Source organism: Chenopodium album, chromosome 16 (assembly GCF_948465745.1).
Source record: "Chenopodium album chromosome 16, dcCheAlbu1.1, whole genome shotgun sequence".
Lineage (NCBI taxonomy): Eukaryota > Viridiplantae > Streptophyta > Magnoliopsida > Caryophyllales > Amaranthaceae > Chenopodium > Chenopodium album.
This window is the reverse complement of record NC_137849.1, coordinates 34,209,571-34,281,659: the sequence shown is the minus strand read 5'-3', so window position 1 is coordinate 34,281,659 and position 72,089 is coordinate 34,209,571. Positions and strand designations below refer to the sequence as shown.

Sequence of the window (72,089 nt, the reverse complement as noted above, 5' to 3'; positions counted from 1 at the left end):
GGTGGTTCACCTAGAGGTCTAACTAGCGTCAACTACGCTAAACACTACCTAGGGAACGTCACAAAGCACCTCAATCGTGAAATTGCAAGTTCACTAATCAATGGTCCGTATCATAGCAAGCTTACAATGCAATCTAGTGTATTAATCAAAGATGGCCAAACCTCAATTAATCACACACATGCACATGAAATATCAACCAAATTTAATCATATCATCAACTCCATCAATTATCCCCAAATTACACTATTCCATCATTCATACATGCTTCACCATCTCCCTAGCTAGGAAACTACTCACTAGCCATAGGAATTGAGATCAAAACTCCAACATTCATCAAATTCATCATCAACATACTTGAAATCAAAGATTAAACCAACAATCAATCAAAATCAATTAAAATTCAATCAATAACCAAATCAATCATCAAAAATATGAAAAACTAATGAAATCAACTAAAATCAAACTTGTATTGAAATCAAGAAGAAAATCCTTACAAAACTTTGATCCAAAGATCAAATACAATGAGGAATCCTTGAGCAATCACCAAAAATCATGAGTTTCTCTCTCTAGTTCTTGAGTTTCTCTCTCTAAAATTCTCCCAAAAACTAACTATCAAATTTAATCTAAAACTAAAAACTCCTTTCTAAAAATAGGTAGAAATAACTATATATACAAGGAGGAGGTCGGTAATGACGCCCAAAAATAGACCCTCATAAGTGCGGGCGCTCGGAGGAGGGAGAAAGGCGCGCACGGGACACACCCAGGAATGTGCGCCCGCACGCACCTGGTGTGCGGCCGCACACGACCAATGTGCGGCCGCACACTCCCTTTGTGCGCCCGCACATACCTGGGTTTCCTCCCCTTCTTCTCTTCGTCCTAGCTCAAGTGGTGCACGCATCCAGGATGATGATGATGGAGGACAAAGTGGGCAGAAACTTTCTTGAGTTTCTTGAAGAATAAAAGCCATGAATAAGGCATAAACAAAGCCTTGAAGCTTGCCCCTTGGATCCACCTTTGACTTGGAACTTCTTGCACCTTCTTTAGGCATAAAAGCAATGAAAACTCGTAGAGAGGAGGCTCGGGAATTCTTGGACAATCAATTACCACCTACAAGCAAAAGATAAAAAAGCAAGTAAAAGAGAAAAATAACAAGTAAACTAGAAAAAGACATGAAAAAGAGAAACTAACTACAAAAAGCATAAAATGAAGAAAACAAGAATAAAACTAAGGAAAACTAAAGAAAAGAGAGATAAAATGAAATGAAAATCATCCAAAAAGGAACCAAATGAGTGCCAAAAATGTCACTCATCAAATTCCCCCAAGCTAAACTTTTGCTCGTCCTCGAGCAAAACAAAGCAAGAAAAAGAGAGGATGAAAATTTTATTAAAAACGAAAAAGAAAGACTCAAGATAAGAATATACACTAAAACTCATTGTCGTAGGAATCACGGTTGTTTTTAGCTACAACAAGCCCTTTAAACCCCAAAGTCGCCTATGAGGACGAGTGAGGTCTCGTAAGGGTATCCTAAGAGTTTGACCCATAACTCTCCATCAAACATCAATGAGGCAAACCATAGAAGAAAAAGAAAGAAAAACAAACCTTTACGAAATGAATCAACATAAAGACTATAAAGCAAATGAATGACAATCTTTCTCAAGTAGTTAAGGTACGCACGTTTCAAGATATCCAAGGTTGATTGAAACATAGGGTATGCTAGGCATAGGAACTAGTTATCACAATTCACTTTCATCCCAAACAATCTTACCGCGTTCTTCCCACTAGTCTCAAATCTCCCTTTAGTGAGTGTCCCAATGATTCCTCGAAGGAACCGGAAAAGAAATATTTTTAGGCTACTCGACATCTTGACTATGCATCCCCTTTCCTTAGGCAATGACCCATGATGCCTTCCCCCGAATAGTGACTCAACTATCTAGGTCGAAAGGTCTTTCCCCAAGGTTGTAACGTAAAGCATAAAGGGTGAAGGTAGGCTAAAATTTAAAAATTTGGTGATTTTCCTAAAAAGTGAAGTAAAAGGGTGATCAATCCTTAACACCACAATCAAGAAATTACCAAACAAAAACAACACCCCCAAGCTTACTTGAAGCTATACTCACAAAAATATATACAAAAAGCGTACACGCTTCTCCCCCAAGCTTAAATGGAGCATTGTCCTCAATGCTTAGTAGGAGAAAAGAATACATCAAAATATTTTTGAATTTTTCACTTTTCATTATTTTTTTGTTTTTATATTGTAATTGCAAAGTCCTTGCCTTTTTTTTAACTTTGGACGGCTTTTACAACATTTGCACTTATTTGTCCATGCCTTTTATAATAAAGGACGGCTTTTACTCATACTCATTTGCCATTATTCACAAAGAAATCATAACACAATCTTGCTTTCATAAAAACCAAAATTCCAACTTAACCACCACAAACTTCATTTCAAATGAACATATTGCTTCACAAAAATCAAGAAAGGTAGAAAATGAAACAAAAGGTCAAATAACTAAAGATGTGGCTTGAAAAGAAGGGATAAGGCTCAAATGGTTGCAAGAAGGCAAATGTAAACCCAAAACAAAAGAAAATAACAAAATATAGTAAAAATGAAAAATACCACCCCGAAAAATGTGCCTTTGTCCTTCCTAGATAGTTCGGTCTCGTGTTTGAGAATCATACATCAAGCTTTATTAGATTAGGTTTGCATAGTCAAGGATCCACGCCGCTCATACAAGGAATGTTGAAGGCTAGAAAAACAAGTAACCTCACAAGGTTGTGGCAAAAACTCACCAATGGTGTCAAATCAACTATAGGAAGCAACTTCCAACATACCACAAACAAGTAGAATCCGGCTTCATGATCCTCCTAGTTCAAACCAACTACCCTAGCATACACTATCCTAGAGTCAACCGAACATAATCTCAAACCGTGCATACCTTTACAACCTAGGAAGAAAGTCATGCAAAAGACAAGTCCAATGTACAATGTTCATTTCAAAAGAAAAGAAATGAAAAACAATGCCTCAAAATCACATCAAAAATAAAAAGAAAAATAAAAGAAAGTAAGAGAAAAAAGGTAAAATAAAAGAGAGTAAAAGAAAAGAAATGGAGACATAAGAAAGGAAAACATAGGAGAAAAGCATGCAAAGGTCTAGAAAGCATGTTAAACACATAAAAATCCCAATCGACAAACAAGTGATCGATAGACAACAAAGTCACCGATCCCAAACACATTACGTGTTAACAAGCATCCATCCTCGAACCATTCAACTTCTCCTAAACTAATCCTATCCTATGCAACCAAGCAAAATAAAGAGAAAAATAAGAAAGGTCTCACCGGGATTCCAAGCATAGCAAAAATAAACGAAGCAATATGAAACCACCCCGTAGCATTCCATATCCATAAGCTCATCAAGGAACCAAGTGAGAAAAAGAAATAAAAGAAACTATGAACAAAGAAAATGGTTAGTAACTTCAAAACAAAGAAAAGAAAACAATAAATAAAAGAAAATAAACAAAGCAAGAAGTATATACAACTAAAGGAAAGAAAAGCTAAACTACCAAAGAAAATAAAGAATAAAAGAAATAAAATCTAGACTAACTAAAGAACTACTCTAAACTACAAGATTTGGATTTAAGGGATTTGGATTGAGGGATTTGGATATAAGGGATCATCAACAACAACATGCCAAGCAAAACAACTCCACAAACAACAAACATCCAAGCAAATAGGGCAAACAAGCTAGCTACAAGGAAAGTAGCCTAGAGATCAAGAAAATGAGGAAACCAAAAAGAGGAATGAAAATAAACATGCAAACAACTAAGATATGTACACAACAACAACATGGTCGCCGAGCAAGTTACTAGTTCCCCCAAGCTAGATAGAAAATACATCTCAACATCCCGATCAAAACAAAGCAAGTATCAAAAATATGAGGGATGGAGGTAAAAAGCATGAGAAGCTAAAAGGGAACTAATAACTACTACCATCACCACCACCACTCCCACTTGGCCCGGCCCCATCGGGGTCTTTGTTGCGCTCGGGGTCATCGAAAGGATGAGGGTAAGGCTCCCATCCTCCGGTGTACCCCTCGGGCCACCCATAATGCCCCTTGAAAAGATCGTGTTGCCAAGGAGCAAGAGGGGCGAAGCTATCGGGCAAAGTGAGTTCAAAGGGGTGGTTGGGATGGACATGGGGGTAGTTAGGATCCCCCCTATAGTCACTACCACCCGGAGCCTTGTAATCATAGTTACCATGCTCGTCCGGGTAATAGTGACGCTCGGTGTCGGGGTTAGAAGGCCCCGACCAATAAGGATGCCCAAACGAAGGTAGAGGACCTTGTTGGGGCGGGAAATACGGATAGTTAACCGGGGGAGTAATGTTCCCACGGTTAACTTCCGCATCATAAAGTTGTTGTTGTTGTATAAACATACCTTGTTGCATCTCTTGAATACCTCTTATTTGGTCATAGAGGGCCCCAAAGTCTTGATCGTACATGCCATCTACGTGGATTTTCAATCCACTCAATTGCTCACTAAGAGCCCTCAAATCTTCATTGGCAAAAGCATGTTGCCCTTGCTCTTGTTCTTGCTCATGAGGAGCTTGTTGTTGTGGAGAAAAATGTTGTTGTTGTTGATGTTGTTGTTGTTGTTGATTTTGTTGTTGTTGTTGATTTTGTTGTTCTTCCTCATCTTCTTCTTCTTCATCCTCCTCGAAATCAAAGTTGGGATGCCGGAAGGACCTGGGAACATGCCAAACATTGTCGGCAATCCTAGCCAAAGAAGTCAAGCTAGGGTTAGGCAAGAAGCACCAATGCTCGTTGCCCCTTAGCCACTCATATCTCCCTTCACTAAAACCCTTGGAGAAAAATTGGATTTGACCCAATTGTTGCATATCGAGGTAGATGGAATCTGCATCCCCGATCTCCTTACAAAATGGGAGATAATCATCGAGGCGAAGGTGAGTCAAAAGCCTAGTTACCATACCCCCACATGGGATCTCTCCCGTCCTCCTTTTGCGAAGTTCCAAGCAATATTGGGCGAAGATATAACCCAAGTTCAACCGGCCCACAAACTCCGGGCGAGTAGATAGCCAAAGGACCTTGAGCTCCAATTTACTCAATTTCCCCATCTCTTGCTTGGGGAACAAGACATAGCCCAATAGACGGTGTATAACCCTAAGACAAGGTTAGTACACGTCCGAGATCTTGGCCTTGTTGGCGATGAACTCACTACCACCGGAGATGTCTTCCCACCAAGAATCTTGATCATAATCCGGGAGGATGAAGTGTTCAACGTTAATAATATCCCCATGGGGATCAAAATCCAAAGCGGCGTTGAACTCCTCCAAAGATTGGTCAAAAATGTTGTTGAACAATTGGAACCGCACCCTATATACGCCTCCAATGGGTACAAGCTCCAAGGTAGCCAAGAACTCCAAGGTAGGCTCCTTGTAGGTGCGGTAGGCATCGGCGATGAAAGTCCCCAATTTCAAATTCAAAAGCAATGACCGCACATCATTATCAATCCCCAACTTCAGCATATCGGGTTGAAAGTAATGGCGGGTTTGTTTGAGGGTTCTTTCATCTTTCAGATTTTGGTAGAAGGCTTTTTGTTTATCGGTAAAATTTTTCGTTTTTGGGAGAGAGGTTGGAGGTCGTGTTTGAGTGGAAGATGGGTTGGAAGTACTAGGCCTAGAAGAGGTACTTGGGCGGGGAGGTTCCTCGATGCTAACATCGGTTTTTCGCTTTTTGGTGAGCTTCTTGAGGTATTTAGACATTGTGAGAGGTATAGAAGATCACCAACAACCAACAAATAGCAAACCAAAGAACCAAGAGCACCACACCCAAATTTACCACTTACTACCAAAATCACCAAACTCCAATTTCACAATTCCTTTCAATCAAACCAATTCCAAACCAATCAACAATATCAATGCACCAAGAAAAATTCCTTTTCAATCAATCCAAGAGCAAACACAAAGCCAATACCGAAATCACCACATACTACCAACTTTCCAAAATTTCAACTCACAAGAATTCAACCAAAATTGATGAAAATCGCTACAAAATCAACAAACAACACAATGTCATGCAAAATCAATCATCAAATATCACCAAATCACAACCAAAATCAAGTACAAGCATCAAAAATCACAAAATCAATACTACACTATTCATGCTCATACAAATTTGTAATTCATGCAAATTTATGATATAATTGGCAAAATTAAAGCAAGGAGTAGTGATTATACCATAAAAGAAGCAAGATAAACCAATTTTGAGCAAGCAATTCCAACTCCACACAAAACCCCCAATTTTCGGCCACCAAGAGTAGGAGAGAGAGTGAGTGAAATTTGGGTCAAATTGTGAGGAATTTATAGTGTAGAAAGATTTGTGAGTGATTTTGAGTGAGAATGGAGTGATTTTAGTGAGGATTTGAGTGATTTTGGATGATGAATGAGGGTGGAGGAGTGCACACAAAGGAGGGTTTGAATGAGAGTGTGCGTGAGGAAGATGAGGGAAGTGAGAAAATGAAGGGAAAAAGGAGGAAGAAGAAGATAAATGGCACGTTCAGCATCTGTGCGGCCGCACAGTGCTGATGTGCGCCCGCACACGCAGGCTGTGCGCCCGCACATGCCTCGTGTGCGGCCGCACATCCCTGTGCGTGCTCCTTCCTTCTTTTTTTCTCAAAAATTTGATACTTACTGCCTATTTGGGTGCGCACATGAATCATGATGGTGATGAGGAACAACATAGGCAGTAGCTAAAATCATTTTCAAAGTCCTCAAAGTTGAAAATTCATGTACACACCACAAAAATTCACTAAGTATCAATTTCCTCCAACTTTCAAAATATGAAATTCCTATCTTACCTCTCTAAAATTCTTACCCTTTTACCTCAAATTTCGACTAGAATCGAACAAAATATGATTTGTGCCATGAACACCTTCCATCCATCATGCATACTTTTTGAATTCCAATCCCGCAAACGGACATCCTAAAAATCCAAATAAGGAGAAAAGTAAAAGAAAAGACAAAGTAATAAAAGAAACAAAAATGAGGAAATTCAAAAATCAAAGAGAAAGGTTAGAAACTCCGGGTTGCCTCCCGGGAAGCGTTTGCTTAAGGTCCTAAGCTCGACCCTTCCTCCTAATCATGGAGGATCAAAGAACACCACCTTCTTCAAGGTGGTTGATAGAGCAAATTCTTCTTCAACCTTTGGCAACTTCTCATTATCGCTTGATGAAACTCTCACAAAATTCTTTTCAAATTCTTCTTTTTCACTTCTCAACTTCTTCCTTTTTCTTGCCTTCTTTGAGTCACGAGCCTTTTTCTTCGGCTTGACTTCAACATCCTTAGTCATGGAAGCTTTCTCTTCCTCATGAGAATTAAGCTTGAACCAATTTGGAAAACCAATATCTTTCTCATCCTTTGGCTTTTGAATCACAAATTCCTCTTTACTAACATCATTAATACTTGCACAAACATCATCAACAATCTCAAAAACATTATTAGTAGAAGAATCAATCATGCACATACCATCAATGGAACGAGAAAGACTAGCACATGCAATATCTTGGACACAAGACAAAGACTCATGCATTGGTTTTAACTTAAAACTCTCTTCTAGTTTCCCACACCTCAAAGTAATTTGACCTCCTTTGACATCTATTAAAGCTCCCGAGGTAGCTAAGAAAGGCCTCCCTAAGATGATTGGAATATGTTCATCCTCCTCAATCTCTAGAACAACCAAATCCACCGGAAAAACAAACTCTCCAATCCTTAAGGGGACATCATCAATTCTTCCCTTAGGAAGCTTAATAGAACGGTCGGCCAATTGAAGTGTTATCTTGGATGATTGAAGCTCACCAAGATCAAGCCTTTCGAAGACCGAAAAGGGCATAATACTTACACTAGCCCCTAGATCACACAAAGCATTCTCAAAAACCATTTCCTTAATTTGACAAGGGATTGAAAAATTCCCCGGATCCTCCATCTTCCTTGGGAGTTCACCATGGATAAGAGCACTAAAGCACTTCCCTCCTTCCACCGAACTACCCTCATCAAAATCCTCTCTCTCTTTTAAGATCTCCTTAACAAACTTGGAGTACTTAGGCATATCGTGAATTGGTTCGGTAGAGGGTGTAGAATCATGAACATCCTTAAAAGCTTCAAGGAACTTCCCAAATTTCTCATCCATTTTGAATCTCAAATATTTTTGGGGATATGGTAGATCGGGAAATCTCTCTATCTCACTCATCTTTTCACCAACACACTCTTCTCTTTTGTCAACCTCACAATAGATTTCCTTAGAATCAACCCTTTCCACTTCATTCTCCTTAGCACCACTCTCATCTCTTCCCTCTTTTGAACAAGAAACTCCCTCATCAAAATCATTTCCACCACTTGTGGCAATAGAGTACACGGGTTTCTTTGGTTCAACACCTTGGGAAGGCAAAGATGAAGGACTAGCAAAATCCTTAATAGTGCTTGCTAATTGGGTAATTTTAGTCTCAAGCATCTTATTGTGGGTCATCATCTCATTGAATTTCTTATCACTAACCGCCATATAGGTGTTAATGATCTTGGTTTGATTATCAATCAACTCTTCCAAAGTAGTCCTAGGAGATGAAGGTTGTGAATAGGAATTTTCACCTTGAGTCCTTGGAACAAAACCGGGTGGGGGACCTCTTTGAGCATTATTTTGAAAATTTCCCCTTCCTTGATTGTTCCAACTACTCCTATTTTGATTTGAACCATAACCTTGATTATGGTTACCACTACCATGATTATGGTTTCCATTACCTTGGTTATGATTTACATAACCTTGGTTTTGATTACCATAATTATGATTTTGATTACCATAGTTTTGGCTTTGATTTTGGCTACTATAACCTTGGTTATGGTTACCACGAGAACCTTGATTCCCTTGGTTCCTATAACCACCATTATGATTATAGTTGTCAAAATTGCCTTGGTTTTGGTAATTCCTATTCCATTGGCCTTTTTGATTATCAAACCTTTGAACATTGTTGTTTGACACAAAATTGACATGTTCACACTCATTGTTGTCAAATTCATCAACACATTCATTAGGACAAACACTAGAGTCATGATCATACGATCCACATGCATCACAAAACAAGCAACCCAAAGGCATATTATGTGAAGAGGGAGGGGGTTGAGAGTTAGAAGGAGTACCTCTCCCCTTAAATTGGGAGGGAAGATTAGAAGCTTGAGAAAAGGTAGAAGTGCTCTCCAACTTAGCTTTGATTGCGGTGACCTCCTTTCCTAAATTTGTCATTTGGGAGGAAAGGTTGTTGATTGCATTGAGATGGTCCACCGAATACAATGAAGATTGCTTGCTTGAAGAGTCCCTTTCCCCATCTTGCCAATCCCTATAATATGTCACCACGTCCTCAATGATGTCCACAACTTCTTCTTCGGTTTTGTTCATGATAGGGCCCCCGGCCCCTCCATCAAGGCATGACTTGCCTTGGGGACTTAAACCGCCATAGAAGATTTGGATCACTTGGTATGTGGGGATTCCGTGGTGAGGGCACTCCCTTTGATACTCTTTGAATCTCTCCCATGCTTCATAAAGGCTTTCACTCGGCCTTTGCTTGAACCCTTGAATCAAGGCTCTTGCCTCCGCCGTCTTCTTTTGGGGATAGAAACGGGACAAGAAAGCCTTTGTAACATCGTCCCAAGTTCTCAAGGAGTTGGGCTTCACCTCCTTGTCTAGCCACTCCAAAGATCTTCCTATTAGAGAGAAAGGGAACAACTTGAGGCGGATGAATTCTTGAGAGACCCCATTGACTTTGATGGTGTTGTAATATTTTTCAAATTCTTTTAGATGGTTCAATGGGCTCTCATTCTTAGCCCCACTATATTGCCTTCTCTCAATCAAGGTGATCATTGCCGGCCGGATTTCGAAGTCATTTGCCGGGGTAGTAGGTGGAGCTATTCCACTCTCAAACCTATATGCCCCGGGCACTCCAAGCTCCTTCAAGGCTATTCTAGGATTTTCACCCATTCCTTGCTCTTCTTGAATTTCTTCTTCACTTGAAGAGATATAAGCCAAGGATCTATTATCCACTCTTCTTCTTGAAAGAGTCCTCTCAATTTCCGGATCAAGGGGAACAAGGGGACGATCGCGGGTTCTATGCATGCAAAACTCACACAAAAATGTTAGTAGCACGGCTACAAATGTAGCCTAGAGAAACAAAATCTTTTTGTATTTTATCAAAATGAAATAGACTCAAAAACAACATACACTCAAGCACCAGTCCCCGGCAACGGCGCCATTTTGATGGGAAGGAGAACGGTAGGTCGTTGGGCTACCACCCCACCCTATCAAACAAAATTTGTAACTTAACTAACCCCTATTTAGCGTAGTGGCAAGTCAAGGTTGAACCCAAGGGAATGGATATCAAGTGCACGATGTCTAAATCAAGCTATTTCGGAATCAAGAAGGGGTTTGAGGTAGAACTAAGGCTAAACTAGGTAATGCAAACTTGTATAAAATCAATCTAAGACACTAGGGCAATGGATCCACATGCAATCATAATGGAAACGGTAATTTGGGAGGTCAAACCGACTAAGTCAAGCGATATGAAGGAAAATCATCATGTATCCAAAAGAGCATACTAAGGTGGTTCACCTAGAGGTCTAACTAGCGTCAACTACGCTAAACACTACCTAGGGAACGTCACAAAGCACCTCAATCGTGAAATTGCAAGTTCACTAATCAATGGTCCGTATCATAGCAAGCTTACAATGCAATCTAGTGTATTAATCAAAGATGGACAAACCTCAATTAATCACACACATGCACATGAAAGATCAACCAAATTTAATCATATCATCAACTCCATCAATTATCCCCAAATTACACTATTCCATCATTCATACATGCTTCACCATCTCCCTAGCTAGGAAACTACTCACTAGCCATAGGAATTGAGATCAAAACTCCAACATTCATCAAATTCATTATCAACATACTTGAAATCAAAGATTAAACCAACAATCAATCAAAATCAATCAAAATTCAATCAATAACCAAATCAATCATCAACAATATGAAAAACTAATGAAATCAACTAAAATCAAACTTGTATTGAAATCAAGAAGAAAATCCTTACAAAACTTTGATCCAAAGATCAAATACAATGAGGAATCCTTGAGCAATCACCAAAAATCATGAGTTTCTCTCTCTAGTTCTTGAGTTTCTCTCTCTAAAATTCTCCCAAAAACTAACTATCAAATTTAATCTAAAACTAAAAACTCCTTTCTAAAAATAGGTAGAAATAACTATATATACAAGGAGGAGGTCGGTAATGACGCCCAAAAATAGACCCTCATAAGTGCGGGCGCTCGGAGGAGGGAGAAAGGCGCGCACGGGACACACCCAGGAATGTGCGCCCGCACGCACCTGGTGTGCGGCCGCACACGACCAATGTGCGGCCGCACACTCCCTTTGTGCGCCCGCACATACCTGGGTTTCCTCCCCTTCTTCTCTTCGTCCTAGCTCAAGTGGTGCACGCATCCAGGATGATGATGATGGAGGACAAAGTGGGCAGAAACTTTCTTGAGTTTCTTGAAGAATAAAAGCCATGAATAAGGCATAAACAAAGCCTTGAAGCTTGCCCCTTGGATCCACCTTTGACTTGGAACTTCTTGCACCTTCTTTAGGCATAAAAGCAATGAAAACTCGTAGAGAGGAGGCTCGGGAATTCTTGGACAATCAATTACCACCTACAAGCAAAAGATAAAAAAGCAAGTAAAAGAGAAAAATAACAAGTAAACTAGAAAAAGACATGAAAAAGAGAAACTAACTACAAAAAGCATAAAATGAAGAAAACAAGAATAAAACTAAGGAAAACTAAAGAAAAGAGAGATAAAATGAAATGAAAATCATCCAAAAAGGAACCAAATGAGTGCCAAAAATGTCACTCATCACATAACAAAATATCTTGCAAGAATGCAGGACAAGAAAGGCAGCAGAGATCAACTCTAAACCCCCCAATGATGCAGAACAGGAACCTACAACTATAATGCCAATGCACATGAGAGATGTTGAGGTGTACACTTACCCTAGTGGATATCAAAGGGTTGCTACTGTAAGTTAACTACTCCTAACAATTTGTACAATCTTCATTTTGTTTTGGTAATTCACTCATTAATAATTTTTTTTTTAGCCTACAAATATTCAAAACCCATCTTCACCAACATAGTTAGTTAATAGAGCAATTTACATTAACCGTGAGGGAAATCAAATAGTGTACTCTTTCAGTCAAGAGTTTCCACTGTCAAGCCAACAAATTCAAAGTCATTCAAATGATATTAAAAGTCAAGAACTACAGGTATTCCACAAATACATATATACTTCAGCAATTTAAATGTATTTCATTCATTAATCAAAGATTTCATAATCTTATTACAGGACCTTACAAGATCTAGGAGTACAGACAAGCAGTAGCAGTAAGGTAACCTGATCTAAATTACTATATTATTGTTAATTTTTTCATTACATCATTTCCAAAACCCATACCGACAAAGACCTACACACACAAGCACAATTAACTTCCACAAATCACAATTAACCCCAAGGTTCACCCTAGTAGCCCTTCTCATCTTCACCAGTAGGTAATCACTCTCTATCTTCCTTGCATGTTGTTTAGATTACCTCAATTCCTTCCTCATACTCATAACTTAATTATTTAGTTCACGTTTTTCTTGCATTAAGCCTAAAACTACCCAGCCTGCCAACTAGTCAGATCCTCTTGGTCAACCCATCTGAAGTACTTGCAACCCCTCCTTCGTGTGTCTGCATCATAATTAGGGCAAATAAGGTACCTCCTTCCAGGGTTATCATTTGTCCATGCTCTACTTTTGGACACTTACAGGCTACAATTACATCTCTTTGACCCTGCACTCACCCCTTAACTAGTCCTAGACATCCTTAATTTCTGCTAAAAATAATGAATTTTTTTTTTAACACATAATTTTTGTTTACCAATTTCCTTGCAGAAATGGTGTATGTGTTGCTGTTGAAGAAGAAATATGGAGCCAAATATATATAGCCTATTCCTTTTTTTTTAACAAATTGAAAGGTTAGTACCTTTGGCATTAATTTAGTCAAATTTGTTATTTTGTTTTTTTCTTTTTAATTATTTTTAACCGGTTGTTGAAGGTCACAAAGTTCAGTACTCTACCGGGAGTACTCTAACTACAACAATTCATACTTAGTACCTTGTGTGCAACTTTGTGCAAAGTTCAGTACTCGGTTATGTTTTTTTTTAAGAAGTCCCAAAGGACACTATATTTCATTAATTGAAGTCATATGACATCTACAATTGATAAATGTCAATAATGAAAACAGATTTAACAAAATCAAACAAGAATTAATCGAGGAAGTGCTAAGAATCCAAATACATAGATAATAACAATTTGACATATTCTTAATTTATTGTCTTATAAAATTTTTTGAGTGGATTCGTCGACGCTTCATAATTTTGTGAGGAAGAAATTTCTTGTGATGATTTTGTAACCTGAATCTGAACGATAATCAATCTTAGCCCCGTAAAATTGGAGACCCTATTAAACGCAAATAAAACTTTGTCTTTCGAAGGAGTTCGAAAAATTTTTTCTTTCAAAGGAGATCGAAAAACTCTGTCTTTCGAAGGAGATAAACCTTTCTTTTAAGGGAAACATTATTATTATCTAAGAATTAAAAAATAATAATAAAAAAAAACCCGTAAAAAATCAACGATTGGGGCTTTCCACCTGTGGAATTCGATGAAAGCCCCTTTAAAATTAAAATTGGTTGCTAAAGTTTAGGAGAGAAGAGAGAAGATAATGTTTGATCTGTACACCCGGATGCACTATGCGCATGGTACACCTGGTTAAATAAAAAAAAGGCGGAAACTTAGTTTATGCATTACCTTAAAGAACATATGAGCCAAATTCAAAGAACATACTTTGTATTATTGAAACCCAAAAAACATGTCTGTTTAATACATATGTTAAATAACATAAGTTATAATGTAGAGAATATATAGTTATAGCCAAATAATACACTGATCACTCAAAGAACATAGGAAAAATTACACGAAATAATCCCACCTTTGGGGCGTCCGCTAATAAAAATAATCCCACCTATGAGTTATTTTTAAATAATCCGACCTTTATACCCAATCCACTCTTAATGGTCCCGAGTGATCAGTAACTAGTTGAAGAGGTGATTTTATTTTTATTAAATTTAATTCACATGTGTCACAATTTGATTTGTCCAAAATAAAAAATAAAAGTAAAATCAACTAACAAAAAAACCGCCACAACCACCTAAGTTTCAGCCACCATTATCCCCGCCATCGCCCAAGCCCAAACCCCAGAAGCACCACTGCCACCAAACCAAACCCCAGCCAACCCAGGAACCACCGCCACTACACCAGACCCTAGAACCACTGCCACCAAACCAGACTCCAGCCAAGCCAACCCCAAAACCCCCTTCAAAAAATCCAAAACCCACCAAACTAGACCCCATATATAAAACTGGTTGGGGAGGTCGGCGCGGCCAGAATCGACGTCGGGGGAGGACAACACGGTCTGAATAGGGGACAGAAAAGGTCGGTGTGGGCTGTTAAGGGATGGGGGACAATGAGGGGGCTGGGATCGGGACGGGAAGGGGGTTTTCTAGTGTAGGGGGATGCTGCGTGAGGGAGGGAGGGGGTTGGTAGGTCTAGGGAGGGGATCGGTCGCGACGCCGACGCCGGTGTTGTGGTTAGGGGTTGGGTGGCCGGAGTCGCGGGAGGGAACGGACTCAGGCAGCTAGTGGGTGGTTTTTTTAATTTTTTATTTTCTTTTTTCTTTTAAGAAATCTAACTTTTTCAATTTCTTTTTTTTTTTAGTAATCAAAGGTCGCCACGTGTCAGGTAACTTGTTATAACAAGTTACATGACCGGTTGGAACCATTTAGAGCTGATTGAGTATAAAGGTCGGATTATTTAAAATAACCCTAAAGTGGGATTATTTTGGGCGGACGCCCCAAAGGTGAGATTATTCTTGGCAATTTTTCCAAGAACATATCAAAGGTTTGTTCTTTGTTAAACATAGGGTATCCTTTATCAAACATTGTATGTTCTTTCCACCTTTTTTTGTTTATCGAGGTGCACCATGCACATGGTACACCCGAGTGTATTATACTATAAGGTTTTTTTAAGAGTAGTTTCAGTACTCGGTTGTGCTACTAAGGCCTTGACCTCTTAGTAGGATTTGAACCCAGATGAAGTTCTGACCATCTGCCAGAGAAAAAAGAACGAATAGATCTTGTAGGATTCTCAAGAAGTTCTTCGATTTCTTTGGATTCTATCTCTGTTCCTTCCGTTTGAAGAAAGGAAGGATCCCGAAGAATCGATCTTTCTTTTAGTTGTTGAATCTCTCTTTTATTGATTAATGTAGGATATTCCGAATCCACATTACTAATGGAATCCGAACGATCCCTAGATTGATCAGAAGATTCTTTCAATTGGCTAGAATCCGTTACTTGAACAAAACTAGATCTTGTGAAATCATATTGAATATTTGACGATACATTTCGTACCTTGCTAAAAAACCGATCCTTATTTACCAACCACACATTGTCTAGCCAAATTCAATTCTCTCTCGATACGTTCCTCAAAAAAAGAGAAAGACAATCAAACAATTCCCAATCATGGTCCTTGCGGATCAGATCAGTTCACCTTATTTTTACTTATTTCAGAAAAAATAAGTTCAGATCAGATCAGACCAGAAAAAATGAGTTCAGATCAACTCAGATCAGAAAAAATAAGTTCTGATCAGATCATCGTTTTATGTGCAGTTTTTTATCGCTAAATATCTTTAATTTCATAATGAAAAAAATTATGAAAATCACATATTAATAAAATACACATTATTACGGTTCTAACAAGACCCCACTTGATATATTTTTTCCGTATAGATTATCGTATATTTAAAGTTAAAGTTTGGTCAAATCTGACATTCATATCAGACCAGATCAGACCAGACCATACCAGATCTGATCGGATCAGATCAAACCAGATCATATAAGTTCAGATAAGCAAATATAAGGCGAACTAAACAGGGCCTAATTCTACTCACCTACTTTAATATTTTCGAAATCTCTCTCCTTCTAATTATCCTATTTTAATCTTCCACTAACCCAACTATATTCATATTTCATTATCTATTTATCCTAAGCAAGTAATAAAATACATAGGGAGTAATATACAACTTTACGCAATATATTTTAGTTAAAATCTGTGTATTGTATGGACACTAGCCAAGTCATCTTATGAATTAGGTATCTTCCCTTAAAATATATATATATATATATATATATATATATATATATATATATATATATATATATATATATATATATATATATATAATTAGGTCATCTTCCTCCCTTTGTTCTTTACTTCTCTTTTGCACCCAAAACTTTGAATTCAAAAAATCATGCATCAAAAATCATCGATTTCAATCTACAACCTACTTCGCAAAAACCCCTTTACCCAATGTACAAAACCCAAATTTTTTTCTCTTTTCAAATCAATTGCACCAATTTCTACCCACAAATGTTCTCTCTCAAAACCCCCAATTTCTTCCAAACCCACTTCAAATTTCCCCCATTTCAACCACCCATCATCCTTAATTTCTCAATTGAGGAGTTACAGTGGAGATTCAGCTGAAAATTTTGACAAAAACACGATAGTGGATGAAATTAATTTGAAATTTGCTGAAGCAAGGGAGGAAATTGAGGCAGCTATGGAGTCTAAAGAGACTGTTTATTTCAATGAGGAAGCTGAGTGTGCTAGAGCTGCTGTTAAGGAAGTGTTGGACCTGTTTCAGGGCTTGTTGGGGAGGTTGAAGGATCAGGAGAGAGAAGCTTTGCAAAGGTCTATGGGACTCAAGATTGAGCAGCTTAAGGCTGAGCTTCAGCAGTTGGATGATTGATTTCGATTCGATTTTTGAGGTTCGAGTTTTTATTTATTTATCAATGACAGTCTTAATTTTGTTGAGATAATCACCTTAATATTAGTTATATTGAGTATAATACTGCAAGGAGTTATGTCAGTAGCTGAGGAAATTGTAGTATGATTCTCATCTCTTATGTTGCAGTTTTAATAAGGAATGTTATGGAACATAAACAGTTTTGTGCTGTATATCATTGATTAAGAATTGATGATGTTTAATTTAACAAAGTTTACTGAATTTTTTTGTTGTGTACTTGTTTAATTGATGTTGGTATATCATTGGTTTCAATGACTGGTTCGAATAGATTAAAGTCTTGAGTGCTCGTGTTTGTTTATAGTCTTAACACGCTCTTGGGATTGATAATTTCGACATTTGAGGGAAGACATCATGAATTTTTGTTGAATGTGTTCTAATTCGAGCTTATGCTTTCGGATAATTTGTCATGTCTATATGACATCTTAAGTTTCCATAATTTTTTATGCTTGGATTTACTATTAGTGGTTCACTCTGATCGTCACCATAGTCATGAATTGAAGTAGCAAATCCTTAGTACATTTTTCTGCTGAAATTTGATGGGATCCTCAAGAGCTCCCTCAGTTTAAGTTCATCTGAATTTCAAAGTTAACTTTAATTTAGACTGTAGTTACCAGTTAAGATGATAAATTGAGTAATAATTTATCACAGTGCTTATGATCCAAATTAAAGTTAGTCATCTGATATGTGGTGGCAAGTGCCATTGTATTTTTGAAAATAAATTATATCTTCTCCAGCCATTAATACTTCGTATCTCTGAAGTTATCTTGCATTCCAATATCGTCTTGAAGGCTACCTGCCTCTAATATATAGACATCACTCTTTGCTAGTCTTTGCTACTTACTGATGCCTGATGGGCTGAAGTGATCATGTTATTCTTTAGTTGTTCAAGATTGGACAATTCTGATAAGTGTACTGCAGTATTAATAAAACCGGTAGACTCTATATTCTCGAGGTAAATATTTCTCTTCCATCAATACAACTTCCTGATATGATCTAGGAAACATTATACGACTAATTGATCACTTGCTTGTTGATGTGAACAGAATTGTTTGGATAAAAATGCAACCATCTTGTGTAACTCTTAGCAGAAAAAATAATTATATATACATAGCTTGAATTGTTTAGATCTAGTGACAACATTATCTTCTAGTGGAAACGCTGTTGATATTTTTTTGTGTTCCTGATACTGTTGAAAACAGGGTACTTGATAAGTAGGTAATGTATCATATATTCTCCGAAATTTATTTGCCTAATCCACCATCTCTTCATAGCCTGCAATGTTTTTGAGCTTTCTACCTGTAGGGTTCCTTCTTGGATTTTCAGTTTTGTAATTGAGTTTGATGAAAACAAGGGTTATGCACTTCTGCTTTATTGATGGAGGAAAAGAGAGGGAGTGAAGATAAAAGACAACTACCAGTGAAAAGCTGTTACTTTGGATTATAGGATAAGAAACACTCTTCCTCTTGTTTTTCCTTTCTATCTGTGCTCCATAACCACCACCTCCTTGATCTAAACTGTCAACCAGCTACTCTTATTAGTCCTCCCTCATTAAGTGCCCTTAGCTTACCATATTCTCATTTTCCCACCTAGTGTTGCTTTTTCTTCTATGTATTAGCTCTTAAGGTCCGTTGGTTGTAAATTGGAAATGGCTATGTATACAAAATGTGATTCAGTCATTGTGGAAAAACAGAATGAGTATGCTTCTTGCAAGTGGAGATATTCTATCTTGGTGTCTCAGCTTTAGTGACTTCTTATGCCACACGATGGGTTTATAGCCATAATAGCAAAGTTATTAATCTGAATAATTGAATATGGTGACATTGCTAGATTAGGTCATTAGGACAATCTCAGTGTAGGTTTTTGTTTTTTTGTTTTTTTTTTTCATATTTGGGGTACATCAAGGGCCGTTCGGGGATTTCTTGATCAATTAAGAGGCAGATTAGGAAATTGACGCCTGATCTCTGATCAGATCATCCATCGCTGGAGAGTAGTCAAGATTTCTGTCATCAACAGTAACTTCCTTCTCCCTCAGAATCCTATCTGTGAATCCCCTTAGAATCCTATCTGTGAATTCTGAAGGGATCTATGGAGTATATATTACCAATGACTGGTGACATCAATGGTATATAGACATCCTTAGGAAGAAATGTGCTAAACTGAGCTCATTCTCAGTTAGGGCTTAGCTTGAAATTCACTGAACCTCAATAGCTTTAACCGAGACTCGGACTAGTCACTTGTAACTCAGCTGGAATCGTTAAGGGATCTATTAAGTCGGTCTTTTCTGACTTTTCAGGCTAGTCATCTACATATTAGGTTGAGACAGTTTGGCTCAGCTTGAGGCTAGGGTTGGCTCAGGCTTTGGTCAATCTGAGAATTTTTCTTTGTCAGTCATACATACAGTTCCTGGATCATTTTTGGCAACCTATTCTTATCCTTTACCACCTATCAAATTAGCTTTTTGGATCTCACTGGCACCATTTCCAAATTCATTAATTATTTCCTTTGTTTCCTTTAAATTGCAAAATATGACTTTTAATTATTCATATACGAGTACTAAAATTTAATTTGACCCACGTATTTTTTACTAAAAACAATGGTTTTTCTTCAAAATATGTTGAATTCATCTCTATTTTTACTTTCAATGTACTAATTTGTTTAATTTTTATCAAGTAATTTTGGTCAAGAAAGTTGTGCATTGACAAATATGTTGGTAAAGCTATTGTATTTTTAAGAAATTGGAGGAAATTATAGATCAACACAAATTTGAGTAAATTCCATGTAGGATGCTCAAAATCTTAATCCAAAATCTTGATAAATGATTACCACAATTTAACATGTAAAACAAGTTTTTCCTGTCTCTTTTTTTACTTAAAAATCACAACTTCCATTATTCAGTAGATGAGAGTGAGATGCAACAACCGTTTGAAGTTTACCTCTCCCCTTTCACCAAGTCCTTTCCATGTCTTAAAAGTCGATCTTTACTTGGTATATAAACCCACCTACATACCTTTGAGATCTTAAGCAGAAGAAAAATGGCTAATCTAAGGTGTGTTTGCATGTTATATGGCATGTTTCTTGCTGTAGCACTAGCAAAAGCACAAGCGCCAGCAATGTCACCAACAAATGCATCGCCAGCACCACCCACACCTCCTTCAAACCCGACAACTACAACACCTCCAACACCCTTGTCCACTCCACAAGTGTCAAACCCAACTTCCCCACCACCTCCCACAGCTCCTCCAGTTAGTCCACCACCACCACCCACAGCTCCTCCAGTTAGTCCACCACCACCACCTACACCAGTATCGCAGTCGCCACCACCTGTACCAGTATCCCAGTCACCGCCACCACCTGCACCAGTATCGCAGTCACCTCCACCACCTGCGCCAGTTATACAATCGCCACCACCTGCGCCAGTTATACAATCGCCACCACCTGCGCCAGTATCCCAGTCACCACCACCTGCACCAGTATCCCAGTCTCCGCCACCACCTTCACCAGTATCCCAGTCACCACCCCCTGCACCAGTATCCCAGTCTCCGCCACCACCTTCACCAGTAACCCAGTCACCACAACCTGCACCAGTAATCCAGTCACCACCACCTGCACCAGTATTGCAGTCTCCGCCACCACCTGCACCAGTTTCCCAGTCACCGCCACCACCTGCACCAGTATCCCAGTCACCGCCACCACCTGCACCAGTGACCCAGCCTCCACCACCACCTGCAACAGTAACCCAGCCACCACCACCAGTACAACAGGCAACTCAACCACCAGCCCAATCACCAGCTCAAGGATGAAAGATTGGAAGGACTTATTAGCTGCTCTGCTTCCTGTATTGTAATCTCCACTTCGGTTTATATATAAACAACGGATTCTTTTCCTTTCATCTATTTTTACTGGCCTTTTGTTACGAGATGAGAGTTCTAGGAGATTTCAATTATCATTAAGGAGAGAGTCGAGAGACAATTTGGATGAATCTCATGAACTGTTCTAGTTAAAAAGGTATCCTCTCCTAGCATGTTTTATAACCATTTTTGCTACATTCTGGATTTCTGGTCTATATCTGCTGTTTCCGATGTTTCTTTTGCGCTGTATTTTCTCACTCTTCTGTTATTTTGGAATTATGAGCGTATGGTTTTATAAGTTTTAATTCTTCTGATGTAGTACATGCAACTTTGTTGTGTTAAAATAGAATATAATTGAGTACTTGAACGCGCGAATTTATTTTTTATTTACAAGCAAAAACATTCTTGTCATGAAATTATTATTTCAATTACATACAAAAACATTCATCCTTATTTCTTAGTATCATTCCGAAAGTTATACTCAACCATTGTTAACTAGTTTGTGATGCTGGAGACGCCCCGCACACTGATGAAAGCAGGTCTAATTGTTACAGTTGACGAATCAGCGAAAAAATACAGGAGTATTTGACCTTTACATCTTATGCTATGATTTCTGTGAAGCTTTCTGAAACGTGAAATCATGCAGCATTGCAGCCTACGAAGTTGATCAAGGTTCAAAGCGTAACTAATGACAATGTAGACGCAGAATATATACTAAAACCTTTCACAATTACCATTATAGACTTTACTAAAAGACTATATGTCACTGGACACAAGTTCAAATAATGAAGAACAAGACACCTACTTATTGTTGTTGCATTTCCACACTAAACAAATTATGTTCACACAGAAATCCTCAACAAAATACGCAGAAATCTTGGAAAATAAATTTGTTCAAGATGACTGGACTAACACAGTTCCTTCTTCATTGACTCGACTATTTACCAGTCGTTTTGTTCTAATGTTCTTTCACCATAAGCATCACCTAGGGCGCTGTATGTCATACAACAAAGCAATGACCTTGATCATAATTCATAAGAAGCATAAGTAGATCTAGTAATGGTTGTGAATAAACGACAGTCTACCAAAAGATGAACCACCAATATCATTCTCATTCAATAAGAAATAAGATCACGACAGTAAACCTTTATGACTAAAGTCGAAATCAAATTAAGTGCTCCGTCTTCCTCCTTATCGGTTCCAACTTACAACCCAAAGTGGATGGCTACATTTGAGAAACAACCAATATATAGCCATGTCTTATGACTGGTTTGAACATTCTCCGTGGTTAGATATTAAAGCTTCCTTGTAAGAGTGTACAATTTTATTGCATCATTCAATAATAAACCCAGCTCGTCACTGGGATGGCTATCAAGAAACTGTCAAAACTTCTTTAGAGAAGTGCTTATATACCACAAACGAGATGAACTCGTTGACTTACATTCGGAAGTCAAATCACAGAACCATACTTCATTCACAAAACCATATTTCATATTATCTAGTATAGACTTGACGTTTATTATGTAAAGCAATTTTGAAACAGCTTGAAGAGATATAGAATTGTCCTTTTTTTAGTGATTATTGGCTTGGACTTGTGAAGAACTCCGTATAAATGCTTTTGTTCCGGCCTAAGACAGCTTGAGTTTTGAAATTCCTAGACAGAAACTGAGAAGATCGCGGTTAGGTTTTTGTAAATAACGAAGACTTGAGGATTATAGTTCCAAGTTCTCCTTAGTTTGATAGACAGTAAGTTCACTTAACTTGAATAAAAATTGGCAGAACCCTATGATAATACCTTCATAATAATGATAAGCCCAGATAGGCAAGAATCTGCTATTAGTTTGGAGAAAAAAAAATGCTCAAATATCCAAAAAAAGTTCTCCACCCTCCAAAAAGGTAGGCATCAAAAAGCTCAAAAATAAAAGAAAGCACGTCAATTAGGTATACGAGATGCCTGAATAAGTTTTACAAAAATACATTTCATAGTCGTAACACTAGCAACATCCCTCTTAATACTATGCTACTCGTGAATACAGTACAAAGCAGCATAATTACGAACATTGAAAACAAAATTGAAAGAGTAAACTCTGAGAATGGCCATTTGCCACAAAGAAGTTTTAAAGAAACAAAACCATGCACTGTCAGGACTGTCTGATTGCAACAGAAGTGGTCAGAGAGCTTGAGAACCCCGAGCACGAATTGATGACCAAATGGGCCTTGAACAACCCACACTCTTAACCACACGGATCATCACCATGTGGGCCTCGAACAACCCACACTCTTAACCACACGGATCATCACCATGTGGGCCTGGAGCTGCCCCCACCTGAACCACGGCGATCAGTACTTCGCCACCTATCGGCAGTTGGAGCTGGGGCTGGCACAGCAGCTTTCTCCCGCAAGTGTCTAGGAACATATTTTGTAGGTGCTGGAGCAGCAGCGGCAGCAGCCGGAGCAGCAGAAGCAGCTGCTGCAGCAGGTACAGCCTCTGCCTGAGGCCTGGCAAGAGGAGAAGCCTCAGAAGACCGAGCAGCCTCACCAGCAAGGATCTGCTGTCTTCTCAGCCTCTCCTTTTCTTCAAGTTCCCGCTCTCGTTGCCGTTGCTTCTCTGCAATTTCATCCAGCTTAGCTTGGCGCTCAGCATCTTCCTTTCTTCTTCTCTCAGCCTCTGCAGGTTTAAATGCAAAAAATGGTAAATATATAAGCAACAAGTGTTCAGTACATATACATCGACAAGGTACTAGGTTAGCAAGAAATTCAAAGGTTGTAAGCTGAGAGAAAATTGTTGTGCCATTAAAGCTGTTCAGACCTTCACGCTTCCGTGCTTCCTCCTCTTCACGCAGCCTGTTCAATCTTTCCTCTTCTGATCTCAAATAGAAAAGCATTTTCCGCTGAGCTACCCTTTCCTGTTTACGTGCCTCGCGAATTTGACGGAAATGCTCCTCCCGTTCTTGTCTCAATCTTTCGAATTCAGACTGGCGGCGACCCACCACTCTTTCTTGGAAAATTTTCTGAGGGTAAGACGGACGGTGAGAAACAATCATAAACCTCATATAACACAAATGACAATATAAGACAAGCAACATCTCATTTACTTCAATAATACTTCCACTTTTTTTTTTTGAGGGAATACTTCCTCCTTTTTATTTAGTAGCCACGATTTTAACTTCTGCATTATTCACAGTCCACTTTGACTCTATAACTCTACTAATGATTATAACTTTTCACACACTGGTAATTAGAAACTTTCCTTTTGCGGCTGTATTTTATTACTTGTTCCATTTCCTTTTTTAGAAATTTTAACAATATTTTACTATTTCCCTCCCCACTAGTGGCCCCCCTCGTATCATGTTTTAATATTTTTCATATTATCTCTCCTCCTCATTTACACTCACTTTTGCTTTTTTAGATTTTTTTATTCGTCAACAAACTCCACTTCCATCATATTTTATTACTTTCTACAATTCTTCCTAAAACTCCACGCATAGACAAATGGAGCAAGTAAAAAAACATAGAGGGAGTAAGTTATTAAAATTAAGCATTGGAAAACATGAAATGTAAAACCTTGCAACTAAAAAAAAAAAGAGGAACTGAGGAGTATCTAAGGGCAAAAACCAAGTTTGCCTGACAAGTGATAACAAGCACATAAATAAATCAATTGCATTTATTATGAAGAGCTGCTAACCTTATTTTCCATTACACGAGCAAGCCTATTCTTTTCCTGAAGGTCACCATCATGACGCTGCCTGCTGAGCTCAACCTCAAGCTGTAACATTATATTCAAGATAGATTAGATTATCTGAAACAAGCAAAAATAGCATACGCCTTTTGAGCAGTAAAGAAGAATTAAATATAGTAAAGCAACTAAGTAATTTCCTGGGCATCTTAGCAAATAGATATCTAAAGTCTCCAAGCCTGGTGTGGCACACTAACTAAAATTGAAGATATGGACTGAAAGAACACAGTTGAATGTCTGTCCCATACTAAACAACATATAAACCCTTTTTTTTTTAACCAAAGGAAGATAAAAACTAAGCACCGAAAGACCTGTGTTTTTAAGGATTAAAGAGAGCAGCATAAGCACTTCATAACTTTGACTATGAAAAACACGTGATATATCTATACAGTTACATACATGTCTGCTGAGCGCATAATTAGACATGGCAAAACGGACTCATACCTGACCCAAGACCCAAACTCTACCCGAAATTACTGTTTCTCCCTGACCTATACCCAATCCAACCTGATAATGAATGTTTCTAAAAATATTTACTGTATTAAAATAAGCATATTGGCAATAGAACCGAAAATGACCTGATCCAAACCTGAAATCTACCGGAAAGTCATATTGAAGAAAATCACCCAACCTGAATTAGACCCAAATGCCACATAAACTCATCGTTCAGTGTAAATCTTAGCTTCAACTGATCCCCCTCCCCCCCCCCCCCCCCCCCAAAAAAAAGAAAACCCACTACCGCCATACTGCAAAGAGGTACAAGGCCTACATGCTCCCCAAAATGTTTGTTGCCTATACACCAACTACTAAACTGCTTACAATCTCTTGAATTCTTGGGGAAAAAAAGGTTTAACAGTAATTATATGAGAATTTAAATAAAATTAATAATAATAATAATCAAAAAGAGAATAATTATATTGAAGATCAAGATTGACAGAGATGGTGGCCCCCAAAAGATAATTTAACCCCCAACACAGGTGAAAAGTTACATTGTGAAGTTTAGAAACAAAAATAAGAAACCATGTATAAAAGCAGGTTGCATACAGCGATTCCAGGCACAGAATGTGCAAGGACTTGCAATACAATATCTAAATTTATGTTAGCACGGGATAGGCAGGCCCCTATGTCCAGATTTGAGTGTCCAAATTGAAAAGCCAGAGTTTGTTCAAATTCAAAAGATACTTGATGCTAAACATGTACATACATATTCCAAAACTTAATTTAAAAGTAGTTTAAGGAAACACTGCTTTCATAACTTTGAATTATTAAATAAAAATGAGACACTTAAATCCAGACACATTTCATTAATTGATTTTCGAAAGGAAAAAATGTTAGCTTCTAGGCAGTTAATTCTAAATAGGGGGTGAGCTATAGGCCTGTGCAAAATTATCCAAGAATTCAAAAATCGGTCTGATGATCCGATCCGATTTTTTGGATATCCGGTCCGAAATTAAGATCGGATCGAAAATCTGATCTGTAAAAACGAATATTGGATGCAGATTCAGATATTGATTTTCAAATTTTCGGATATCCGGTATCCGGAAAAAAATTGGATATCAAATATCTGAACCAATACCGAAAAATTAAGCCTGGCATATATAAAATTTTCAATAGAATAGTCATTTGATGATTGAACTTAAGGACTTTATTATGTATTATCCACTGCCTACTAGACTTCATGTGACAATTGGATGGTCATTTGATAATTATTTTTTTATTGCAAAAAGACTATTTTTTTTGCTAAAATATAATGTACAACTTAGCGATAAAAAATGACAAAATTAGTGAGAAGTATTAAGTTATTAACCAATTGTGATTAATATTTGAGATCCGCAATATCCAATCTGAAAATTTTCGGATATCGGATATCCGAAATTTTTCAGATTGGATTCAGTTTCTGATATCCAAGGATTAGGATATCCAAACTAAAATCACATTTTGATTCAGATATTCAATCCATGCACAGGCCTAGTGAGCTATGTATCTACATAATACAGTGCCAAGTACGTAGAAAGAATTCAAGTTAAAATCTACACCTGCTGCTCACGCTCATGAAGAAGCTGTTCCTCAACCAAGCGTTGTTGATATGCAGATTCAATTAGTGGAGCTGCCTCCTCTCTCTTAGCTCTCTCAAAATAATCCATCTGCTTGCTCAACTTCTGCAATTTTTTCTCCATTTCTTGTTTCTCCTTCAGCTGCTCATTGAGAGCCAACTCCATCAATTGTTGTTTTGTCAAATTATCCTGAAATAGAGTACATAAAACACAAATTAAACACCAATTTGCACACAACATCAAGAAGTGTAATCAGGGGGGGGGGGGGGGGGGGGGGGGGGGACTCACCCCTTCAATAAGTGGTTTCTTCTTATTTTTGGAGAATTTTTCCTGAATCAGAGCTTTTGTTTCTTCTTTCTCACGTTCTTCGATTTCCTTTTGGATTCGCTGAATCTTCCTCTTCTCCAATTCAATAGCAAGCCTTTTCTGTTCAGCTTCCTCGTTATTTTTTAGCTGCTGTAGTCTCTTCAACTCTTCCTCACGCTCCTATTAAGACACCAAAGATATCAGTTCTAAACAGGACTACATATTACAAGGTACAGCAATCAATTTCCTCAAGAAAGGTACAGCAATTTATGAACATACCTTCTCCAAAAGCTGGCGTTCTTGTTCCTCTTTGCGCTGCTCAATGATTGTTTTACGAGCAAGAAGCTTCTTATGTTCCTTCTCCACAACCTCAGCTAAACCAGGTAAAGAACCTCCAATTTTTGATGCTTTATTAAGGGGAGGATATATCATGGACCTTGCCTTATTCAATGATTCAGCAAGCACTGTAAGGTGATTTCTCAAGGTATCAGATTCAAGATCCTGCATTAAACATCATGATTGGTCAAACGATTTACCAGGTGACCCTACATATCTGGACACCAAAATCTTGACTGAGGCAAAAGGCCTAAAAGAACATAAAAAAATCTGAATGTTCAACAACTCAAAAGCCCTCAACAAGTAATCAATCAAAAAGTAGGATAAAGGTTCATAGTTTACCCAAGATAAGAATACCTGAACTGGCTATGCACAACAAACGTAGATCCTATTCAGCTAAGTCACACATCAATCAACTTAGGGTGAAAATCAGATCTAAAATTCAGAGCAAGGATCACAGTAGTTCTGAACATCCTGAACGACATTCTTAATAATAGTAATTTATCTTATGGTAACATGATATCATATGAAAACCGATCAAACAGAAATATACTCTACCTAATAGTTATTTATTCAGCTTAATCGAACATAAAGCAACTTAGGGTCAAGATCAGAATAAAAATTCATAGTACAAAATTCGTTTCAAATTTCTAGACTTAATTGTCAACAAACCCCCATTTTATATTTCATTTTTGGGGTTCTACTTACTATAGATACTCCTCCCCATCCGCACATTAATTTTTAACTTGCCTTTTGCATATGTTTTTAAGAGTATGAATAAAACATATGTGAGGTTTGGTTGATTAAAAGGTGAATATAATAGCAAGATAGTGGCGTTTAAAAGTGAATAAAAAAAAGAGATATTGGGTTTGGTTAATTAAAAGTGAATAAATATATAAAGGTAAAATGGGAATTATAGTTATGAATATATATATATATATATATATATATATATATATATATATATATTTGTGAAATGTAACTTTATTTGAGGATAGAGGGATACAATGATTTGTAAGAAAATAAACAGGTGGTTGGGAGTAAGAAAAGGATAATTATGAAAAAAATCCCACTTGTCATTCATGGCATTTTCGTAATTTTGCAACTTCCTACACTAGTTTCCAATTTCTTAATTTTAAAATTTCAATTGAATTTTATATAAATTTAATTTACTTTTAATACTCCCTCAATTTCTAAATGATAGTCATGTTTCACTTTTTACACAATCTCAATGCATCATTTAAGCATATCGAGATGATGTGAAACTACATATCAAGATGAAAATAAGATCCCACGTGATAACATGAATATGCTTTTTCTAATAAATTATCAAGAGATTATTAGATTCCATGTTTATAACAAGGACAATCAATTAGAAATTGAGTGTGTTAACTTCTCTCTACTTAAATCAACATAATAATTAAACAAAAAGTCTTATCTAAAACAATTTTATATCAAAGGGAATTAAAAGTTTCTTGTTAATGTTAATATTTGATGATTATCAATGTGTTTTCTTCTTTAGAAGTCTATAATTCAAGCATAGAGAGTTGTCTAATTGGATTGGATATTTACTTTTGGATCAATTCATTTACTTCAATGTAATTTTGTTTTACTTAAAGGGGACAAAATCAGTTCTCGATTCACAGTTCTCATTCTAGAATTGGTTCTCATTGCATGCACACACACAGTTTTAAAAAAAAATAATGGACATAACGCACAGATGCTAGACATGAGAGCTTACCAGAATATTAAACGAAACAGCACCATTCATATGGTCAACCTTCATATTTATAAACCTATGTTTGACAGCATCTACAGAGATCTTTTCCACAGCAGAAAAATCAAAAAATGGAATCATCTGGGATAAACTCTCAATAGTCATTGTCTGGTAAACTTGGGAAGCCTGCGATGTCAAAAGTAGGATATCAATGACACTGAAGGCAGCTATGGAATAGTGTACAATGGTACATTTGCAAAATACACTTGGTAGAGATGCAAAATATTATAAATGGTGCACCTGCTGTAGCAACCTCAGAGTTGCTAGCTTTTCCAAGGCAAGACTATACTTTGACAATTGCACTTCTGGTACAGAAGAAGCTGAAGCAAGTTTCCCACCAAGCTTAGAAATTTTGTTCAACAAGGGCTGAACTTTTAGAGACAAATCCAAGGGGAGAAACTCATGCTCTAGAAGATGATAAAGATCTTTCACTTCTGGCAGTACACAAGACATAACTCCTTTGGAAACCTACCAATTACATAAAAAAACTAAGGATAAGATGATGTAAAAAAGAATACATTTCTGCCACAAAACCTCTTTGGTTTTCAATACTAAAAATTCTGAAACAATGAGCAGTTGGGGGTCATACCAGTTCCAAAAGAAGAGCTGAGCGTGAGAGCTGTCAAAGTTTAAAACAATAGAACTATTAGAGGCAAAAAGTAGATTACACATATTAACATAAACAAAACAAGCTAATGGATAAGCAATCAATTACCACTTCTCTGCTCTCAGGTTTGGAATCAAGATTAAAATTAATAAGATTAGACATCCTCATATTACGCTCTTTCTCATTTTCAAGTTCCATATGAGATGCACCACGCTTATGGTCATAAGGAGGAACAGAGAGGGCAGCCAAAACCACAGATGACGCTATCGTCTGCAAATCCTTTTGGCTCAAGTTCTTGTTAAAGTTCTTCTGAAGCAAGAAAAGCTTGAGCCAAGCATATGCATGATACAGATGGCTACCAGAAATCCAAAATATTTCAGTGAGCTTGGCATAGTAAACGACCATCAACGAAGGCTTAGGTGTCTTCTTAACCATACACATCAAGCCATGGATATCTTCAACCGAGCGAAATGCTTCCTGAAGGAGAAACAAATGCCTTATTATATATTACATAAATAAATAATTTGACCTACAATAGAAGATCAATATGAAATGAGAACACAAAAAATTTATCCATACATGCAGTAACTACTAATTAGCAGATAAAGGAAAATGACTCTAAAACTGTGCTGTGAAATTAACCTAATGAAAACAAATCTATCCAATATTGTAGGTCTAAGGTTGCATACAACTCAACCTTGTTGCCTAACCCATAGTACCAACCCCAACAGAGGCAGTGCTCTGATGTTTATGATATGCAAAATCATCAACCGCCTTTTAGTAAATGATCTGGAAAAAGGTGACAAAAAAATTTCATTCTTCAATTAGTAAAACTATCAAATCTAAGTCAAAATCTAAGTTTATTAGACTCCACATTTTACCTCAAGTACCTATGTCAAATCCTTGACACTCGAACATGGGTATGAAACTTCAACCCTTCATTTTGGGATAAAATCATGGGAAATTTTTCAGAAATAGCTGAGTCTAACAACATAAAACTAAAGTTAAGCTTTCTTTTAAGCAATTTTCTAATAAACCCTTGAAATTCACCAGCAATCACATGGGGAGACAGTATTTAGAGAGACAACCAGCTGTTCATGTTTAACATTAAAGATATGATATCGTGACTCAAAAACCAGGCATATTATTCTAAACAAATTTGGTAGCTCAAAAAACTTTTTCTGCCACAGGAAATTCCTTGGCCATTGCCTCACCTGCCAAAGTTCAAGTTCAGTGGCAATCTTTAGTTGCTCAAATCTCGTGTCGAGATACAACTGCAGACTTTCTGGAGCTGTCAGATCAGGCCTGTCTCGTTGGTCTTTGTATTTATTCAAATTTGACAAATGGTTTCTGATTATTTCACACAGTCTGCGAAATTCTGTGGTCCGTTTGTATTGCTTGCAGAATTGAAAAGCGCGATGTGCTGTCATCTGCAAAACAATAGAGCAAAATATAAGTCCCTAAGAGTAGTTCATGTAAAACACACACAAAAAAAATATAGCTATCATTAATGTGGCATCATAAGTCAGAACACAGCCCGAGATTACTACTTATAAGCATAATTCAAACTTAATAATAATGGATCAAGAGAAGACATCCTTGTTATTTTATAGGATTACAAATTCCTTTAATGAAAGAAATCAAAGAATACATTGCATGGAATACAGCAAGTGTGATAAATACACCTTCACGGAAAAGTGAAGTGCCAACACTAACAAAAACAATTTTCAACACATACACACCTTATGAGGCAAACTGGTATAGAAACAACCATCAAATACCCTTGTCAGTAAAAGTTATAGCATACTATCATGAATATTAGTCACTTAGCCCTCCCTTCAATCAATAGATGTATTTTTGTTCTAAAGCAAGAAAAAAGCCATACCATAAAAAAGGATTAGAACCATGTGACCCCGTATTAAGACCTTTTCCTAAGATTTTTCACAAGTTGGACCCAACCTAAGCTAACCACATAATTCAAAGAGCTTCACATCTGTACTATATAGCATAAATAAAGAAAAGAAAAAGGTAAAAATGGGAAGAGAGGGAACTGCAAGTATGTTCAACAGTTATAAACGATATAATTAAACTCTACGTAGTTTGCATTGCGGTCATATAGTTTCAAGCTATACATCAAATTACTCAAGAAAAAAAAAATCACTAAACCTTATTCAGAATTATATATCGACAAAGAGGACTCGTATACTTCCATCCAAAGATAGCATTGTTATGCTTTGCGCAAATAAAACAAGGCAAGCATAATACAATGTTAAAAAATTGAAATAAATAGATACTTACAGCATAAAGATTCTCCAATTTTGAATTATTACGTAATATTTCCAAAACAGTTCTGTATGTCTCCCACAAAAATTTGAACCAAGGTGTAACAAGTTCACGGTCAGACCTGTCTTTTCCCTTCTCTCCGCTAACATAACTTAGCATTAGATCCTCAGGACGCTTATCTGCCTCAAGATCTTCAACATCAAGTGCTTCTTCTAATGCTTCTTCAGCTTGATTACGAGCAAGCTCAGCTTTCTCAGTTGATAAGTGCATGAAATGCTTAATTACTTCCTCCAAAGAATTCACATTCACTTGTTGGCATACAATTCGATATTGGATTAAACCGTCTTTGGCATACCTACCCTTCCTCATTTCAACACAGAGATCTATGTATTTGAACATGATCTTTTCCAACGTTTTCTGCCATGCTCTGTATCTTTTGGAGGTAATAAGGTCATGAAGGGCCTGCAGGGCATCTTGCTTCTGACCAACATTGATCAGCTCTACAATAAATGAAAGTAAAAACTTGACATGAGAACCAAGAAAAACAGCATAATACACCAGATAAACAAAACACATTTTGCCCATTACGGGAATGAAATAATAACCAAGAATCAAAGGATGCATGCACATGTGCCGAAGAAAGAAGGAAGGGAAGCCAATAAAAGGATTAATCTAACAGCGATTAGTTAATCAGATAAAAAGAATTCCAAACACAAGAAATATATTATACTCGTATTATAATACAGTATAAGATAGAAATAATAAATATAAAGCCATATGAATTGATGATAGATTAATAGGTAATCTCAGGTAGCAGAAATGGCCTTACATTCAGTGATGGAAGAACGAAAGGGTTATCATAAGAAACTAAAGAGTTGTAGAACAACTAACGCAATAAATTATATCCCTAGGGTAACAAAAAAAGTATAATAAATACCCTGTACATCCTTAAACTTAACACCAACACCATAGCAACTGCAGGTTCTATCAAGACGAATCAAATCCAGCAGAGGAAGGCTGATAGTTCAAGTAATAACTATTGTAAGTGCTTGTTTAGTTAAATCTTAGTGCTGGAAAGTATTGCTTCCTATGAAGTTGTAATGCCCCATGAAGTTTAACTTACTAAGAACTTCCAGATTTTGTTTAGCTTAACATAGGAAGTTCTAATTCCCATGGGATATGTGGGGACTAATTGAGTGAATTCCTCTATTTTGTGGGGGAGTAGAACTTCCAAGGATGTTCCACTTCCTATGTTAGTGTCAACCAAACAATTGCACATATATTTAAATCCTAAGAAATCATCATAAATTAAGCGTACAAGTTAGAAGGAAGCATCTTGAGTAATGGCAACATCTAGAAGTGGGTCAAGAGGCACACATCAAAGCAAGCAAACAGGGGCAAAAGGGAAGAGGCACAAAGAAAACAATAACATTTAAGTTACCAACCTTCTGCTCGCTTCAAAGCATTTTCTGGTTTTGCAAAGGTAGACATGTTGATCAACGGGTGCCTGCCTCTACACAAGAAATGATTCGCTATGAATACAACAGGTAAATAATACGGTGATAGGTTATGTAAACTCCTACTTATGATCATGTATATTCACAAAGAAGCTAAGTTAACAACCACAATGTTAACCATATGCTCTTAACATAATGTCGTTCGGTCTCTCGTGCATTTTGTTTGGCACAATTTTGATTCAGGCCCATCCCCGAGCCAGGGCACTAAGTATGCCCGGAGAAAAGATCCAATTTCATAGTCCCATCTTAACATTAGAGGTAAATTTGATTCAATTATCAACTTAGTCACGATAAAAATCACAAATTTTAGGGAGAAAAGGTCAAACTTCATAGTCCCATCTTAACATTAGAGATAAATTTGATTCACTTATCAATTTAGCCCCCGAAAAATCACAACTTTTAGGGAGAAAAGGCCAAATATCATAGTTCCATTCTAACATTAACGGCAAAACTTGATTCAATCATCAAATTAGGCTTGAAAATTCACATAAATTTCTTCTCTATCAACAAAATCGCAGCTTATAATCTTTCATAACCTTAGTAATTATAACCCCAAGAGTTCAATGATCGACTTATGCGAACCCTATATTGAACATACTGAGAATTAATTCAACGATAAACCCTAGATTGTAAAATTGATATTCGAAGACTACACAAAGAAACAACACCTTACCTCAGAAGCTGCTTCAATGGAGGCTGGAAATCACAGAAATTGCCTCAATGGATTGAAATTAGGGAGTGAATAACCGAATAAATGAAAGAATATCAAAAAGTTTTGAGTCTTTGAGAATCAACGACTCAAATTGTAGGGTTTGTGAGTTCGAGTGAAGAGATGAGAGTTGGATGATTTTTTTTATTACTACTTCGTATTAGAATTTATATTTTTTTTTTTTTTTTTTTTTTTACTTTTACCACTTTTACGGTATTATTATTAATATATTATTATTGAGTATTATTATTGGGATTTTATTTACTTTTACCGCTAAAACACGATATCTTTTTTCCTACCTTTTATAATCTACTTTATGTCCCAAAATAAATAAGACAATAAAAAAAAAATAATAATAATAAGACAATCAAACTTTGTAAATACTATTAAATATTTACTCATAGAAAGTTTTATTAAGAGAAATAAAGGAGGAGTAAGTGAAGATGGAAATTGGTAGTGTTGCTCCGGTAAATTTCTTGTGTTATTTACACTTGCATGACACTCTTTATATAGCATGAGTGTTCAATTAGGAGTACAATAATTGCATACATATAGTCATATGAGTTCACAAGGGTTTGGACTCATATGAGCATTGTAACATCAAATCAATAATTGGCATTCATTATCTTCTAACACTCCCCCTTGAATGCCCATACTTATACATAAAAAGGTATTTGTTGCCTCATTAAAAACCTCGCTAGGTAAAACCCTATGGGATAAAAACCATAGCTAGGAAAAGAGTACAACGATATTGCATTATATGCTTTGGTATACTGTCTCGTTAAAAACCTTGTTAGGAAAAACCCCGTAAGATAAAAACCTGATCGAAGGGAAAAAGAGTACAGTACATATAATACTCCCCCAGATTTCAGCATAGTTCGCAAAGATGTCGCATTCCGATTTTATGAACTAACTGCTCAAATTTCTTTGAAAGAAGTGATTTGGTGAACAGGTCGGCAAGATTGTCACAAGACTGAATTTGCTGGATATCTATTTCCTCGTCCTTTTGCAGATCATGTGTGAAGAATAGTTTTGGGGCAATATGTTTTGTTTTATCTCCCTTAATATATCCTTCAGTTACTTGAGCAATGCATGTTGTATTGTCCTCAAATATGATGGTTGGGTCTTCTGTTATTGCGTTTATTCCACACTCCTTTTGGATATTACTAATCATCGACCTCAGCCATACACATTCTCGTCCTGCTTCATAAAGGGCTATCAAATCTGCATGATTTGAGGATGTCGCAGTCAATCTCTGCTTTGTTGATTTCCATGATATTGCAGTGCCGCCATAGGCGAACACATATCCATTTTTTGACTTGGCATTTTGAGGATCCGATAAGTATCCAGCATCTGCGTACCCAATGAGAGCAGCATCTTGTTTCGGTTGATAATATAAACCAAGGTCTTGTGTCCCTCTAGGTACCGGAGTAAGTGTCGAACTCCCTTCCAATGCCTATATGTTGGTGCATTGCTGTGCCTGGCTAACAAGTTCACAAAGAAAGCTATGTCGGGTCTAGTGTTGTTAGCTAAGTACATTAAGGCTCCAATTGCACTTAAGTATGGTACTTTTGGACCCAGAATATTTTCATTTCCTTCTCGGGGTCTGAATGGATCATTTTTCATATTCAAAGAACGGACAACCATTGGGAAGTTGGTTGGAGTTGTTTTGTCGATAAAGAATCTTTTCAAAACTCTTTCTGTATAGTTTGATTGATGGACAAAAATACCATGACTCAAGTGCTCAATTTGCAGTCCAAGGCAAAATTTAGTTTTCCCAAGGTCTTTCATCTCAAATTCTTTCATCAAGTATTTTGCAGTTTTCTCCAGTTCATTTGAGGTTCCAATGATATTCAAATCATCAACATAAACTGCAATGATAGCGAATCCTGATTGTGATCTTTTTAGTTTTATGGAAAGCAATTGTCTAGGCTTGTGGTTTTCTGGTAGTTTTAGCCCTTCGGGGACTTTCATGTAAATGTTTGTATCAAGTGACCCATACAAATACGCAGTCACTACATCCATTAATCGCATTTGCAGTTCTTTTGTGACTATTAAACTTACCAGAAATCTTAATGTAGTTGCATCAACTACTGGGGAATATGTTTCTTCATAATCAATCCCTGGAATTTGAGAAAATCCTTGGGCTACAAGTCTTGCCTTGTATCTAACTATCTCATTTTTATCATTACGTTTTCTTACAAATACCCATTTGTATCCAACGGGTTTTACACCTGCTGGTGTAAGGGTTATTTTTCCAAAAACTTCTCGTTTTTCAAGTGACTTTAGCTTAGCCAGCATTGCCTCCTTCCACTTTGGCCAAGCACTTCTACATCAACATTCTTCTACTGTTCTTGGTTCAACATCATTTCATCGGACACAATGTCGATTGCGATGGAATTTGCAAATATTTCATCCACGATAACATCTTTCCTATTCCACTGAGTCTTGGTAGAGACGTAATTCATTGAAATTTCATTGTTATCGATGTTTTGAATGTCTTGTTCATTCCCCGTAGGGTTGTCTTCTTGTTCGTGCCCTTTTGGATTATCATCATTTTCTTTACTTTCATCCATATTTAGTCTTTCTTGACCTTCTGACGGGGGAACATCATTAGTCTCATTTTCTATTTCATCCAATCTTTTCAATTTCCTTGGCTTAGAATCTTTTGAACCAAGTGGTCTCCCACGCTTTCTGCGTGCTTGAGATTCATTTTCTATGGCCTTATTACCAGTTAGGATTTCAATACGTGCAGGGGCATTTTCTACTTGTATATGTGATTTTGTCACCTTCTTTGTGTCTACAAATGCATCAGGCAATTGATTTGCAACACTTTGTAAATGAACAATTTTCTTAACTTCTTGTTCACACATATTTGTTCGTGGGTCTAACATCAACAGTTGTGTTGCATTCCAAATAAGCTCAATTTCTTTCTTACGTGGGTCCACTTTCTCCCCCCTTAAGGCTGGGAATACTGTTTCATTAAAGTGACAGTCAGCAAATCTAGCCATAAATAAGTCACCAGTCAATGGTTCAAGATATTTAATTATAGAGGGGGATTCAAACCCGACATAAATTCTCAGCCTTCTTTGTGGACCCATTTTTGTTCGTTGGGGTGGAGCAATGGGAACATATATAGCACAACCAAAGATTTTTAGATGTGAGATACTTGGTTCTCGACCACAAACAAGTTGTAGTGGTGAGAATTTATGATAAGCTGTAGGTCTCAATCTAATTAGCGCTGCTGCATGTATTGTAGCATGTCCCCAAGCAGATGATGGCAATTTTGACCTCATTAATAATGGTCTTGCAATCAATTGTAATCTCTTAATTAGTGATTCAGCTAGACCATTTTGTGTATGAACATGAGCTACTGGGTGTTCAACATCAATTCCAATTGACATACAATAATCATTAAATGTTTGGGATGTGAATTCCCCAGCATTGTCAAGCCTTATTTTCTGTATTGTATGATCTGGGAACTGTGCTCTTAATTTGATAATTTGGGCAAGTAATTTTGCAAATGCAACATTTCTACTTGAAAGCAGGCAGACATGTGACCATCGTGTAGAAGCATCAATTAAAACCATGAAATATCGAAATGATCCGCACGTCGGTTAATTGGCCCACATATATCTCCCTGAATTCTTTCCAAGAATTTTGGAGATTCAATAGCAATTTTGTTCATAGATGGCCTTATTATTAATTTGCCAAGTGAACATGCAGAGCATGTTAATTCATCTGATCGAGGAATTTTGACATTTCTTATTGAATGTCTAACTGAATGTGCTATTATTCTTTGCATCATCCCAGTTGCTGGATGCCCCAGACGATCATGCCATAAAATAATCAAATTTTTGTCATCTAACTTCTAATTAGATATCATATTGATTTCCACGGGTCGTATATTTATACGATATAACCCCGAAGAATATGCTGGCAATTTCTCATATATATGTTTCTTGCCATGTTTTTCTACCGTGAGGCATATATACTCCTTTTGATCTGTTGTCATCGTTTCTAGATGATAGCCATTTTGGCGTACATCTTTAAAGCTTATGATATTTCTTCGAGATTTACTCGAATATAAAGCATTATTGATTATTAATTTTGTTCCATTTGGAAGCATTATACAAGCCTTTCCAGATCCTTCAATTAATTTAGCTGACCCGAAAATAGTGTTTACATTTGCTTGAAACAACTTTAGTTGTGAAAAATATTTTATATCCTTCAAGATAGTATGTGTTTTTCCACTGTCCAAAAGGCATTGATATTCGGAACTAACTTCAGGCAGATCCATATCTTCATAAAATAAATTTGAGATTAGTTTAGAATAATATCATACAAAGTTTTATTGATGATAGGGATTAAAAGTACATGACTAGAAATTTAAAATACAGGACTTAAAGAAAATACATTAAAACATAATATATGTTACACTAGTAGATGGGAAACCTAAGCATTGTTATTTTCTCCAAGGATGAAATCGTTTCCAATTTCAACATTATCCATGAAATAATCAGATACGTCAAGGCTGGGACAAGGAGCATTTTCTTCGTTGACATAATTTGCTTCTGCATTTTTCTCTTTGCCTTTTACAGAAGCTTGGTAAAGGTCTACCAAATGTTTGGCCGTACGACAAGTACGTCCCCAATGCCCTGTCATGCCACATCTGTAACATGTGTCTTTTCCTTTCGAAGGAGTTTGTTTGTGGCTTCCAGATGACTGTCCCTTTTGTTTTTCAAAATTTTTAAAATTACCGTTTCTTTGAAAATTGTTTCTACCACGACCACGGCCATGGCCGCGATAATTTCCACGGCCTCTTCCACGACCATTGTAATTTCCACTTCCACCTCTTCGTGTAGCATTTGACTCGGGTGGATAAGAATTTGTTGCATTTGTCCATGATGAGTGGCCAAAGACCCAGTTGGTCTAAGATTATGATTTTTCAACAAAAGTTCACTATTTTGTTCCGCAACAAGCAATACACTTATTAATTCATTAAACTTTTTGAAACCTCTTTCGCGATACTGTTCTTGCAACAGTATGTTGCTTGCATGAAAGGTAGTGAGTGTTTTTTCAATCATCTGTTCATCCGTGACTGGATGATCACAGTATCTCAATATAGATACTATCTCATGTATAGTTGTATTATAATCAATTACAGATTTGAAATCCTGAAATCGTAAATTTGCCCAGTCAAATAATGCCTTAGGAAGGAGGACCCTTTTGTGGTGTCCAAATCTTTCATTAAGGCAATCCTATAATTCTTTGGGATCTTCAACCATCATGTACTCAGTTTTAAGGCCTTCATGTAAATGATGCCTTAACAACACTAAGGATTTTGCCTTAACAACACTAAGGCTTTTGCCTTATCTTGTTCAGTAATAAGTTTTACAACCGTCATTGCAAAAGTGGTAGCATCAGTTGTTTGACCAGAGGGTCTTTTATTTTCTTTAACAGTGTGCTCCAAGCCTTGAGCTTTCAAATTCATCATTGCATCCACTTTCCATTCCAGAAATTTCTTTCCAGATAAATCTAAGATGCTAAACTGTCTTTTCATAAGGTCTCCCATTTTAGCTACAACAAATTAAGTGATAATTAGTTTATAATAATAAATTTTATGTACAACACATATGTTTAATCCTTCCATATAGTTAGGTTAATAAAATAAGTCATAATTAAATTCATCAATAATAAACCATAAATAATATAGTTCTTTTCTCCCCCTTGGTTTATTATTGTGAGTAATTATATGATTAAGCAAAAATTGATCATGCTAGTTGCAAAAAAAACAGCAAAACGACAACAATAACAGTCGTAATAATAATTATAATGATAACGATAATATTGTACAATGATGATTAATAACAAAAAGCCAACATAATAAAACAAAAACAAGCTTTTAATCTACTAAAACGACAAAATAAGTGAGTTTTACTTTTACATAATGACAAAAATTACTACTGCTACTAATAAAACTACAAGCGCCGTAATTAGAAGGAAATATTGTTCTATCTTCATTAAATCTTCCACAAAAGTGAAGGTGTGGGTGTTTTGGTTGCCATCGGCGGGGAACATATCGGAGAAGAAGGGGGTGAAAAAAAAAATTTAGGTGATTTTTGGATAAAAAGTAGGAAGGAATAAGGGATTTGTGGTGAAATCGGGGGAAAATTTGTCTTTTATAGAGGTAGGTTTATCCGTTACTATTTTGTACAACTGTAAAAATATCATATAATAATCTAATATACTGACAAAAATTATGGTCCAAATATATACATTTATAATTGTAAAAGGTTATCACACTGGGAATGTAAGCCATAGTCGTCCGAGAGCCCTAATATCTAAAAAAGATCATGGGTTCGAAAACGAAAAGAAACACAAAAGTATGTAAAAGTAAGAAAAATAATAAGTATAAAAGGCTGCATCTTTTTGTCAATTTAGTTAATAATATGCATGCAGAATTACTACTACGTAATTATAACAACTAAAAATTAATACTTTACGTGAAAGATGAGCATGTAATATGCATAAATAAAATAAAAAAAAACAATATAACAACATGAGTAAAACAAAGGAGGATATAATGATTTTACAAGTAAGAGAATTGTTTTTCACCGTTGTTTTTGAGGTATATAATACAATAAATGTTTGAGTTTCTGGTATAGAGGATCCCAAATATGGCAACTATAAAGCATAATCCTTAAAACATTTAGAAATAGATAGTATAATTTGTTATAAATTTTTAGAAGTAGGTATAAATATACCTGATTTGGAACTGGTGCTGATAACGTATTAAATATTTACCGATAGAAAGTTTTATTTAGAGAAATAAAGGAGGAGTAAGTGAAGATGGAAATTGGTAGTGTTGCTCCGGTAAATTCCTTGTGTCATTTACACTTGCATGACACTCTTTATATAACATGAGTGTTCAATTAAGAGTACAATAATTACATACATATAGCCATATGAGTTCACAAGGGTTTGTACTCATATGAGCATTGTAACATCAAATCAATAATTGACATTCATTATCTTCTAACAAATACGGATTTTTCACCAAATGCCCATGAGTTATTATTTTATTCACCATATATCCATAAAATTTTTCAAATTCACCATATACCCACGAGTTTAGCAAAAATGTCACCAAATGCCCTTAATGATTGACGTTGATTAACTCCGTTAGTCATTAGGGCTAATTATGCCACGTGGCAGTACCCGATTGATTGTTTTTTTTAATTATTTCATTTATTATAAGTATAAAAAAAAATTAGGAAATTTTTTTAGAAAAATTTCAAAAAAAAAAAAAAAACCACCACCCCTAACCCCACCAACCAGCCACCTTCCCGTTTTTTTTGCTACTCTCACCAACACTGGCCAGCCCCTAGTCACCGGCGCTAGACCTTCCTGACACCGACTAACCCCTTTCTCCCTCCCCCACCGACGCTGACCACCTGCTTACCCCTAAGCCCTGCAGTAGTGGGCGCTGAACCTACGACATTGTAAACTGATGTTGGTTTGTTCGTAAATGGAGTAGGTTCAATTTTTTGTAGGTCTTCACATTTTCTGGCAAAAAATCAAAAAAGGGTGGTGTTTTTTACGGTGGAATCTCGCCGAAAGAAACAATGGAGGTGGCAACTTGATTCGAAAATGGAGGGGTGAAGTCGATTGTTGTGGGTATTGATTTTCGCACCAAGAGAAAAAGACATTAGGGAAGAAAAAATGATGATGATGATAATAGTATGATGATGAATTGGTGTGTGGTGTTAAAGGGGGACAACAGCAGCAAGAATCTCACACAAAGAAATCATGGTTTCGATTTAACAAAGAACAAAAATATAGGGTTTCAATTTTGGGGGTTTTTAATTTTGGGTTTTTTGTGTGGTGGTTCATGGGGTGGAGATAGTAGGAGAGGAGAGGTTTGGGTTTGCCGGCGTGGGGATGAGAGTTTGGACGCCGGCGTGGGGTAGGGCGGGGTTTCGACAAAGATGGCAGGAGGAGGGGCGCCGGCTAGTCTGGTGGAGATGGTAGGAAGCGAGGCGCCGGCTGGTGGGGTGTCGGATTTGGGTGGCGCCGACGTGGATTTCTCTGTGGACCCCTGCGCCGACGGGGAGTGGCGGGGATACGGTGGTGGCAGGGCTAGCTGTGGTGGGTGGTGTTTTTTTTTTATAGTTAAATGTATAATTATTTTTAAATTAAAAAACAAAAATAGGCAATAAAATGCTGCCATGTGGCAATTTTTAGTCCTAATGACTAACAGAGTTAACGTCAGTTAATCATTTGGGCATTTCATGACATTTTTATTGAATTCAGGGGTATATGGTGAATTTGAAAATTTTCATGGGTATTTCGTGAATAAAAAAATAACTCAAGGGCATTTGGTGAAAAATCCATTGTAAATATGTAGTTTGACTTTATTTTTATATCATATCATATCCTATCATATAATCATATCATGTCACTAATCGTATAAAGCCGGTCTCACGGCCAAGCCACGATACAGCGACACTTGATATTCCAGTTTTTCACCAAGTGTCACGTCACGTATGCGTAAAACAGGTATTATTATGATACATGATGCTAAATAAGGGATTTTTGGATAGATTTTTTAAGATAAAATTATTGTATAGAGTTTTTATTATTGGTAGAATTCTAATATTTCATATATAAAAAAATAATCATAACTTTTAATAAATATCTTATAACTTTGTTCAATTTTCATCATCAAATTCGTTTTGAAATGTTCTTTAAAATAAGATCCATTTATAATATATTTAATCACAAACTGTTATATGTAGCTGGCTAAACCATGTCACCAAATATTACAAGAGTTGCTTCGTTAGTGCTATAGGGGTTACTTGGTCAGTGTTATAGCGGTTACTCAATCAGTGTTATCGATAGGGGTTTCTTAGTTTGTGTTAGAGGTCATCACTCAGTTAGTATTATAAGGGTTACTCGGTCAGTTTTATAGGTATTACTTTGTCCGTGTAGATGGTGTAGCTAGCCGCATACAAAATGCATTGTTATTTAACTTATTTAAAAAAACATTAGAGAATCAGTAAAAATAAGTTTTAATTAGTAAAAAATAATTTTACTTTGGAACTAATACTTTCAGTTAAGTGAAAATAATTTAAGTTTGATAAATATAATTTCAAGTTAATAATAATCTTTTTACAAACAAACTATAAAAAGTACACTATTGTATAAATACAAGCCATATAATATATTGTCGTATGTCTAAATATCCTACATTATCAGAACGAATTATTTGACCGTATTAAAAAATCAAGTAAAAATGTTATCTTAAAGTTTTATCAACCTGGCATCAGGCACAAAACTAACGACACTTGACATTCTAGTTTTTCACCATGTGTCAACCACATAGGCGACAAATAGCTATTATTGTGATTAGATTAGATGAGATTGGATAGATTTGTTTAAAATAAAAAAATATGCATAAATAATTTATAATTCTTTTGAAAAAATATATCTTTTTATTAGGAATAGAATTTTACTTATAGCAACACACTACATATTATAATTAATATGAGTATCCAATTAACAATAGAATTTTACTCCTATGCTAATATCCACGTAATTATAATTATAAATATGGTCATGTATCATTAGTTTTTTTTAGTACTCTACAATTGATTTACTATTAAAGCTTTTGAACCAGGTATTGTTCATATTCGATTGTAATAATTTTGTCTATGTCTGTGACTTTTGTTAATAAAATTTTAAAAGTCAAAAACTACTAAAAAAAGAACACAATAGAAATGGTACAATACAAGGGAATCTTGAGGTGAATTAAGATCAATGTTAGCAAGCAAGATTTTAGAATTTTATTGGTTTTAAAAATCTTCCATAGCCCATTTACAACCACATATTACAAATTGTCCAATTAGGCCAATAATATAATCTATTGATTTTATGTGTTAAAAAAATTACTTTTAACTTTTTTTTTTCTTTTATTAATTTTTTACCGACATATTCTTCTTTTCACAAAATTATACTCCCTCTACTATTTTAGCGTCCTTTGAAATTTAGCACATATGTCGATTTAGAACTTTGATAAACAAAATCTTAGTTATATATTTTTGTATGTATAATTCACAAACATTGGTTGTAGTAGACCAAGTGAATATAGTGCAACATACAAAAACAAAAAATAAAACAAACGTGAAAAAAGAATAATAGGTAGTGTTTCTAATCTCCTTTTGTATCTAACATTTAAAAAAAATATAAAGGCAAAAGCTAACGAATGTCCCGGGGGCGTTGGATAAACTAGCTAAAAGTAGAAAGATTAAATTAAAATGAACATTAATTACACCGATCGACGCGTGATTTTGTCATGTTTTCCCAAATTAATACCATTTTAGGCAATATTTTAAATGCTTATCCAACACCCCGGGAGCGTTCGTTAGCAAGATCCAAATAATAATAATAATAATAATATAATAATAATAATAATTATTATTATTATTATTATATATTAGTAATACAAAGGATGTCCACAAATAAGTACCTTTTTTTAAAAATGGGTAACCGGGGCAACGCCCGGAGCACCTACTAGTAACTAATATATAAAGCTAAACTTTTAGACAGACTACGAGACAATGACACTTGACATTCCAACTTTTTGCCAAGTGTCGCGCCACGTAGGCGACAGTTAATTATTAGTATGACACAGAGAATATATATATATATATATATATATATATATATATATATATATATATATATATATATATATATATAAAGTTGGATAGATTTTGATAGTTTTTGTAAGAAAAAAATTGGATAGTTTTAGATATTTTTAGGATAAAAAAATTATTTTACTGTTTTATTTTCAATAAAATTTGGATAGATTTTTAAAATAAAACTTCTAGTTCAGAATTCTATTTTCAATAAAATACCAATATTTTATATTATAAGTGGCGGATCCAAAGGGGTATTTAGAGCAACTCCAATGGTTGTAGCTAGGGACTTGCTTGCAATTTCAATAATTCCCTAGCTACTAGCAAGGCCATTGAAGCTTAAAAACACAATTAGCTTAGCTAAGCAAATTAGCTTTGCCAAAATAATTTGCTTGAGAATAAACTTGCCAAAATAAATTAGTTATTCCACCAATTAAGCCTTTCCCATGTAATTTGTATCCAACGACTACTACTTATTTGGTAATTTTACAACAGCTACTTTCTATTTGCTACCTAATTTTTACAACAGCTAGTTTTTTTCAAAAAAAAAAAAGTACCATTATTTAATTTGAAACTCATTGTTCTTGCTTTTCCATACTCTGAAATACATAGTATTCTTGCACTATCAAATTTTCATATGGATAATTTTGAAGACCCGTATTACTATGATTATTCAGAAAATTGTTTTAATTCTGAAAATCAAAACTCTCATGCTCCAACTCCAAAATTCTCACATCCTCAACCCTCTGCAATTCAACCAGTTCTTCATCATCCTTATGAGAATTACTATAGTTAGTATATTCTAAATGTTAGTATATTCTCCATATTCTGTAACTATTAACTAGTCATTCTCTATTTGTTCTACATTTCGTTACTATGTATTTATAAAATAAGAACATCAACATTAAAAAGATTACTCCAAATGCTCAACATAGATTAACGTTAAAAAATAAGTAGTATAATATAAGAATGATCAGATCAACATTTAAAAAAGAATAATCAACATTAAAAAAAAATAGAATAAATGAATTATACAAATGCTAATTAAGGAAGTGAGACTCACTTAAATACTAAGTTAATAGCTAGCCATTGGAGCAAAAAGTAGCTAAAATGATAATTAGCTTAAATGCTTATGTGGCATGGCAAACTAATTGTCAAATTAGCTTGCCCTTGGAGTTGCTCTTAGAGATACAATTGTACCCCCATTCTCCTTTCCAAAGCAATATATATATATATATATATATATATATATATATATATATATATATATATATATATATATATATATATATATATATATACACATACATGTTATTAATTACATACTATAACCAACATAACCAATCTCTTAAGTCTTAAAATGCAACCAGCCTTCTCGAGATGTTCAAAGAAAATGAAAAAGATCACAGTTATAGACAACTAACCGCTCTTTTTAGTTGTGCATTATTACTCTTATAACCCTACATTATACTTTTGCCAAACCCATTGTAGACACCCAAATGTGTCTCCCCAAAACCAAACCTAGTGATGAATACCTTTTGCGTCGAATGATTATCGAATAAGGTGAAAGTGTGAAAGGTCAAGTGTTGCGGTTGGTTTTTATTAAATTCTTTCTTTCTGTTTTCGAAAACAACTCTATTTTATGAAAACAGCCAATCCAATTTAGTTTGTTCTACAACAAGGGTCCAATAATAGTGTAGTTGGATGGGGCTTGCAAAGAGCTTTCCAACGATATATTACAAGCCCAATTCTGATGAATAATGAGGAAGTTATGGCCAAAATACTAAACTGGGCCCGGTTTGATCTTTACATGCGGCCCAATAATTAATTATTATTCCTAAAGTTATTAGAATTGATTATAGTCTTCTAGAGTTCTTTAGAAGGTTCTCTTTTAATCCTAATAGAATTAGAATTAATAATCATATTTTGATAAAGTTTTATTTTGGAATAAAATATTATTTTATGAAAAATACGATTTCAGTTTCGTACGGACTTTACAAATCGATTTTGATTCATATGTGGACTCTGTGTTGAAAGCGCGTAGAAGTCCAGGCTGTCGCCAGACCACATGGCCTGTCGCCAGACGACAAGGCCTGTCGCCACGCGACAAGCCTTGTCGCCACGCGACAGACCCTGTCGCCTGGCGACAAGGTCGATTTTGCAGCGACAGCGTGGAGTTTTATTCCTTATCAAATTCTACCTATTTCCGGACTGTTTTCTTATAAATAGGGTCATGAACCTCCATTTTCATTCATTCACAATTCTCAATCTACAACAATCATCATCTTTCTCTTTCTCTCTCAAAAAGCTAGAAGCTTCCTTCTCTATATTCTTTTTCTAAACCTTCCCTCAAACAAAATTCCACATTCACAAGATCTAGATACACCTAGCCAAGTTGGAAGTTGCCTTCGCCCTAGACGTGAAAGGTTATAATTTCTGAGGGTTTGGTCCCTAATCTCTATTTCAATTATTTAATTTGATTGTTTGATTTATATTTTCCTTGAAGTTACTAACGCGTGTATTTTGTTATTAGAAAGAGATACGATGCATCCAAGTAAGTACTTTAATTGTTTAATTGATATTATGATATAGAAATCATGCTTAGATTATTATTTTGATTCCTAGTATCATATCTAGGGTAATGAATAAGTTTCTTATATCAATTATGATTTCTATGATGCTTCCTATTTCTTTCCTAATATCATGTTAGTACCATGTTAGGATTAAAGCTTTGATCTTTAATGCTTAGTGACATGCTAGGGTTTGTTATTAATCTTGTTAGTATCATGCCTAGGATCTTGCTATTAATATTATGCTTTAACATGATTATGATAATTATGATTATTATGATTGTTATCATGATTATGATTATTATTTTTATGATTATCATGTTGCTTGATGCTTATTCATTGTTATTGCTTGATCACGCCCTCTCTTGCAGGTTTAAAGGGAATTTGTACTTGTAATCACGCTTAATAAAGATAATTAATAATCTTGTTTAGGGCTAATATGATTATAATTCAAGTGATCTCCAATAATAGTTTTATTTGTGCATTAAATTCAACCAACATAGATAAACAGGTTTAGGGTTAATCTATTGATTGCATGTTAGTCAGAAAGCGCACATGAATACGAGAAGAATGAAGTAGAGGCCTATTTTATAGGGCAGGTTCAATCTCTTTTAGGTTGGATTTGTACCTTCATCCCCGAACCCTATTTGGTTCAAGACCTTTTGGAGTTGACGATCTCCTGGATCGTTAAGAGGTGTAATCTTCACCTTGTGAACGGTTTACAAGTTCCTAAAACTTGTTGGCGACTCTTTTGCTCTAGCTTCCTTCCCTTTGGACGCCACCATGCTTAAGTGTATGATCACAGTGGGGTTCAAGTTTGGGGTAATGCTTGAAATATTCCCTACACCCATCATTCTATGTAAACACTCATATCCAAAACACTTCTCCCATCATAGCTAAAATTAAAGACATTAAAATCCAAACTTATCCTACAAATTTCATCCAACAAGATGAAAACAAGTGCAACTCACAACTGATTTCTTCTAATTGTTCTGACCATGCTACTTGCATCGATTTGATCAAGAACTACCAGATAGCCCAAAGCCCTAAACTCTTCCCTAAAAAAAAAAAGTTAGCCCTAACTCTTTCCTAAACCACCCATATCTTTATTTTACAAGTATGATTGTCAAATAATGATTATTAATCCATGAGTAAATAATTCAAATAACAAATATATTTTAGTTAGAAAGTTTTATCTTAAAATTCAATAAACTACCCGAACATCGCACGGGGCACAAAACTAGTAATTATATATAAATGAAAATTATAAATAAAAATGTTATATTATAAAAACTTTATATAAATACCTACCTAAATAACATATTTTATGATAGAATTTGTTTTTATTAAGTTAGTAAAACTATAATCAAAGTTATTCTTTATTGACTTTGATATCATTTTAGACAACACTACTTTATGGCTCGAGCGATGCCCCGAGTTTCGTTTAAATACAAAATGAAAAAATTACATACATTAAGTTTAAATAACAATTTGAAAACATTACCTGTGTAATTGTTTTTAGCTGGTATTGAATTTAGAAAATTAGCATTCAAGGAATAACGACCATTAGTATGTGATTAATTTCCTACATATTAAATTATAGTTTATTGTGAAATCACTTAGAAGTTACATTATTTTAGGGGAAAATTAAGTATATATGAAGGTTACACTACATATGAAGAGTTTTTAAAGTGATGACACATTGGGTTGTAGGACTTTAGATACTCTAAGCGGAATTTCATGAATCATATTCATAAGCATCTAATAACCAAGATCATTGCATAACACATAAAGAACATATAATTATACCTTTGAAGCGTGATTCCACGTGCTATCGAGCAAGAATAATAGGAGATAAAGAACCTCAAGCGTGATTCCTCTACTTGGTCCACGGGCACTGATTAAACCTCCACTAATGCTAGTTATTAGTCGTGATTGAACGCTTCAATCAACCATCAACAGAGAAGAGAGATACAAACTAACCACAAACCACCATAATGAACACCACAAGCCACCACGAGGGGCGCCGACCGTATGAACGTGAGGAGAGAGGGGAGGGCCGTGAGTGAGGAGAGAGAAAAGGGAGTTTAGGGTTTTGGGAAAACTGGTTGCCTTGTTTCACAATTCACTGACTGTTAATTGTGACTTGTATCAACCCTAGGCATGGATCTTATTTATAGATCATATCTCTAAATAAGAGTCCATGTCAAGCCCAAAGTCCTAATCCTAAAACTACTCTAGCCCAACACCTTTCATGGTACGTCATAATCTCATGAGGCCCATTAATGTGCCTCTTACTTGTTTAATCCAATATCCTTGTTGTGTGACCTCATAGGATCCATTCTATTGGGCTTTGGACTATTTAAATAGCCCAAAGATCATTTGTTATATCTAGCACCAAACAATGACGACCCAAAATAATGAACTTATTATCTCCATAATAGTGATCCTTGATGTATCTAATAATTGCACTTATTGAAGACATAATTCCTTCAATCTCCCACTTGTCTAAGACAAGTGCGCAATATTCAAATTCCTTAAGTCAATGTGCGTCGATTTGATAATATTATTGCATCTCGATCAGGTCGAGATCATATTAATCTACAAATGTTTTCTTGAAATATGAGTTAGAATTACAAAACAAATGATTACTGTGTAATCCATTTGAGCACGGCCATGCATTTTCTGAATTCTCCCTCTTCAAGGGTCCAATACACATTCCTATTTAAATACATAGACTGAATCCAATCTCGTGGCAACCAAAGCTCCCACTAAACTCTTGAAGCAACCGGGAAACATTCTTTATAATCTCTAGTTACGGGCAGACGTTTGAATGTACCATAGTTAAATTAATCATTGAATGGAATCAATTTTCCACTCATGTTAAAGGAATCCACTAATATATCCGGAAGCTCTATACTTGAACTTCGAAGTAGGTCTATAGTTCGATCATGCATCATTCATGCATATCCATGTGATTGACTGAGCATCACTACGCTCCTATAGCCCATGAAACTGCGCTATTCAATCAATCTTACATGCTAGTCCTTTTATTGAAATCATTGATGTCCACTTTAATGATTTCAAACTAGGAACTTAAATAATATATGGATTTTGTTCACCTGTGGGGTTTCATTCACCAGGTCATCAACCTGATGAGCCCATCAATCCATAATTATTTTGGACATTTTATTTAACATTAAAACCATAATTAAATAAGATTGAAACTTTGTTTCAATTGATAAACATAATTCAACAAGTTAATGTATTACTTATGTAATATGTTTTCTCAAAACATACACAACTTAAATTATATAACTTGCTTCAATCCAAGAACCTTGGTATGAATCTCATACCTTGGTCATGGAAGGGGTTTAGTAAGTACAATTCATAAGACATTCTCATAAATATGAATTTTGCAACTTCTAATTTTATAATAATATTCATCTCCATATACTAAGAATCTTCCTTCATCCTTTCGCAAGGAATTTAGGAATTTCTAACTTGTATTCCAACGTTACATTGGATTTTGATTGAAATCTATCATCACTCATTCTTAAAACATGTGAATCAAATAGACGAGTATAGTCCATGACATGCACGATGCATCCTTTGCAAAATGCATAAGGAGCATCACTTAAAACCTTAATTTCATCAACCTTTCTCAAAGCATTGAATCTTTAAGCAATGTGCCATGTTACATGGGATTGAAACTCCTTTCAATATAATGTTGAACCTTATAAGAATCTTATCAATATAAGTTTCTTAATCAAGTTCAAACATCCTTTGAGACCTATCTTTATAGATCTTGTATCCTAAATGTACTCATCATCTTCTTCAAGGTTTTTCGTACAAAATGCGTTAGCCATTACTTGACTCTTCAAGAAATGAATAATTGCTCTTTATACTAGACCAAGAAGACTTTATAGCTCCCACTAAACATCTTGTATATACAAGACCTTTTCTTCATTTTACAAGAACATCAAACGATTTGATTAACTCACAAAAATCAAGAACATTAACATCAATTAACTCCATGATGCTAACTTTAATCCATTAGAGGAGCTTTTATGCATCCCTAGGATTGTTGGACTATTTCAAAATCATTCTGATTGTATCATATACAAATCTTATTTCATGAACAATTCAAGGAAGTGTTTTGAAATTCATCTACCAAATCTCATAAGGTAGAAATCACTAAAATATCTTTAATAGATCTTTGCAACATGACTAACGTAAAGATTTCATCGTAATCATAGTCATATTATGAATTAGTTGAATCCTTTACCAAGTCTTTGCTTTAGTAAGAAAACACTTGCTTACAGACTTAGAATTTATTTCAGATTTCATGGTTTTTAAACCACTTGGAGTTATAACTTGTCAAATCATCTTTATTACTTGCATACATAATCATCATGTTCCAAAATTAATATTTTAGAACTCTTACTCAATATGAAATCATATTTCTTTGGTTAAGTTTTAGATATGCTAGTCATTATTGTGGGTCTTTATGCAACAATTGAAACTCATACAACAACTTTGTTTAGTTTTCAATGAGAAACGACAATAGAGGATGTGCACTTGGAATGTACTACCTTCGACACATAGTTGTTATTCTCATTACACTTAATGAGACCACGCGTTGTCATTTATAACATGAGGTGAATCATGCTCATATTGTTGCTTTTATTTGATTACTTCTCGAATTTTTCAAGATTTTCGAATTAACTTTTTTTGAACTCTTTCAAGGCTCTCAAACTTTTCGAGATTCTTATACTCCCACTTGCCTTTTGAAGAGGAATATTTAGCACAAGGTGAACCATGTTTGTTTGTTGCTTTTCGCGAACTCTTTCGAGATTTACACTACTCCCACTTGACCTTTTGGAAATGTCATCTTTTCCATAAAGGGCATTTACTTGAGCAACAAACATTTTGTGCTAAGTATGACTTGTGTAGTAGTACCCCGTGCTTTGTATAGGAATTGAACGTGTATCAAACGATTTAATACACCTTGTATTCCTTGATTTGTAGAAAGACTTTATAAGAACTTTTCTTATCCATATCACCTATTAAACCTTTACTACATTTTGATTTGACATATGTAGTTTTGTTTAGTTTTGTAGCTCATCTTAAAAAAAAGTATATCCCCTGAATAATGGTTGGAAGATAGGTTTTCATCCATTATCAAAATATATCTCATATAGATTGATAGCTCCTTTTCATTGACACTTCATAAGGTTTTCTTTTCGGAGTTTGTTGTAAAACGATTTCACAACTCTTGGATGTTTATCAAGTTCTTGGCTTAAATTCTCATTATTACGATCATATCGCAATATTTTGAATATGGTGCCAAGTAAATGTCTTGACTCAAACTTTCACCATTACAATCATATTGTAGTGTATTTATTATCTTGTCAAGTTGATTCTAAACTTCATACTGAACCTTTTGAACTTTTCAAAATTTCACACTTTAGCTTCAACTAAGCATAAGTGATCATATCACAAATGAAGTTTCACTACTACAAAACTTGAAAAAGAGATCCCTAATTAAAGATCCGTTATTTGACCTAATGAGTCTGTTTGATATAAGAGATCTAACATTTAGTATGACGGGTCTCTTATGTAGACTAAGAAAAGAAAAACAAAGAGATAAGACCTGATGTCAACCTAACGGGTCTCTTAAATCTATTCTTGATTGGATTATTACTCTTTTTATTTTATTTCGTATAGTAATTTTCCTTTTAATATTCTAATATTCTATGATTTGTCTCCCTAGTCCCTATAAAACTCTTTCACCTGCTATTTACTCAAGTCATTCTCACTCTTCAAACGCTAACTCCAAATTAAAAATCTCATCCCCTCTTTTAAACCAATCCGCCGCCGTCACTTCCTCTTCCTTAGCTTCTCACCTTGAATTAAAACTCTGTAAACACTCAAATGGTAAAAACGATCTATTTCTCTCCCCTTAAAAAGGTACTCATTCTACCCACCACCGAACTCGTCCAAGTCATGCTGGAACTTGTACGACTCAGCCGTCAACTCGTTCATACCAAACTTCAAGGTTCGAACCTCTTGTGGGTTCAAGACTCAGCGGATTTCCGAAGGTTGTTTGAACATCTCAACTTAGTCCGAGTTCGAAAAATTCATTCCTTAATCAGCATTAAACGACGCTGTTTAGGGTAAAAATACCCTCGATATGTGGACCAATGCCACAGCGACACGTGTCCACAAGCTCAGCGCTCAATGAGCCAATTAGAGCATGACACGTGTCACTCAATGATAGAAGGGTAAAAGTGGGCTCTAAGCCTATAACCCTAGAAATTGTAAAATGGTGGGAAGCCAATCTACTTAGGTTAAATAACCTAAAAGGCACATGTCCCAATGCACTATAAATACTGATCATTTACATCAGTTTCAGGGGATCGAATTCATCCTCCAAGGGCAATGACCCCCACAATTACTCTCCCTTCTTTCTACTTTCTCTCTCTAAAATACATTCTTCCGGTCACTAACTTGATCGTCGGAGGCGAACCTCTGGCACACAGGAGGTTTGTTGTTTTACAGGTGACCAAGCCGTTTGAGTGTTGCATTGCGGATCTGTCTCCCGCGGGACGTACATACCCTCCACTCAGGTACGTATAAAAAACCCTAGAACATTTGGCGCCGTCTGTGGGGAAATACATCTGTAATGACATAACTGTGGTGGATCACCAACTCAAGAGGGAAAGCCTCCTTTAGGAGACCACAGGCGTCATGAGGCCGAATGTCAATAGTTACACGGTCAAGAAGACCTATCAAACTAAGTCATGCATTTTTATTATTCTCATAATGGAAGGTTAAACGGCAATGCCGTTTGATCTAAGTTGGGAAATGATAAATTGGGAGTGAGCCGGCCAAATTTGCCAGCTACACTATCATATTACCCTTTAGTGATGAGCCGGCAAATCAATCACCTCATCATTACGTAGGGACTACACCTTTTTCTCATTTATATGCATATGACAGCTAGCTTGTTCATTAATTTTATTCACAAAAGTCCACTATTTCATTAACTATTGGAACGAGCTTGTCCACTATTTATTCAACTTTCATTTGCAATATAGAGCAACTTGCTTACTTGTATTATGATGGATGATTAGATGGGAAAGCAGATCACTTGTGTATGCTAAGCGGCATCTCCAAAGCCACTCAAACACTTAAGAAACCAGTTCGTTGCTAGTGAGGAAGTAGGACAGCAGCCGTTAGAATAATTAAGTGAGGTGGTTTTAAAAGCAGACCCATCACAAGTACAAAGATTTTTTGAATCACAAGTGAGGCGGAGACTTTGAGGCTGAATTGCGATGGCCAAGTAACCAGACGGCCTATTGGTAGAGGGAAATAATCGGTCGTTGGACGATCACCCTAAAACCAAACAATATTTCTACCTAAACCAACCTAAGACAAGTCTAGGGTAAGTAGAGGATCGTATCCACAGGGAATGGGTAAGTACACCGAGAGTATGAAACGGTTGCAATCTAGTTCGGTCACAAATTGGGGGTTTTGATTAGATAACTACTATGGAGACAAACACTAGGGGGGAATAGGGATCGACTCCAACCAAACCAACGGATCAAATCAATAGGCAAGCACGAACACAAATTGGGTGATAGAGGGGGCACTCAATGTTACCTTCTTTCGAAGCCACAACACTAAGCATTCCTAAGCCAAACTCAACTAACAAGATAGGCCAACCAAGTCTTAACAATGAGAAGTAGACTACTAACTCGGGTTTGTCTTTCGATCGGTCCAAGAAAGCATTAAAGCACAAGCAATTGAGATTTCTCACCTAATTGTTGCAACTAAGACTACTACATCATTCAAACAAGGAACCATAATCAAGAGGAGATTAGCATAACCATAATAAGAAAAGGCTCACAACTAGACTTCATCTCTCAATGCAAGCATAGAAGTGAATACATGAGCAATAAGTGGCCATCCAATTACACATGCAATTAACCATCTCTTTAACAATCAATCATCAATCCAAAATGAACATGCAAGCACAAACATCAATCAACCCATGGCTTGGTTGGGTCTTCACCCAACCCCTAGCTAATTAACTACTCACTAAACATGGTGAGGGACATCAAAACAACAAGTTCTAATCCAAGCATTAAGTTAATAAGTTAAGAGGAGTAGTAGGAATAAGGTAGATTGGACATGCAACAACAATTAAGCAAGATCAAGAGAGAAATTAACAATTAAAAGTAAATAAAAACTGAAATTAAAGAGTAAGAGATAGAGGAAAGAGATTACTTAAAATGCTTCAAAGTTGAGAAATTGTTGAATTCAAGAGAACAATCTTCAATTAATCTACTACAATGATTGAGTTTGAGAAGATCTAAGCTAATTAATGAGGGTTGAGAAGAACTAAGAGCCTAAGAAAACTAAAGGGGAAGAAGATCCCCAAAACTGAAGCTAAGCGTCCTATTTATATGCCCAGAAATTACATCGTAAAATCCGTCAAAATCGGGCTTCAGAACAGGAGGAGCGCCCGCTCCTATAAGGAGGAGCGCCCGCTCCTGGGTGTGGAGCGCCCGCTCCTGGGCTCTCTGCACGCCCTCTCCTCTTACACCAGTTTGAGGCAGTTTGTAGGAAAACAGGGAGGAGCGCCCGCTCCTAAATAGGTGCACGCCCGCTCCTAAAAGTGCTAGGGAGGCAGAATGTGGCAGTTCAGGCAGGAGCGCCCGCTCCTAAAAGGCTGCACGCCCGCTCCTGCTTTCCTTTGCTTCCAAAGAGTATTTCTTCATGCTTATGCTATTAGCCCATTTTTCATCGTACCTACAAGCACGAGCACACACATAAAAAGAAACGGGGAAGCCAAAAGATGCAAATTAGCACAAGAGGAGTTAGAAAAAGGGATTAAAGTAGGGGAAAGAGTACAAAATTGTGTTTTAAAAAGCCATGATAAGTGGACAAATAAAACATTTATCAAATTCCCCCAAGCTAGCCAATTGCTTGTCCCTAAGCAATTCACTTGGCGCAAAAGAAACCAATAGATTAGTCCGCTCAAAGAAAAGCACATGTAAAGATAAAAGAATCCTTAAGCAATAAAAACTCGAGTATGAGGTATATGCCTAAGATCAACCACGGTCATGACTAGCCAAGGCCTAGCTAACCTTCCCGAATGTACTCAACTTTGGTCCATTCAACCAATCTTACCGCGTCCCCAACACAAAGTTCAAATTCCCCCTAATGGTAGTGTCTCATGACTCCTCGAAGGAGCCGGAAGAAAAATAAACAAAAGAAGGTTTAGAACACTCGACATCTCAATGATAAGTACCCTCTCCATATGCTTGTGAACCAACTCCCTCCACCGACTATGGCTTCAACTACTCTACTAACATTACAAGACTCAAGGATTACGGCACAAAGTTAAGGCATAGAGAAAACTAGAAATGCTTTGCAATTAAAGTCAAGCTAAGATATATAACACTAAGAGCAAACCTAAAGAGGTTCCTAACTTTGACCCAAATTACAAACTATGAATAAACTTGAAACAAAAATGCACCCCCAAGCTTGTTTAATTGCTAGGGTGGTGGCTATTCATCACTTCTTTTTCTTTCTTTCTTTCTCTATTTTTTTTTCTTTTTCTTTTTCTCTCCTTTTTTTTTTTTTTTTTTTTTTTTTTTTTTTTTCAAACTTGGCATTTACATCACAAACTATTATTTATAACAACTTAAAGATTGAACTAATGAAACAAGAATGACATGCCTTAACTTTGTGCGAATGAACAATACATAACAATCTTCATGATCACTAAGAGTGGTTTAGGCCGCGATCTTGGGAGTTAAGACTCAAGTTCTCGATCTAGGTACTAAATCAAAGAGGATCCTTGCCACTCATTCAAAATGTAGTAGGCTTGAAAAATATTACAACCTCACTTTTGGGAACAATGTGGGATCAATTACTACCTTTCGGGGTTCAAATTCCTTCGATATGGGCGACACCTTCTTACCACAATCCTAGACTTTTGGTTTCGTACATTCGGTAAGGTTATTCTCACACTAGCCTAAACTAGCCAATTCTATGTTCAACCAAGGGCATCTAAACCATGCTCGAAATTTTATTACCAAAAGAAAGCAAATATCCATCACATGCAATCCAATATCCTCATTGAGGACTATTCTAAAAGCAATTATGTTTTTTTTTTTTTTTAAAGGGGTAAAGGGACTAAAAGGAAAATAAAAACAAGAAAAGAAGGGAAGCAGTTACCATTGATCTTGATGTAGTAGTGTCTCTTATATACAAGGTGATAAAAGAGTAGTGATTAGTAGCAAAGCAAACAAGGACTATTATGAGTGGATCATACACATATGAGTTAAACAATCATTCCACAATTCATAAATAAATCGTCATTTGCAAAACTAGGACAATTATAACACAAGCTCACTTGAATTCATTTTACCATAAAAGACACTAGTCGAATCATCAAGCCAAATGACTACAAGCAAAGAAAATATATACAAAGTCTAAACTAATTAAAAGAAACACAAAAAATTTTTTTTTTTCTTTTTTTTTTTTTTAGAGGAGGGGAAAGAGGTACTAGCTAAAGAATTTGGATTAAGGGAGGAGGAACTAGCTAAATAAGATTAGGAGAGGGAAGGAGAAGAGGAAGGAAGGAGAAACTAACTAAAGAATTTGGATTAAGGGCTTTGGATTTTTGGGTTTTGAATTTTTTTGGGAAGGAGAGGAGGCTCATCAACAAATATCATCATCAAAAATGAAGCACATAAACCAAACCAAGCTCATCAAAATGCAAACATTCAACCAATAACTAACCTATCAAGACAAACGGAGCATAATCAAATTAAGCACAAAACTAGCAACATCAAATCCCAACTCTATGCAAGGCCTAAATACTCCCCCAAGCTAGACATTTAGTCACCGTTTCAATGAAACAAAATAGGCAATGAAGTAACCTCCCCCCAAGCTTGGGATTGGCACCGTCCTCGGTGTCCCAAGAAGTGAAAAGGGGCAATGAAATGGTGACTAGAATGCCTAGACCATCTAATTATGTCGGCGTCCCGGCGAATAGTGATAATTGTAGTTAATATCTACATCACTAGAAGTGGCCGGGGCGTCTACATAAGGAGGTAGATCATAGTTGGGGCAAGTGCGGTAATGGCCAAAGTCCGGCACACCTTGCTCACCCCAACCACCATCATAGCCGGGTGGAAACCCGTAATGCCCCCTTAGGGGGGGATCGAGCACCTCCGAAGATGAACTATCTCCACTAACCTCGGGGACATAGTAATAGCTAGGGTCGCCCCTATAATCACTTCCCCCGGGTTGTGTGTAGTCATAAGGGGGAAAGGAGCGAAGCTCCTCAATTGAACTACGCGGGCCTTGCCAAAAGGGGTAGGTGGGTTGGCCATTGTTCCAACCCGCTACCGGCCCTTCTTGAACGGGACGGTTGGGATAGTTGAGGTAAGGGAGAAAGTCTCCCCTCTCAACTTGATGTTGGTAGCTTCTCTCCGCTACAAAACTTTGGTACTCATTTTGTTCAAGGAGTCTTTGATTAGTTAGATTTAATTGGTTGAAAGCAATTTCCACATCAAAGAGAGAAGAGGAGGAAGAGGAACCATCTACCCTAGATTGGGGAATGGAGGATGTACTCATACGACGGGGTAAGGGTACATTCTCGCCACCACCGGCCATACCTCGTGGGAGTTGATCTCTTGGCACTTGCCATGTGTCCCCCACCGAGTTATTAACCGCCGGATTTGGGAGAGTGCAATAATGCACCCCATTGACCTTCCAACTATAGCGAAGATTTCGGCCCGGAATTTCACTAAGGAACTTCATATCACTAAGTGCCTTAAGATCAAGCATGTTAGAACTTTGGACCGGGGTCATTTGGTCTAGAAAAGACCCAAACCCTAACTTCCTCGCAATAATTGAAATCATTCCCCCGCATCTAATCTCTCCGCTCATCTCTCCACTTTCTCTTATTTCAATACATCTCTTGATGAACAAGTATCCCATGTTCACATTCCCTTCCACATTTCCTTCGAATCTTGAAGCTAGAAAGAGGCATTTGATCTCCTCTTTAGTTAGCTTCCCTAAGTCTTGTTTAGAAAAACAAGCATAGCTCATGATTCGCATGAAGATTCGAAGGACAGGGTGGATAATGTGGCTAGCATGGCTAGACCGGGTTGTGAAATTGGGATACCCCGCAATGGTATTCCACCACACTTGCTCCTCATAACTTGAGAAGTAAGTACCATTGGGGTCATAGACTTGGTTGAGGGTGGGCCATTCAAAAATTTCGTTCAATCTCGTCAAAGTTAAGGTTTTTTCGACATTGAACATTCTAAATTTTATTTCACATTCTAATGGCTCATCCTCAAGGCTTATGCGTTTCATAGAAACCGATGAAAGGAATTCAAGAGTTAGGGAAGAAAAGGTTTCTTCCCCAAGGTCCAAGAAGTCTAGCCAACCGAAGTTTTCGGCTACTCTTCTTATTCCCTCATCGACCCCTAGAAGTCGCATTGAATGCTGATGATAGAATCGGGTTGGAATAATTTTTCGTTTGGAAAGGTCATCGAAAGGCTTTTTAAATCGTTTATCGATTTTTAAAGTTGGTGGTGGGTTAGGGTTTTCTCGTTGTGAAGGGGATGAGGATGTTTGAGGTTCACTTGTTTTTCTTTTCTTAATCCCTCCAATGAATTTCTTCATTTTTTTTCTTTTAGTTTGGAAAAGGGGTAATTAGGAAAAACACTTAACAACAAACAACTCCACACACACCCTTAACTTCAAACCCCCTTTAAAAATCCAAAAGTACCTGTTCCACAACACAACCAACAATATATTCCAACACAAAAATTCCAACAACAATGCACTTCACTAATTTCACACAAACCACATTCACAAAATCACAATGTTTATGTAATTTTCAATCACAATTTCAACTATTCTAAAAATCATTCACAATTTTCTCTAACAATTCTCCATAAACAACAATAATTGTTCAATTCCAACCAATCATGCAATCAACTACACAATTTGTATGAAATAAACAATAATTATGAAAATTTGAAAAAGAAAGTTGAGTGGAGAAGTGGATTATACCAAATAGAGTATGAAAATACTCTAAAATCCTCCAAGACTACCCAAATTTGCTCCTCCTTCTTCAAGCTTTCACCTTCTTGCTCTTGTTCTTCAATGGAGATTTTGTGGGTTTTCGAATTTTTGACCAAATTTGTGAATTTTTGTGATTTTTAGAAAGAGAATTGAAAGGAGAGTAAGAATTTGTGAATTTTGAGTGAAAAAAATGAAGGTATGATGGTGATTTTGATGAGAGAAGGTAGAGAAGATGGGGTTTTTAGAGTGAGAAAGAGGTGGGTAAAGAGGAGAGAGAAGATGAATATGGGTAAATGAGAGGTGGAGAATGAGAGAGAGTAAAAAGAGATAAGGAAAAAAAAATCTCTCTTTTTTTTAACACGGCAGGGGTGGAGCGCCCGCTCCGGTAGAGTGGAGCGCCCGCTCCTGCCTTTGGAGGAACTTACTGCCTCCTTTTCGACAGTAGGAGCGGGCGTGCAGGGTGTTAGGAGCGCCCGCTCCTACAATTTTTGAAGTTCCTGCCAGTTTTTCCAAAACTCAATTTTTTTTTTTTTTTTTTTTTTTTTTATTCGAGAGTTGAATATAGGAGCGGGCGTGCACGGTGTTAGGAGCGCCCGCTCCTACAATTTATGAAGTTCCTGCCCAATTCTTGATATAGAGGAGCGGGCGTGCACTCCTTCAGGAGCGCCCGCTCCTAAACTTGCTGGAGTTCCTACCTTAATTGCTGCTAGTAGGAGCGGGCGTGCACTCGGGTAGGAGCGCCCGCTCCTAACTGGAGCCTCAAATCTTCCTCTTTTTCTTTTCTCCAAGCAAATTACCTATATCAAAACAAAACACTAAACAAAGCATTCAAAATGTTAAGTGTTAGTTTCAGCTCTTTCATCTCTCTCTCTCTCGTTTTTTTTTTTTTTTTTTTTTTTTTTTTTTTTTTTATAGTAAAAGCAAAAATACTCGGGTTGCCTCCCGGGAGCGCTTCTTTAACGTCACTAGCTTGACGCAAATTCGAAAAGTATCCTCAAGGTGGGATAAAGTTCGAAACCAAATTGTCACCATTGTTTTCATTGTTACAACTTGCCATCTTGGGCAAAACCAAATTGTTTCCTTGACTAACACCTACAACAAATTCATTTTCATCATCTCTCTTTGAATCCTTTTTCCTTTTTCTCTTTGAATTTCCCTTCCTCTTCTTCTTGGAAGCCTTGATGTCACCCTCTTCATCTTTGTGAGCGTTGGACTCACCATCTTCAAGCATAGTCTTGAGGCAAGCAAGCATGGCAATCACCTCATCAAACCTATCCAAACCTTGCTTTGACTCATGGACATTGAAAAGAGGATTAGTAGCACAAAGCATTCTCAACATATGCAAATCATTATCACTAATAGCCTCTAAGGTCATGCAATCTTTCATGGGGGAAGGACATCCTCTCTTGGGGTCAATAGTAAGACAATATTCATCATCACCCACATTTAATGTGAGTTTTCCTTCCCTTACATCAATGATTGCACCACCTGTTGCTAAGAAAGGCCGACCTAGGATAATAGGGGTGAGGACATCTTCCATCATTCCTAACACAATAAAATCAACCGGAATGGTGAAATTACCTACCTTGAGAGGGACATCCTCAACCTTACCCTTAGGGAATTTGGTGGATCCATCGGCAAGTTGAAGAGTGACATTAGTGGGTACCAAACCACCTATACCAAGCTTCTCATAAACCGAAAAAGGCATCAAACTCACACTAGCTCCTAGATCACATAGGGCATTCTCAAAGGAAATGTTCTTGATAGAGCAAGGAATAGAGAAACTTCCGGGATCTTTTAGTTTAGTGGGAGAGTGGTTTTTGATAATTGCACTACAATTTTTGGTTAAGTTCACCGTGGTGGACTCACTCATGACAACCATCTCACCCTCACTTGACTTAGACTCCTCACATTGTTTTTCTTCTCTAACCTCCTCATTTTCACTCTCTTTTTGCAAGCTCATGGGTGGAGTTTCATCTATGCTAGTCCCAAATCTAGTCATGATTGCCTTACAATGTTCTTCTTGACTAGGTGAAGAGATGCTAGAATTGTTGCTTTTAAGTGCATTAACTAATTGAGTTAATTGAGTTTCTAGCATCTTATTGTGAACTTGCACTTGCTTGATGGACTCCTCTAAGTCATTGGTTTTCTTGGTTTGAGCATTAACAAATTTTTCCATTGTTGCTTCTAGACTTGACTTAGGAGGGGGAGCTTGAAGTTAGAGAGGAGGTTGAGGGATAGGAGCAAGGGTAGGTCTATTTCCTCCATTAAAACCGGGTGGGTTATGATTAGACGAATATTGACCTCTTTGGTGATACCTATTGTCATTTTGTTGATTTACTTGGTTGTTTGACACATAGTTACCATTACCTTGGTTCCTATAGTTTCCTTGATTATTTTGAACATTTCTTTGGCCACTATATTGACCTTGACCATTTCCTTGGGTTTGGCCCCCTTTCCAACCAAAGTTTGGGTGATGTTTCCATCCCTCGTTATAGGTGTTGGAATAAGGGTCATACCTAGGATTGGTTTGACCATTGTTAATTGCATTTACTTGTTCCATGGAAGGGGAAAGGGAACATGCATCATTTAGCAAATAGCATTCCGAAGTCACATGATCATCACTTCCACAAGCATCACAAGACATCATTTGTATTGACATGTTTTCATTCAATGAACTAGACGCATGCGAATTTTGACGTGGGGAAGGGGATAGTGAAGAGGATTGCAATTGATCAAACTTAGAAGATAAAGCATCTAATTTTGAATTAATCATGTTTATAACATTTACCTCATACTTTCCTCCTTTCTTGGAAGTGCTTCTCTCATCGGGGCTCCAATCGGTGTAGTTTTGAACTACATCCTCAATGATCTTTAGTGCCTCCGTGGGTGGCTTGTTCATGATAGGTCCTCCCGATGCTCCATCCAAGAGTATGCGGTCCGATCTCAAGAGACCTCTATAAAACCCATGGAGCAAGAGCCAATCTTCCATGCCATGGTGGGGGCATTGTTGTTGGTAGCTCTTGAATCTCTCCCAAGCATCATAGAGGGATTCGTCGGGCTCTTGTTGGAAGTTAGAAATCTTGGACCTCAACTCCGCCGTTTTCCCAAGAGGAATGAACCTCCCAAGGAATGCCGAAGTCACCTCATTCCAAGTATTCAATGAGTTTGGAGGCAATCTATCAAGCCAATCACTTGCCTTGCCCGTTAAAGAGAATTTGAACATGCTTAAGAGAATGTACTCCGGAGTCACCCCATTTGCCTTCACGGTGCTACAATACCGTGTGAATTGCTTGAGATGTGCAATGGGATCTTCATGCTTTGCCCCGGAGAATTGATGACCCTCTATCAAGGTGATTAGGGCGGGTCTTATCTCAAAGTTGTTTGCTTCAATAGCGGGAGTAGCAATCCCACTTGCTTCTTGATATGGAGGAGGAACACCAAACTCTCTTAAAGTCTTGTTCGGAGCGGCCATTTCAAATTGGTGAAGAGGTGGAGAAGTTGGAGAATTTGTCCTCGGTGACTCTAATGGAATGGTGTCTCCACTAGACTCACTAGAACTGGAATGATCGGACTCAACTACCACTTGTGCCTCACTTGATGTGGCACCCCTAGCTATCGCCCTCTTTTCTCTTCGATTTGCCCTTACTACTTTTTCAAGCTCAAGATTCAACGGCACTAGAGGAAGTGTCCTATTGCTGCGTTTGGGCATAAACAAAGAAGACTAGAAGAGAGATTAGTAGGTTAGTCAAAGAAAACAACAAAAAAAAAAAATAAAGCTATACAAATGAACTAATCTCGCATATCTCATAAGTAACTCAATGCTTAACGCCATTCCCCGGCAACGGCGCCATTTTGGTAGAGGGAAATAATCGGTCGTTGGACGATCACCCTAAAACCAAACAATATTTCTACCTAAACCAACCTAAGACAAGTCTAGGGTAAGTAGAGGATCGTATCCACAGGGAATGGGTAAGTACACCGAGAGTATGAAACGGTTGCAATCTAGTTCGGTCACAAATTGGGGGTTTTGATTAGATAACTACTATGGAGACAAACACTAGGGGGGAATAGGGATCGACTCCAACCAAACCAACGGATCAAATCAATAGGCAAGCACGAACACAAATTGGGTGATAGAGGGGGCACTCAATGTTACCTTCTTTCGAAGCCACAACACTAAGCATTCCTAAGCCAAACTCAACTAACAAGATAGGCCAACCAAGTCTTAACAATGAGAAGTAGACTACTAACTCGGGTTTGTCTTTCGATCGGTCCAAGAAAGCATTAAAGCACAAGCAATTGAGATTTCTCACCTAATTGTTGCAACTAAGACTACTACATCATTCAAACAAGGAACCATAATCAAGAGGAGATTAGCATAACCATAATAAGAAAAGGCTCACAACTAGACTTCATCTCTCAATGCAAGCATAGAAGTGAATACATGAGCAATAAGTGGCCATCCAATTACACATGCAATTAACCATCTCTTTAACAATCAATCATCAATCCAAAATGAACATGCAAGCACAAACATCAATCAACCCATGGCTTGGTTGGGTCTTCACCCAACCCCTAGCTAATTAACTACTCACTAAACATGGTGAGGGACATCAAAACAACAAGTTCTAATCCAAGCATTAAGTTAATAAGTTAAGAGGAGTAGTAGGAATAAGGTAGATTGGACATGCAACAACAATTAAGCAAGATCAAGAGAGAAATTAACAATTAAAAGTAAATAAAAACTGAAATTAAAGAGTAAGAGATAGAGGAAAGAGATTACTTAAAATGCTTCAAAGTTGAGAAATTGTTGAATTCAAGAGAACAATCTTCAATTAATCTACTACAATGATTGAGTTTGAGAAGATCTAAGCTAATTAATGAGGGTTGAGAAGAACTAAGAGCCTAAGAAAACTAAAGGGGAAGAAGATCCCCAAAACTGAAGCTAAGCGTCCAATTTATATGCCTAGAAATTACATCGTAAAATCCGTCAAAATCGGGCTTCAGAACAGGAGAAGCGCCCGCTCCTATAAGGAGGAGCGCCCGCTCCTGGGTGTGGAGCGCTCGCTCCTGGGCTCTCTGCACGCCCTCTCCTCTTACACCAGTTTGAGGCAGTTTGTAGGAAAACAGGGAGGAGCGCCCGCTCCTAAATAGGTGCACGCCCGCTCCTAAAAGTGCTAGGGAGGCAGAATGTGGCAGTTCAGGCAGGAGCGCCCGCTCCTAAAAGGCTGCACGCCCGCTCCTGCTTTCCTTTGCTTCCAAAGAGTATTTCTTCATGCTTATGCTATTAGCCCATTTTTCATCGTACCTACAAGCACGAGCACACACATAAAAAGAAACGGGGAAGCCAAAAGATGCAAATTAGCACAAGAGGAGTTAGAAAAAGGGATTAAAGTAGGGGAAAGAGTACAAAATTGTGTTTTAAAAAGCCATGATAAGTGGACAAATAAAACACTTATCACCTATCACAATATATAATCAGTTCTCAAGATGAACGACCTGGCTAAATGTACTTAGAGGCGCATGGCTAAACCTTTGAGATTTTGTGTTCAAGTTTACATATAAGAGTAAACGTTAGGCGGCACCCATTACCGACCAACCATCAAAGCTCGGTTGTATCAATATGAAGTCAGCCGGCACAACATGGTGAGAGAGACTGACTGACAAATTGAAGAGTTGGACGGTTCGCAAGGTTGACCAGCAGTTAGAGCTCGAGTATGCCGAGCAAGCACATCTAAAAACCATCTAACCATGGCATGAAAGCCCACAAGCGTAAGCCATTTGCTTGAGAATAAGTAGGGCGACAGCTGTATAAGCCAGGCGGAAGCCGTATGTGAAAGCTAGGCGGCAGTCGTATGTGAAAGCCAGGCGACAGTCGTATGTAAGAATAGCCATAAAACTCCTTTTGGAAGTTACTAAGCGATGCGGCATCAAAAGAGTTTGAGTTGAACCACTCAAGCGGCACTCTAAAGTCATCCGACACTACTATACGGTGGTCGTGATATGCCCGCCTTGGTTATGAAGTGGTGTGTAAAGCTCGAAGAGCCATCATTATTATGATTACAACCGTATGGTTTCATTGAGTGAGTTGTTCGACTTTTCAAGGGGAGTTGTATATGAATGCTGAATGGGCACTAAATACCGAGTTCCTTCCATTGTTAGCCATCTAAAGGAAAGCATGAATGTAAGCTTATACTCATATACGCATAGTCAGGCGGCACCATTAATGATGAGCTCCGTTGAGAGTCAAGCGGAGTTAATGCCATCTAATAATGAAATGCCGAGTATATATGTCTTGGTTAGCCGATTTGAAATGTAAGAGTTGGAGCTGCTTGGTATCCATAGCCGTCCACCATTAAAGCTCGAGCCAAAGCTGCTTTGAGAGAGATAAAGCTACATTCATCCAAACAACATTAAATGTCGAACTCCTCATTGCCGGTTGACATGTTGAGAGCTCACCATGTAAATATGAGCAAAGGAATAGGCAGCTCTCAATATTATATGATTTCTAGCATGCAAAACTAAAAATCATTATCATGATAATTATGTGATTATTATTACCAAAAAAAAAAAAAAAAAAAAAGATCAAGCAAGACTAACGGCTAGCCCCAAAAGCCTCCTGTTGAGTTTAACACTTGTAGGGAATATTTCAAGCATCACCCCAAACTTGAGCCCCACTATGATCATATATTTAAGCATGCTGGCGTTCAAAGGGAAGGAAGCTAGAGTAAAAGAGTCGCCAACAAGTTTTAGGAACTTGTAAACCGTTCACAGGGTAAAGGTTATACCCCTTAACGATCCAGGAGATCGTTAACTCCAATAGGTCTGGAACCATGACTGGTGTTCGGGGATGAAGGTACAAATCCAATCTAAAAAAGAAAGAACTTGCCCTAATAATAGGCCTCTACTCCATTCTTCTCGTATTCATATGCGCTTTCTGACTAACATGCAATCAATAGGTTAACCCTAAACCTGTTTATCTATGTTGGTTGAATTTTAATGCACAAACAAGTCTATTATTGGTGATCACTTGAATTATAATAAAATTAACCCTAAACAAGATTATTAATTATCTTATTAAGCGTGATTACAAGTACAAATTCCCTTTAAACATGCATAAAAGGCGTGATCAAGCAATAACAATAATAATAAATATCAAGCAACATAATAATCACAATAATAATAATCATAATCATAATAATCATGTTAAAGCATAATAATAGCAAGATCCTAGGCATGATACTAACAAGATTAATAACAAATCCTAGCATGTCACTAAACAATAAAAATCAAAGCTTTAACCCTAACATGATACTAACATGATATTAGGAAGGAAAAAGGAAGCATCGTAATAAACATACATGATATTAGAAATATTAATTAACCCTAAGCATGATACTAGGAAGCAACAAAACATCCTAACATGATACTAGGAAATAATTAAAGCATGATTTCTATAATAAAACAATTAAAGCAATTAAAGTACTTACTTCGATGCCTCGTATCTCTTTCTAATAACAAAATACACACATTAGTAACTTTAAGGAAAATAATAAATAAACAAATTAAATTAAATAATTAACATAGAGATTTGGGACCAAACCCTCAGAAATTATAACCTTTCACGTCTAGGGTGAAGGCAACTTCGAACTTGGCTAGGTGTGTCTAGTGCTAATGTATGAGGAATTGTGTAAGAGGGAAGGTTTTTAAAAAAAATAGAAAGAGAAAGCTTCTAGCTTTAGAGAGAAAAAGAGAGAGATGATTGTTGATTGTAGAGTTGATTGAAAAAAGGGGAGATATGACCTCTATTTATAGGAAAAAAGAGAGTCAAAGAATAAGAAAAGAATCCGAATTCGAATCGAAATAAAACTCGTCGGTCAGCAGTTTTTGCAGATTTTGTTTTTATCATAACTTTTGATCCAGAAGTCCAAATAAGTTATATAATATGTCGTTGGAAAGCTCTTGAAGTCTACTTTCCAACCCAATTAAAATCAGATTAAAATCTTTTGTAGATAAAAAGATATGGTCGAAATAGTGGGACAGTGTCAGTTTTGGATAGAGTTTCATATTCCATTCATATCTTTTTCATTATAGCTCGGAATTAATATCATAATATATCATTGGAAAGATAATTTCAAGATCTATCCAACCAAATAAGATTTGGATAAAGATTATGAGGCACGAAAATAATATCTGACTGTCTTTGAACATCTTTAAATTCGAATAGAATTAGGACTTAAAAAAGGAAAGTTTTAAAAAAGGAAAGTTTTTATTCAATTTCAAATTCTATGATCTTATCTTTTTCAAAAAGGATAATTAAGATCTTTTAGAATCTTATAGAAGATTCTAATTAATCCTAATTAGTTTAGGAATAGAATTAAACCTTTGGACCCTCCACATGATCATTGGGTCGTAGGTAAAATCCGGTTTGGGCCTGGTTTAGTATTTTGGCCATAACTTCCTCATTATTCATCGGAATTGGGCTTATAATATATCGTTGGAAAGGTCTTTTCAAGCCCCATCCAACTACACCATTATTGGACCCATATCATGGACCAAACTAAACTGGACTGCATGTTTTTCATAAAATAGGGTAAGAAAAGAAATATTTTCAAAAACAGAAAGAAGAGATATTTTAATAAAAACATCCTCATCACTAGACTTTCCACACTTTCGCTTTGTTCGATAATCAAATGACGTGAAAGGTACTTATCACTGGGTTTGGTTTTGGGGAGACACATTTGGGTGTCTACAACACTCAAGCAGCATCGAAGTGGCCATGATATCGTTATCAGTAGGGTCAGCCGGCACTTCATTGCCGGATGACCATGAAGATAGGGAGCGCCGCATGCATGACTCTAAGGAGGTCATTAATGCCAACCAACGTTTGCGGGGGCTGTTTAGCACTCATTGCCGTTAGCAGGGGCTTCTTTGTTCTCTAATAATAATTAAATGCCGCATGGCACTACAACAAGGAGCTTGTGATATCTTCAGCTCTGATTATTAAGCTTTTAAAGCAACTCCAAACCTGCTGTGGGTGCATATGCCGGTGAGGTATACACCCGCTTGTGTTATTACATCGTGAGAATGCGACATAAATGTTAAGCAAGAGAAAAGCTCGGTTACATAAGGTCGGCTGGCAGCCATGGAATGATCATGAATGTCGAGCCATGGAAAAGATGTTTTATTTTGAATAAAATATGTTAAATCTGATTTTAAATCAGCTTGGATGCATAATTACTTATAACCGGTTTTAAAGGTAATTACGCGTGTAAAAGCGGGTTGACTTTAAAACCAGCGTAAGACAACAGCGTCGTCGCCAGGTGCTGACTTTCGTCGCCTGGCGCTGACCTTCGTCGCCTGGCGACAAGCTTGTCGTCTGGCGCTGACTCCTGTCGTTTGCGACAGGAGGTGTTTTATTCCGAATATAATTTTCTCTGATCTTGTGCTATTTTTTTTTAAATAAGGGTTGTATCTCCTTGTTTTCAATCATCAACAATAGTCAACAATCATCATTCACAACCATAATCTCTCTCTATTCTTTTTCTAAACTTCCCCTTTTACAAAATTCCTCATACATTAGTTCTAGACACACCTAGCCAAGTTCGAAGTTGCCTTCGCCCTAGACGTGAAAGGTTTAATATTTCTGAGGGTTTGGTCCCAAATCCCTATTTCAATTAATTAAATTAATTGTTTGATTTATTATTTTCCTTGAAGTTACTAACGCGTGTATTTTGTCATTAGAAAGAGGTACGAGGCATTGAAGTAAGAACTTTAATGGCTTTATTGATATAGAAATCATGCTTAGAGTATTTTGTTGATTCTTAGTATCACATTTAGGATTAACTAATATTTCTGATATTATTATGATGCTTCCTATTTCTTTCCTAATATCATGTTAGTATCATGCTAGGAATAAAGCTTTGATCTTTAATGTTTAGTGACATGCTAGGGTTTGTTATTAATCTTGTTAGTATCAGGCCTAGGATCTTGCTATTATTATGCTTTATTGAGAATATTTTTATTATGATGATGATTGTTATTATGTTGCTTGATATTTATCATTGTTATTGCTTGATCACGCCTTTTATACATGTTTAAAGGGAATTTGTACTTGTAATCACGCTTAATAAGATAATTAATAATCTTGTTTAGGCTAATATGATTATAAATTCAAGTGATCGCCAATAATAGTTTTGTTTGTGCTTTAAATTCAACCAACATAGATTAAACAGGTTTAGGGTTAATCTGTTGATTGCATGTTAGTCAGAAAGCGCACATGAATACGAGAAGAATAAAGTAGAGGCCTTTTTAGGGCAGGTTCAATCTCTTTTAGGTTGGATTTGTACCTTCATCCCCGAACTTCCAGTCATGGTTCCAGACCTATTGGAGTTAACGATCTCATGGATCGTTAAGGGGTGTAACCTTCACCCTATGAATAGTTTACAAGTTCTTGAAACTTGTTGGCGACTCTTTTACTCTAGCTTCCTTCCCTTTGGACGCCACCATGCTTAAGTGTATGATCACAGTGGAGCTCAACTGTGGGATGCTTGAAATATTCCCTACAATTTTTTGGCGACTCCAATGGGGATGGATTTCTATTTTAATTCCTAAAATTTATTTATGCAATGATTTTGGGGATGAGACTCGAAAAGTTCTAAGTATTTCATGTGCGTAATTTTGATTAACATTGTGGCACATTCATAAAAAGGTCCGCATTGGAAAGACCATCCGTAATGCGTCAAAACATAGGATTTTTACACGTAGGAAATTAGGGAAATATCTTTCACAACTAAAATCGAAATAACGCTACGAAAAAAACTGGAAAATTCAAGAATAGAAAGCTGCCGAGGCATGTAGGAATTAACGCTGAGAAAACAGCGTCAGTGCCAAACGATGGCGATGTCGCCTGGCGACAGTCTTGTCGTCTGGCGATAGTGCCAGCGTCTAGCGACAAACGCTATTTTCTCGCGCCGAATTCTTCCAATACCGAGCCAGAAATCTACCTTCTTGTTTCGACTAGTTTTTCTATTACTATTTGCTCGGTTTTACTTCCTGATTGAGTTTTTCCCTTTAATCTGAAACCCATATGTGTTCTACATATGGCCATAACCCTCTGGGAATTCACGCTCCATCTACCCAATCGAATGCTCTTGGCAATGAAGGGTACATCTGAGTTTGTTGCATTCACCAAACCATGGAAGCGAGTTTAACTCACGGGGTCCCATCCACACGCGCTAGCCCTTCAAAAGGTAAGACTTTCGCGTGGTGCATCCGGACTCATAACCATGAACCCTTTTTGACTAACCCATATCCTGAACTTTAGAGAACTAGAGCCATGGTTAGGTTGCAAACTCATTGCATCATGTTGTGACTACTTGACTACTTGTGCATTATTTGCTTGTGCATAACCTACATGTGATTAAACTAACCGTTTGGTTTGACTTGTAATTATGA

General features: G+C 36.7%; 2 protein-coding genes, 1 non-coding gene and 2 pseudogenes across 4 annotated transcripts; 4 read left to right on the top strand and 1 right to left on the bottom strand.

The window, feature by feature from the left end:
• The first annotated feature begins 9,542 nt into the window (after positions 1–9,542).
• LOC145587048 (small nucleolar RNA R71) lies at positions 9,543–9,641 on the top strand (annotated as a pseudogene).
• A 6,799-nt stretch (positions 9,642–16,440) lies between these two features.
• LOC145585152 (embryogenesis-like protein pseudogene) lies at positions 16,441–17,269 on the top strand (annotated as a pseudogene).
• A 2,821-nt stretch (positions 17,270–20,090) lies between these two features.
• On the top strand, positions 20,091–20,957 carry LOC145584112 (uncharacterized). Its single transcript, XM_081641037.1, has one exon. It carries the CDS (start codon positions 20,091–20,093, stop codon positions 20,856–20,858), a length of 768 nt encoding a protein of 255 aa, XP_081497163.1. The 3' UTR covers positions 20,859–20,957.
• A 1,868-nt stretch (positions 20,958–22,825) lies between these two features.
• On the bottom strand, positions 22,826–34,341 carry LOC145586401 (eukaryotic translation initiation factor 3 subunit A-like). Of its 2 annotated transcripts, none has more exons than XM_081643237.1 (14): positions 34,196–34,341; positions 33,451–33,518; positions 32,021–32,505; positions 30,937–31,152; positions 29,831–30,199; positions 29,705–29,734; positions 29,356–29,583; positions 29,080–29,241; positions 27,282–27,503; positions 26,985–27,182; positions 26,679–26,885; positions 24,592–24,672; positions 23,716–23,917; positions 22,826–23,574 (listed from the first exon to the last, which is right to left on the bottom strand). In XM_081643237.1, the coding sequence occupies exons 2-14, from the start codon at positions 33,494–33,496 to the stop codon at positions 23,204–23,206; spliced, it is 2,817 nt and encodes a 938-aa protein (XP_081499363.1). In that variant the 5' UTR covers positions 33,497–33,518; positions 34,196–34,341; the 3' UTR covers positions 22,826–23,203. The 2 variants fall into 2 exon arrangements, with proteins under 2 accessions (XP_081499363.1, XP_081499364.1); XM_081643238.1 differs by having other exon boundaries at positions 33,451–33,512.
• Positions 34,342–63,619: 29,278 nt separating this feature from the next.
• Positions 63,620–63,726, top strand: LOC145587130 (small nucleolar RNA R71). The gene has a single exon (XR_014101160.1). It is a non-coding gene; the product is annotated as a small nucleolar RNA R71 (small nucleolar RNA).
• Positions 63,727–72,089: the final 8,363 nt, after the last annotated feature.

Coding starts and splice junctions, on each gene's coding strand:
- LOC145586401 (XM_081643237.1), bottom strand. CDS start 33,496: ATGTCTACCTTTGCAAAACCAGAAAATGCTTTGAAGCGAGCAGAAG. Junction 32,506..33,450: donor TGCTTTGAAGCGAGCAGAAG/GTTGGTAACTTA, acceptor CATTTATTGTAG/AGCTGATCAATGTTGGTCAG. Junction 30,200..30,936: donor CTGAACTTGAACTTTGGCAG/GTGAGGCAATGG, acceptor TTTCTCCTTCAG/GAAGCATTTCGCTCGGTTGA.
- LOC145584112 (XM_081641037.1), top strand. CDS start 20,091: ATGGCTAATCTAAGGTGTGTTTGCATGTTATATGGCATGTTTCTTGCT.